The sequence below is a fragment of the Malus sylvestris genome, chromosome 13, assembly GCF_916048215.2.
Source record: "Malus sylvestris chromosome 13, drMalSylv7.2, whole genome shotgun sequence".
In the NCBI taxonomy this organism is placed as follows: domain Eukaryota; kingdom Viridiplantae; phylum Streptophyta; class Magnoliopsida; order Rosales; family Rosaceae; genus Malus; species Malus sylvestris.
The window spans coordinates 17,958,065-18,030,153 of NC_062272.1; the positions used below are offsets into that span (position 1 = coordinate 17,958,065).

The following is a 72,089-nucleotide window of genomic DNA, read 5'->3' on the forward strand; positions in this document are numbered from 1 at the left end:
ATTGAGATCCAACGACAGGAGGTATCACTCTAAATTTGAATGCTAATTGTTCAGCCATCCTGGTTTTATCAGTTAGTTAATATGACCATAGCTTTATAAAGGTTGCCAATGAGTATTCAATGCTTGGTTTTAGCAGTCTGATCTGTTTATCCCCTTTCATCTTTCCCCATCATAACATACCAAACTTGTTTAATTTTGCGAACAATAATGTTCCTAACTTATGTTTTTTCTCTGTTGAACAGGCTCTTCTAAAACATATTTCAGTGGTGCAGAGTAAGGTGGACACACTTCGATCCGAAATAGTATGCCCCTAACGCTTTAGTTATTGCTACATCTAACTATTTCACTTGGCACGCAAAATCTATAAATATCTTTTCTTTTTTTCCTTTTTCGTTCTAAGTGGCTTTCACATTGATAGGAACAAATGGATGTTGTGAAAGAGCGTGGAGATGAAGTATTGTACAACAAATTAGATTCTTCTTATCCTACTGATGATGACGATGATTCCGAGGTTATTATTTGCTTGATCTTCTCTGTTTACTCTCTTTGTTAGTTAAACCAGCAGTTCTGACATCTTAATCCTTTTGTTATTCTTTGAAGGAAGAAGATGTTTATCTTGAAACGTACAGCGCAGAAGATAATGGTGAAGATGAAGGCAATTACTCAACTCATGATCCTCACCTGGAAACGAATTTTCCTTATCATATCCAGAATCAGGCTTCTCAAACAGAATTGGAAGTTCCTCAACAATATGTGCATGCAAGGCCCGAGGGCTCACTAGACGATGATTACCAAGATGAAGAAGATAACTCCCTACAATGATGGAATCAGCTGAACATAGACCAATGGTACAACGGCATTCAGAAATAGTCACGATGGTTGCTCGTCACATGTACAGATAATTTGGGCAGGCCGGCATCCATGTAACTCTACGGTAGTTTTTTGGTACGCAAGTTTCTGTCACGATCTCCCATGTCTTTTAATTCTTGGACTAGAAATAACTCGTACAGCGGAATAAGTCGTCTTAAATTGTGGGAGGAGTTAGATACAGCTGGTTTTCAGGGCATATTGATGTTTTCGGGCCCCATACTTGTTCACAGTTTTGCTGGAGAAGCCTTCTATGTAAAATGAATACGATTATTAAGTCACAGTGGATATTTCATCACCTATTCTGGTCACAACTTTACAAAATTTCAGCATTTGATGGTGATACAGGGCTCGTTTGAAAGGACTTTTAAAATTTCTGGTAGTGTTTTTTGTAAAAATATTTTTGATACAATTTAGTAATGGTCTAATGGATCCTGGAAAAGCACTTTAAGTGCTTCCTACAATAAGTACATATCTAGTGCTTTTTTCGAATGACACTTAAACTGCTTTTAGAACTCAAAATAAATTTCACTAAAAGCAATTTCAGTCGTTTTAAAAGTACTTTCAAACGAGCTCATAATTATTATTTGGTTTCATATAGATTGGGATGTATCCATTTTCAAATCTATGTCGGTAACTACCTTATTTTTTCGATATGGGTCATTAAATAAGGTTTGCTATTATTTATAAAGAAGTGATATTGGGAAAGGAAATTCAAACACGAAAACTTGAGTGCAAAAATGAATATTTTTTAACTAACTGAGTTACAAGCGATTGTGTATATCAATGTGATTAGACATGTATTTAGCAAAAGAAACTTTTGAGTTATTGCATGCAGGAAATATCAAACATGGTCTTCATCATTCAGATTATACAAATTCCAGAACTAATCAACTCATCACATTAGTTATAGTCTTTATCAATTTCACTTGACTACTAGAAATTCCTGATTATTATGAGTCTAATCCATTGATGAACAAAAATTAATTGGGTAAATTACATAGTAGTCCCTCAGATTTGAGGTCTATTACAATCTCATACCAACATCTTTAAAATATTTCACTTTCATACTTTACATAACTCCGCCTATGTCTTACATGGCCGGTCCCAAGCCCGGATAAAGGAGGAGGGGGAGGGCGTCAGGTAGTCGACAGCCGGCACTCCATGATCACGTCGAATCCTTATGAAAATGAATCCAGAACAAAATCACGCTAAAGCTAGGGCGTCACCCGTAAGTGGCGCGCTGTGTGGCCCGAGCACAGTGATAAGTGAGCAAGGGTCGCTGTATCTCCATCAGCACCCGGATGCAGTGTTAAATGAGCAAGGGGGCCATAGAAACTTCTTTTCGAACGACTCCACTCAAAGTTGTTTGGGAGCATATGCTCCTATCAACTTTACCCGGGACACACAAAAGAAGTACTTTGATCCTATTAGACGGGGGAGGGTGAAGAAGCTAGGACAGAAGGGTAGAGTTCAAGAGAGCAAAATGCGTTTAGGAACGTGGAATATAGGAACCTTAACGGGAAAATCTATGGAAGTAGTGGAAGTTATGGTGAGGAGAAGGATAAATATTATGTGCCTACAAGAAACTAAGTGGGTTGGTAGTAAGGCAAATGATCTAGAAAACTCAGGGTTTAAACTTTGGTATTCGGGCACAAATAGAACGAGAAACGGTGTTGGCATCATCGTGGACAAGACCTTGGTACAAGATGTTGTAGATGTCAAGAGGGTAGGAGATAGAATCATGGCAATCAAGATTGTAATAGGACAAGAACTTATCAATGTGATTAGTGCGTACGCACCTCAAGTAGGGTTGGATACGAGTTCGAAGGAGAAATTTTGGGAAGATCTTGGAGACTTGGTGCAAGGAATTGCTCAAACGGAGAAGTTATTTATAGGAGGAGATTTAAATGGACACGTGGGCAGGGAGACAGGCAACTATGGAGGTTTTCATGGTGGCCATGGTTTTGGGGAGAGAAACGAGGATGGGGAAGCTATCTTGGATTTTGCAATGGCATATGATCTCTTCTTAGCCAACACCTTCTTTAAGAAGAGAGAATAACATGTGATCACCTACAAGAGTGGGTCGTCAAAAACACAAATAGATTTTCTTCTAATGAGGAAAGGGGATCGTATAACTTGTAAGGATTGCAAAGTTATACCAGGAGAGAGCGTGGCTAATCAACATCGCTTGTTGGTGATGGATGTACATATCAAAAGAGTAAGACAAAAGAACAAGACTTGGAAGTGCCCAAGGACTAGATGGTGGAATCTAAAAGAAGAAAAACAAGTCATTTTCAAAGAGAAGGTAATCACCCAATGTGTGTGGGATAGAGAGGGGGAAGCTAGCCAAATGTGGGATTCCATGGCTAGTTGTATCCGAAAAGTAGCAAAAGAGGTATTAGGAGAGTCCAAGGGCTTTGCCCCACACCAAAAGGAATCTTGGTGGTGGAATGAGGAGGTACAAACAAAGGTGAAGGCTAAGAAGGAATGTTGTAAAGCCTTATACAAGGAGAGGACCGATGAAAATGGTGAAAGGTATAGAAAAGCGAAGCAAGAGGCGAAGAAAGCTGTCAGAGAAGCTAAGTTAGCGGCTTACGACGATATGTATAAACGACTAGATACCAAAGAAGGAGAGTTGGATATCTATAAACTATCTAGAGCAAGGGAAAAGAAGACAAGGGACCTAAACCAAGTGAGGTGCATCAAGGATGAGGATGGAAAGGTTCTTGCTACAGAGAACGCGGTTAAAGACAGATGGAGAGGTTATTTTCATAATCTTTTCAATGAAGGACATGAAATGAGTGCTTCTTTAGGGGAGTTGAGTAACTCAGAAGAGTGTAGAAACTACTATTTTTATCGTCGAATCCGGAAGGAAGAAGTGGTTGTAGCTTTGAAGAAGATGAAGCATAAAAAAGCAATAGGCCCAGACGATATACCAATCGAAGTGTGGAAACTTTTGGGAGAGACAGGTATAACATGGCTCACTGACCTTTTCAATAGGATTTTGAAAACGAAGAAGATGCCAAATGAGTGGCGAACGAGCACTTTGGTGCCTATCTACAAGAATAAGGGCGACGTACAAAATTGCATGAACTATAGGGGTATTAAGCTAATGAGTCATACAATGAAGCTCTGGGAGAGAGTCATTGAGCATAGATTGAGGCAAGAGACACGGGTTTCGGAAAACCAATTCGGGTTCATGCCAGGGCGCTCAACCATGGAGGCAATCTATCTCTTACGAAGATTGATGGAAAGATATAGAGATGGGAAAAAGGATTTACACATGGTCTTTATAGATTTGGAAAAAGCGTATGATAGGGTCCCAAGAGACATTCTTTGGAGGATTTTAGAGAAGAAAGGAGTACGAGTAGCATATATCCAAGCTATAAAGGATATGTATGAAGGAGCAAAGACTGCCGTAAGAACTCATGAAGGACAAACCGAAAGTTTTCCCATAACTGTAGGATTACATCAAGGCTCATCCTTAAGTCCTTACCTTTTTGCGTTGGTAATGGATGAGTTAACAAGACATATTCAAGATGATATTCCTTGGTGTATGCTTTTCGCAGACGATATAGTGTTGATAGATGAAACTCAGGAAGGGGTAAATGCAAAGCTTAACCTTTGGAGAGAAGTGTTGGAATCTAAAGGTCTTCGCCTAAGCCGATCAAAGACAGAATATATGGAGTGCAAGTTCAGTGCAAATGGAGGCCAAAACGAGTTAGGGGTGAGGATCGGAGATCAAGAAATACCAAAGAGCGACCGTTTTCGTTACCTAGGATCTATCTTGCAAAAGAACGGAGAATTAGATGGAGATCTCAACCATAGAATGCAAGCTGGATGGATGAAGTGGAAGAGTGCATCCGGCGTGTTATGTGACCGCCGTATGCCACTGAAGCTCAAGGGAAAATTTTATAGGACGGCAATAAGGCCGGCGATGCTGTATGGCACAGAATGTTGGGCGGTGAAACATCAACACGTACACAAAATGGGTGTAGCGGAGATGAGGATGATTCGTTGGATGTGTGGGCACACAAGAAAGGATAAGATTAGGAATGAGGATATCCGGGGTAAAGTAGGAGTAGCTGAAATTGAAGGAAAGATGAGAGAAAATCGGTTACGGTGGTTTGGACATGTGCAAAGAAGGCCTACTGACGCTCCGATTAGAAGATGCGACGATGGGACAGAGGTTCAGGGCCGAAGGGGTAGAGGAAGACCTAGGAAAACTTTGGAAGAGACTCTAAGAAAAGACTTAGAGTACTTGGATCTAACGAAGGACATGACACAGGATCGAGCACAATGGCGTTCTAAGATTCATATAGCCGATCCCACTCAGTGACTTGGATTTTCCAAGTCTCCAACCGAGAAGTTTTCCTCACTCGGAAAATTAAGGGAACACTACCCCAACCTACATGCTCCACTCAGAAAGCTTCAACATACAAGCTTCAACAAAAGAAAATTCAAAGAACTTAGCGAAGAAGGCTTTGGTGTATTTAACACAATACGTTGAAATGAAGGAAAGCTTATTTATTGATATCCCCGATAAGCTACAAATATGTACATATACATGAGTCAAAATAAACACACAAGAGGGAGCCTTCACAAAGGTTGCTTAGGAGAAGTCTCAGCAGTCGGTAGAGCCCCAGAAAGAGAAGGCACCGGAGGGGGATCATTTGGAGCCTCAGTACTGGACAGAACCCTAGAAGGAGGAGGCATCAGAGGTTGATCATTTGGAGCTTCATTACGCGGTACAGCCCCAGAAGACGAAGGCAATAAATGCCTTTGGAACAAACCTACAAATCTCTGATGATCAAGTAAAACCCGACCATCAGTTTCCTTCATCTGGTCAAGCTTCCTCTTCATGTTTGTAGCATAGTCATGTGCGAGCCGGTGCAACTGTTTATTCTCATGCTTGAGCCCTCTAATCTCCTGTTTGAGACTCATCACTTCAGCCGCCAATGATTCAACTTGGCGGGTTCGAGCAAATAGGCGTTGGGCCATATTAGACACAGAACCTGCACACTGAACACTGAGAGCCAGCGAATCCTTAACAGCTAACTCATCAGACCGTTTGGAAAGTAGTCTGTTATCTTTGGGAGTGAGAAGGTTCCTGGCCACCACCGCAGCGGTCATATCATTCTTCATCACGGAATCCCCAACGGTAAGAGGACCAGTAGGGGAGACGAAGGATGGGCGCCATATGTTGTCTGGAGAAGGCGGGGCTGCCTCTTCAACAAGGTTCAAGTCAAAACGACGGTCGGAGGGGCCAGACATTTTCAAAGGTGTTGAAGAGAGAAGAGGTCGGACAAATCAAGATCTTAGAAGTGCAAGAATGAAGCTTCTACTGGTGGAGATTCAAGTGTGCTTTGGAACTTAATGCCAGCCCTTATAAAAATCTGCACTCGACGGAGCTTCAGAAATCGAAGAGGCGCCTGCTCAGAAATCGAAGAGGCGTTTGCTTTCTCAAAAGCTGGGCTGCTTAGAGATCACGAGGGTTGATCTCAGAAATCTAAGAGGCGTTTGCTTTCTCAAAAGTTGGGCTGCTCAAAGACCACGAAGACTGGTCTCAGAAATTGAAGAGGCGCTCGCTTTCTCAAAAGCTGGGCTCCCCAGAGACCACGAGGGCCGATCTCAGAAATCGAAGAGGCACCTACTTTTCCAGCCTTGTCAGCACCTGTCACACGCACACTCAGCTTTGCGGAAATTATGGGCATTCTGTCGAAGACTTCTGGGGAAGTAGAAAACACATGAATCTTACTGTTCAATCACCCACTTCCCACACGCAACAATAGCTCATGGGTACCACAGAAAACTTTGCCAAAGTTCTCTGCCAAAGTTGAGCACGTGAAGCTTGCAGCTCTCACTACATCGCTCTGACCAAGAAGGGTAAAAGAATAGCAAAGAAACAGCACTAACAAAGTTTAGACCCATAAATTTTGAAGGTCTAGCTACCATATTATTACCCACAAGGGTAAAGGAACAGTACCACTGCTGGATAATTGGACAGTCCCTGTGTGTCAACCTCTGTGCTTCGTGGCAAGGTAGACTAGCAAACATGCCCAACCTTTACTCACATTCGAGAAAACACTCCCAATAAGATTGCTTGCTCCAAAATCGAAGAGGCACCGTCCTCCGAATCTCGAGAGCCAGACTCCCAACATGACTACTTTCTTAAAAATCGAAGAGAGGGTAAAGGAACAGTACCATTGCTGGATAATTGGAAAGTCCCTGTGTGTCAACCTCTGTGCTTCGTGGCAAGGTAGACTAGCAAACATGCCCAACCTTTACTCACATTCGAGAAAACACTCCCAACAAGATTGCTTGCTCCAAAATCGAAGAGGCACCGCCCTCCGAATCTCGAGAGCCAGACTCCCAACATGATTACTTTCTCAAAAATCGAAGAGACACTGCTCCCCGAATCTTCGAGAGCCAGACCCCCAGCGTGACTGCTTTCTCAAAAATCGATGAGGCATCGTTCTTCGAATCAATCGAAGAGGCGCTCGCTTTCTCAAAAGCTGGGCTGCTCAGAGACCACGAGGGCCGATCTCAGAAATCGAAGAGGCACCTACTTTTCTAGCCTTGTCAGCACCTGTCACACGCACACTCAGCTTTGCAGAAATTATGGGCATTCTGTCGAAGACTTCTGGTGAAGTAGAAAGCACATGAATCTTACTGTTCAATCACCCACTTCCCACACGCAACAATAGCTCATGGGTACCACAGATAACTTTGCCAAAGTTCTCTGCCAAAGTTGAGCACGTGAAGCTTGCAGCTCCCACTACATCGCTCTGACCAAGAAAGGTAAAAGAATAGCAAAGAAACAACACTAACAAAGTTTAGACACATAAATTTTGAAGGTCTAGCTACCATATTATTACCCACAAGGGTAAAGGAACAGTACCACTGCTGGATAATTGGAAACTCCCTGTGTGTCAACCTCTGTGCTTCGTGGCAAGGTAGACTAGCAACACATGCCCAACCTTTACTCACATTCGAGAAAACACTCCCAACAAGATTGCTTGCTCCAAAATCGAAGAGGCACCGTCCTCCGAATCTCGAGAGCCAGACTCCCAACATGACTACTTTCTCAAAATCGAAGAGAGGGTAAAGGAACAGTACCATTGCTGGATAATTGGAAAGTCCCTGTGTATCAACCGAAGAGACACTGCTCTCCGAATCTCGAGAGCCAGACCCCCAGCATGATTGCTTTCTCAAAAATCGAAGAGGCATCGTTCTCCGAATCTCGAGAGCCAGATACCACAGACCACTTTTTCAAAGTGCTCTGACAGAGTTAAAACATGTGAAACTGACAGCTCCCACTACCGTGCTATGACCAAGCAGGGTAAAGGAATAACATTACTACTTGTTAGGGAGACTCCTATATATGTCAACCTCCATCCCCAACGGACAGGCAGACCTGCAAAAATGCTCAACCCTTCATCATATCTGAGAGGGCACTCCCAACGAAGCCTTTCGAAATATTCAGCTTTCTTTCCCCCCGATAATACCTCTGCAAACAAGCTATACTAGAGCAAGAATATCTCATATCATCAGGGTTAAAAGCAAGAGTATCCCATATCATGCTTTTTCCCTGTCTTTTCCTTTGGCCTTATTTTTACCTGCAAGACAAGGAGAAAGAGAGCAATCAGTCAGCACTTGGAATCAAGCTTCCAGCCAAGAACTGACTGCCTGGAACCCCTTACCTGATTACTTACCTGGCATTGCTCTCGAGTACTCATCTTCAACATCTTATGTTTCCAGGGAAGATTCCGCATCTGCTTGAGGAACAGATAGGGCAAGTGCGAAGGATACAAGGAAGCATGTGGAGACAAGCGTAACAGCACACGTGCCGATACATCCATTACTCTGTCAAAAGCAAAAGTATCCCATATCAGCAGGGTGGAACGTACTCTAGATTTGATGGACTTGTTTTGACCCTCAAATTCTTCAGTCGGCCTTATACTCTGGAGGAAACCAGAAAACCCTCCAGCTCAGTTCAAGAATAAGCCTGTGGAAAGTTACTTCTTCAAAAGCAAAAGTATCTCATATCATCTCTTCTCATTTTTCTTCTCTTTATCCTTCATGCTGCTGCAAGATGGGGAGAAGGTGAACAATCAATCGGAGCTCTGATTGCTTACCTTGTCTGTCACCTCTTTCAGCAGACCCCCTAGCTCGGCGACTTGGGGGACTCCTACTACATGGTTTGTATCGCGCTTGACCAAGCCTGAAACTACAAGTAAGCTTCAAGTGAAATTGATACATTACCTTGTGCATCTCCACTAGTTAAAGATACCACCCCTGGATGGAGGAAGAGTACTTCCAGAGAAGATGCCACATCTACCTATGAGACAGATAAGGCAAGTCAAGACGACTCCACACTCCGATACTTAGAAGTTTCGTGATTACGAGATCATTCTCCCACAATATTTCTTAATGTCATTTGTACTAAATCATTCACTTGTACTCACTAAAGGAGAGCTTGAACCTATGTACTTGTGTAAACCCTTCACAATTAATGAGAACTCTTCTATTCCGTGGACGTAGCCAATATGGGTGAACCACGTACATCTTGTGTTTGCTTTCCTATCTCTATCCATTTATATACTTATCCACACTAATGACCGGAGCAATCTAGCGAAGATCACAAAAAGCGACCGTTTTCGCTACCTAGGATCTATCTTGCAAGAGAACGGAGAATTAGATGGAGATCTCAACCATAGAATACGAGCTGGATGGATGAAGTGTTAGAATGCATCCGGCGTGTTGTGTGACCGTCGTAGGCCACTGAAGCTCAAGGGAAAATTTTATAGGACGGCAATAAGGCCAGCGATGTTGTATGGCACAGAATGTTGGGCAGTGAAGCATCAACACGTACACAAAATGGGTGTAGCGGAGATGAGGATGCTTCGTGGGATGTGTGGGCACACGAGAAAGGATAAGATTGGGAATGAGGATATCCGAGGTAAAGTAGGAGTAGCCGAAATTGTAGGAAAGATGAGAGAAAATCGGCTCCGGTGATTTGGACATGTGCAAAGAAGGCCGAATGACGCTCCGGTTCGAAGATGTGACTACGGGACAGAGGTTCAGGGCCGAAGGGGTAGAGGAAGACCTAGGAAAACTTTGGAAGAGACTCTAAGAAAAGACTTAGAGTACTTGGATCTAACGGAGGACATGACACAAAACCGAGCGCAATGGCGTTCTAGGATTCATATAGCCGACCCCACTTAGTGGGAAAAGGCTTTGTTGTTGTTGTTGTTGTTGTTGTATACTTTACGTACTATTTTATTTCAAAATAATACATCCGTTACATTTTCTATTCATTGATCCGTTAAGCGCTAACGTGGCTGCCAAATGTGTGCCATGTGGCAATTTTTTTTTTTTATAAAAAACCTAAATCTTCAAAAAAAAAAAATAAAAAAAACAAGAAAAAACTTAGAAAACCCAGATCCCATCACCCCACCCCTTCCCCCCTACCGCCCGCCAAAACCCCATCCCCTTCATCATCTTCCCCATCTGTCGTCCATCCTTGCAACCCAAATCCAAAACCACTCCCACCCATCCTCCACCTCCTCCTCCGCACCCATCCTCCACCTCCTCCGCACACCCATCTTCCCATCTCCCCCCTAACCCGAGCCCAACCTGCAACCCAGAAAAAAAAAAAAAAAAAAAAACCCATCTTCATCTTCCTCGACCCCCCTTCCCTGCAACCCACCCCTTTCTTCTCCCTCTAGTCTTCCCCAAACCCACTGTGCACCCATCCTCCACCTCCTCCTCTGCACCCACTACCTGCAACTTAGAAAAGAATAAAAAAAAAGAAAAAACCCATCTCCCTTTCCCTGCAACCCAGATCCCGTCTTCCCCAATGGGTGTGGATTTAAGGATTGGGGTGTGTAGAGAAGGGAAAAGGGTGGGTGCGGAGGAATACGTGAAGGATGGGTGCGGTGGGTTTGGGGAAGACAGGAGGGGAAGAAAGGGGTGTGGTGGGTTTTGGGTTGTAGGTTGGGTGGGGGAAGGAGGGAAGACGAAGTGGGGGTTGCAGGGAGGTGTGTGACACAAATGTGGCAGTTACGTCAGCGCTTAACGGATCAATGGAAGGAAAATGTAACGGAGGTATTAGTTTGAAATAAAATAATACGTGAGATATGAAAGTGAAATGTTTTAAAGATGTTGTATGAAGTTGTAATATATCTCAAATCTGAGGGGCTACTATGTAATTTACCCAATTAATTAAATTTCATTAGGAAACCGACCAGATATCCTGCACCTATTTAGAATGGGAAATCCTACGGAGCGAGTCTCTTCGGACTCTCCACCCACGTGTACCTTCTCTTTGATAATTCAATATTTCAAATGAGTCCCGCCATTAACACAATTAAAAAATAAAAAAAAATAATTAAACTTAACATTTCTCCGTTTTTCCTCTGCCTCTTAGCCAATTGCCAATATATTTTTTATTAGTTGTCACCACAAATGTGGTACCCACTTTTATCACGTCATCATTTAACGGTTAACTTGTACATTTTTATGGTTTCATTTGAAATGAAATAATAACTAAATGTATGAAGTTGAAATGTTTTAAATATTGTATGGAGTTGTATTTGCATCCATATTTGAAACGGTGAAATGCAATTTATTCTTTTATTTTATTTTATTTTTTTTACAATGGGTCCTGCTGCGGCATTAAGTACAGAAGTAAAATCATATTCCCATCCATTTAGAATTCCTAAACGCTTAATCCAAACGTATTAAAACAATCTTGTTATTAATGCTCCCAATTAGCATGAGAGCGTTTACAAATATTTACATAGGAAATCAATGCCTGCAGAGAGAGAGAGTGCCATTCACTTCAGTTTTCCTCTCTGCGGAGACGGCGACATCCCCATGGACTGTTTTCGGAGCCTCCATGACTCTTCCGCTAACCCCTACGAGCTTCTGTTCACCGCCGCGGCACTCATTCCCGTCTGGCACTCGTTAGGGTCCCTCATCATTTCCTGTGTGTTCCTCTACAACTACTCGGACTTCCATTTTTGGCAAGACTTTTTCACTGGATTCAGAGGTTCTCCAGTGGACTTGACATACAGCTCCAATTCCCACATCTACCGCGGTGTTGTTTCCAAGTGCCGGATACTCCATGCCCGGTACTTGGCCACGCCCTGGCTTGCCAGCCCTCATCTGCAGAATCTTTTCCTCAGTTTTTTTGGCAACACTCCAGATGTCACATACCGAAGAGAAATTTTTCGCCTGTCGGATGGCTGTACTATTGCATTGGATTGGGCAGCGGCGGCAAGTTCTCATGTTTTGGGTGGTAGTTTTGTGCCTGTAGATGACAGCACAAACCCCATTGTAGTTGTGCTTCCGGGACTAACAAGCGATTCGGATTCGGCTTATATAAGACATCTTGCTTTCAACACAGCAAAAATGGGATGGAATGTAGTGATCAGCAACCACAGAGGACTTGGTGGAGTTCCAATTACTTCAGACTTTATTTACAATTGTGGATGGACCAATGATATTCGCGAAGTCTGTAATCACCTCCACCATAAGCATCCCAAGGCTCCATTATTTCTCATTGGAACAAGCATAGGTAAGATTACAATGTTTCCATTATTTTTGTTATGATTGGCTCATATTTTGAGCTGGCAACAATGAAGTGACTTGTGTTTGCTTTCGGTGGAAATATCACATGGTGTGGGTTACATGAAAGTTGCAGACAAGTGCTGCAAAGTAAAAGCAAAAGTGGATTTGCCTTTTGACTTTGGGAGCATTGCAAGAAATGTGATGATGGCTTGGCCTTTATTTAATGCAAGGAAATGTTTGCATTAGGTGTGCTTGCCGAGGGAGAAGGCTTGCATCAAGGAAGCATCCAAGGAGATGGTGAGAGCATTTGGCTCTACCATGGGAAATGTTGAACATGGGTTGAGAGAAAATCAAGAGAGCTAGAGTGAAAAGTATTCTAGTGAAAGAACTCTTGGGGTAGAGTGAGGCTCTTGGAAAATTCTATGAGTGGGTGGTGTGCAAGGGATTTGGGATTGTGTTACGTTGATTTAACTCATGTGTACTTGTACTGTTATTCATAGTGAAGAGCAATATCTCTCCGGGGACGTAGGCATGTTTTTGCCGAACCTCGTAAATTTCTCAATGTTTTTATTTCTTGTATTTTATTCTGTTCAACTGAGTGTGATTTTGTGAGGTTGTAATCTGAATCTCGTTTCCACACTAACAAACGGACCAAGGCACAACGGTTTTCTTGTTAGGAAGATTTTCTCTTGCTAGACTGTTTAACTGTTAATTTGGACCACATATTAGTTTGACTATTTCGTTGAGATCTATAGTGTGGGAAGAGAACATTATTCTTTTTGGTACTACATCTCAATCAAAATTTCCAATTTAATTTCTCTTGATATGGATACTTTCATACGTCTAGGTGCCAACATTTTGGTGAAGTATCTTGGGGAAGACGGAAGCAATGTCCCGGTAGCTGGTGCTGCAGCCATTTGCAATCCCTAGCACTTTCTCATTGGTGACAGATTCATTCGACGTACCTTGCTGCAGAAGTTATATGACAAAGCTCTAACAGTAGGCCTTCAATGGTACGCACAGTTTCACCAGCATACCTACTCCCGGCTTGCAGATTGGGACGGCAAGATGCATTGCATCCGACACTAACATGCTACCAGCGACGTGGGGAAGTTTGAGACCGTTGACACATTTTATCGGTGCACTAGCAGCGCCGTCTACGTTTGCAATGTGGCGGTTCCCTTGCTTTGTATCAGCGCGTTGGACGATCCAATCTGCACCAGGGAATCCATTCCTTGGGATGAATGTAGGGACAATGTGAATGTTGTTTTGGCCACCACACAGCATCGCGGTCACTTGGCGTTTTTCGAAGGCTTCAATGCTTCTGGGATCTGGTGGGTGAGTGCTGTGGATGAGTTTTTCAAGGTTCTGAACTGTAGCGAGTATAAGCATGTAAAGAAGAAGATGAAGAGTACTTCTGGGGCAGAATTGTCATTGAACTTCACTACACCTAGGGTTGCAGAAGATGGAATTGGAGTGGTGGTTCAATTGGTGAAGGTAGCAGCATTTGTTAAGGGAGTTGCATTGGCCAAAGTTGTTGCCCAGAAAATAGGGATTGGGGCCTAAGTTTTTAAAACTACGAATAAATTAGATATTGTTGATATCCACTCCAATATTGAATGTGTATCAACAAATTATGAAGCCAATTTTTTTTAGATGTTACTTTCAAATTTTCAATCCTTTAACCAAGCTACTTGCATAGATGAATTCCATATGAGCAGGTAGGAAAGTATTCTCGTTTTTTTACAAGAAAATGAGACTACCCATGGAGGCCGCCCTCTGGTTTTCAAGTTTCATCTTCGAAATTATTTTCTCATTTGATTTTCGTGATGGCATTTAATGTTTCTTAGAGTACTATGTTCGTTAATTTTCTTGAGCACAATTAGGTACCTTAATCATTTCAAATTTAGCTATCATATTCCAAGGATGATCTATTCAGTTAAACTAGAAAATAGACAATTTACGTTGTTAAAATAGAAAGTAGAGTGCGCCCTACAAGTAGTTCTCATTTCTTACAAAAAATGAGCATTCCTTTCATTGACTTGTCCGTCTGAATGTTCCCTAGCGATATGATATTACCTAATTTCAACTAAATCTTGCAGTTTTAATATCAAACAGGACCTTCCCTTATTTCTATTATGTGGCCAATCAACTAACACTTATTATTGATATTTTTTTTAGAGTACTAGCAACATTTGCATTTAAGCATTTTCGCTTTATCAAATGTCACGTGTCATTTGTACACACAAATAAAGACATTTTAATGCTTTTGACTATGGATTAAAGATGAAAAAAAATATTATTATTTAAAAGACATCAAATATCATGTTTTCTTTTGTTTAAAAAAATAACACATGACATTTGATTAAAAAAAATATTCAAATACAAAAATTAGTGCAAAGGTTGCAGCAAATTTCTAAACATGTGAGGATGTCTTAAGATATATATATTTGTCAAGTTTCTTTCAAGAAAACAAGGCCGTGGCGTGGATATTTGGCACCCCAATTATTTATGGATTTGGATCCTCCCCTGAGCGCAAGGAGAGGATTCTCCTGATCAAGAAGTGTGGGTCGTTGGGTTTTCATCCAACGACTACAAACAGAATAATCATTTTAAAGTTATATTAATTATAATCATTAAATTTTCATCCAACGGTCCACACTGCTTGATTAGGAGGATCCTCTTCTTGGGCTCAGGAGAGGATCCAAATCCATTATTTATATTCAGCCCTACAAAACGACTCCAAAGCCTATAACTTTGACACCCATATTATATATGCAGATAGTTGACTGACAAGTCTCCGTGACCAAAACCAGATATTTGACCACGTTTTAAATGCTTTTTAATTACAGGTTTCACACTTTACAGCAAACCCAGTTCGACAAGAGCACTATATATATTAACTGCCAAAACTGAAATTTGAAATTCCCGGCACAACAAACACAGTTCAGAGAGAGAGAGAGAGAGAGAGAGAGAGAGAGAGAAGAAGGAAATGGACCGATATATCCTCAAAGCCTTGGAAGGTGAATTTTTATGGTATGATGAGAGTCCTCCAGTATTACTGAATCAAAGTGCTTTTGTGCCGTACACAAATAGACCCATTAGTAATCAGCTCCCTAATGGTGTGGCAAAATCCATGAACGTGAACAAGAGGATGCTGCAATTCTTGAGGAAAAGCTGGCAACCTGCAGCTGCAAGAAATGAAGCCGGAGAGGACGGCAGAGAACGGGGGTTACGCCATATGATCAACGAGCGCATGAGGAGGGAGAAGCAGAAGCAAAGCTACTTAGCCTTGCATTCTATGCTGTCCGCTGGAACCAGGGTGGGTATATTCAATTAACCAAGTTAAACTAAATTTAACATCCGTGATGAGCAATTCAAAATAGTCATTTTGCGACGCTCATTTCTAGTTTTTAATTTTCTTAGTATGAGTTTCATGAACGTGTTGTTATCACGCACCTTGTCGTGAAATTCCCTTCTTTTTTTTTTTTTTTACACGACTGATAATGACCGAGGACTAATTTCGTTATATAATTTTTTGGTGTTACAATTTACGTGCTGCAGAATGATAAGAACTTGATTGTGCAAATGACAGCAATGAATATTCAGCAGCTGAAGAGGTATGAGGAGGAGCTGAGAAAGAAGAACATGGAGCTTGAAACACTTCTGGTAGAAAATGAAAAGGAGAGAGTGAAATGGACAAAGATTAGATTAAAGGTGGCTAATCCTACATCAGGAATTGATTCTACGTTGGAGGTTCTTAAGTGCTTGCAACATTTGGGTTTGAAAGCCAGAAATATTCGCTCTAATTTCTCACTCGAGGAGTTTTCAGCAGAGCTGGAAATTGAGTCCAAGGTACGTACATGCATATAGTTTTGATGTTTCATAAATTCTTGCTATTTTTCATACCATAAATTAGGCACCTGTTATCAAAATTAAATAAATAGGAGAGGTAAAATACGATAAATGTTTCTTTTTACTTTTCACTTACACTATCTGATTTGTTTTGTTTTGTAAGAAGATAAGATTAGATTAAAAAACAAAACAAAAAGTTCGATAATGCCCAAATTATAATCCCAAATATCAAATACAAACAAACTATGAGTTGGTGGCCTAGTGGTAAATCACGGATTGCATTGCGAGGCTTTCTTCAAACTAAAACTGGAGGTCTTCTGCCTAGGCGGAGACTGAAATGCCTCTGTGAGTCTTTCCGGCTCCCAGAAGGGGTGGATAACTGTGATTTGTCACCAGCTGTCTCATTTTTTAAAAAAAATAAAAAATATATATCAAATACAAAACTATTACCTACTTTTTTTTTTCCTTTAACGACTATAATTTACAAAGAAAATGATTTGAACTCGAGTGTAAAACAACAATTCCATTGTCCTAACCAACTAATTTATTTTATTTGAAACGATCATTATGGTTCTTTCTTTGCCAAGAACGACAACTACGTGTGGAAGCTTTGTGCTTGCATGGAAATACATATTATGATAGAACCAATGTTCTAAAAATTCCCGCCTAGATGCTAGGCGACTGGCCATCACTCCGATTAATCCCTAGTCATTTGAAAATTAGGGGCACCTAGACCTAGTTAGGCGCCGCCTAGTTGGTCCAGATCCGCCTAGATCACGACTCTCACTTAGAAAATAGATGACTTTCATTTGCATTTTATTTATTTAATAAATTGTAAAAGTTTTATTGAATACTTTGATGAACACACATTATATACTTGTTCCTCATTCTTTGATTATATTCTAATACTTTGTATTTAATTGTATTGTTGGAAAGATTGGAGCCGCAGAGATAGAAGAGTCTGTGCAAGAAACACTCTATGAAGCCGAGAGGAAATTGCATTTTCCATTTCCAGCAGGAAGGTGAAGGGAGAGAGGAATACCGTGCCTCCATTGACACTCCTTTTAACTTTAGTGAATATTATTTTAAATTCATTGGTAATATTATTGGATTTGGAAAATGAACGGGTCAAATTGTCTCTTAATTATTTTATTATTATATCATTGAAAAATTCATTATAACATTATTGAATTTGGAAAAGTTCCAACTTTAGTGATCTTTAAATTTGACTAAATTCTATTCAAGTATGACTTATCATTAAAAAGAAAACTAATGAAAATAATTTTAAAACCTTGAATTTTACTAATACACTTGTCACTATATAATTGATTTTTTGAGTTCCACGTGAACGTCATGTCAGCCGTACTAACAGATGTTCTTACAGAGTTCTTGTTAAGGACCATTGTGAGTAAATAAAGGACTATATTTATGAGTTTAAAACATAAAACCCAACTTATGGGTTGAGAGAACATAAAGACCCTGGGTCATAAAAACCCCGAGTATTCTTGAAAAAAAGCATCCAGCAAATAAAAATTGTGACGTATGGAAAGAACAGTAAAAAACAGACTACAGTAATTGGCATCCCTTTACTATTAGGCGTCTAGAAGGAGCCAACCCTAAATCCCAAATGGCTAAAAATCACCACCAAAACCCTACAATTCCTAAAACCCAGAAGCTTGCAAGTTTCAGCCAAGTACGTCAAGATTTCCACCGGAGATATTGTTTGAATCCTTATACGTCTCCCTCCTAGAGTACGCAACAAACTAACTGAATATAAAACTTTATTAAACAAAGAAATACCGAATCACCAAAAAAACTACATGACCCGAAAAGATAGTTATTCAAACTAATTTATAAACTAGAGAGCAAAACCAAGAAACACTATTTCGGATGGGCTAGAAATCGTATTTCGGCTGGGTCTTGCGGTGTGCGGCAAGACCTTGAATTAGGAATGTGCAAACTGTAGAATGTGATGTTTCTCAAAATTGGTTGTCTTGTGACGAAAGGAAAGAACAAATGCTAAGTATGCCAAGGGGTGAACAGCTTCATATTGTCACAAACCCAATGCATGGTGTACTCATTTTCTAACCGAGTTACAAGCAGGTTTCACCTCATGTTCTTACTCTCCAGCATCTAAACTGATCCTTCGTATATTTCTATTCGTTAGCCTTTTCCAACAATAATGTAAGAGTCTACCCTTTAGGGGTTTTGGGTAAAGATATGGTCAATCGTCAGTCAAAACAAACTCTTTCGGGAAGAGAAAAACATACCCAAAACCCGCAAAGGGTAGACTTTCTTGTGGACACAGGAATATAGAAAAATGACATGGTTGCAACTCAAGAGAACAAGCATTAATTCAACTACGCTTAAATCTATTAATCTCATAGTCTGAGCATCCAGAAGCACCACAACTGTAAATATAAATTCCATCTAAAGAGTAATCAAGGTAGGGCCAAAATATAACAAAACCAAATAGCAGCAATGAGCAAAAATGTGATCGATATCAAAGTCTTACAGAAATAACACGACCAGACATCCAGACTGCTGGAAACTATCTCACTTAAGAGGAATGAACCTCGAAGAGTGGGTGGCACCAATACCAGGTCTACCGTGCTTTACAGGCTTGTATGAGATTGAGAACTCAGCAAGGTAGTGGCTGATCATCTCAGGCTTGATTTCAACCTGATTGAAGGTCTTACCATTGTACACTCCAATGATGCTTCCAATCATTTCTGGAACTATAATCATGTTACGAAGGTGAGTACGGACTGGCTCTGGCTTCTCACCAGGTGGTGCCTCCCTTTTCTGTTACAAGCACAGAGAAAAAATCATTAGGTCCATATTTTCCCCATCCATGATAGCATTTGACAATCTACAACAGAACTCAATGACGGAAAGAGATACATGCTTGATCCTGACACAAAAACAATATGTTGCAACATTCAAACAAGTTCACAAAAAATTATAGAGTTTGACTCTGTAAAAATACAGCTCAAACTAAACCCAGCAACAGGACAACAATGGGTTTTTAAACAGCAGGGACTCAGGAATCACAACTTATATTGGGGCCTGCCGCGGTCTCTTTCCCATATCTATTATGCCTTCTAAGACACGTAGAAACTTCTACATTCCAAAATTATTTTGATAATCCAACTTATTTATGTGAGTGAAATAAAACAGAACAGGGGAGACAATCCACAAAATTCCCATGTGTTATTATACAACTAAACAAAGTATGCACTTTAAAAATAAATAAATAAAAGGAATATCAGGTCCCCATTTTCCAGAACACAAATCACACTCGAGGTTAATCAAATTCCGACATAAATTAGATTCATACTGTCCATAGAACACAAACTTGACCAAGGGAGAACAAGCACAAGTCCAACATTGGCATCATCTACTATGCATCAAAAAGTTTAAGTGATAATTTGACAACTCAAATCACAACGCTCTGAAACCCAATAATAAAAAAACACAACTCGATCACAATAACACATCATTTTCATAGTAAAGCATCGCCAACCACATCACCAAACAAAATCCAAATCTAAACAGAAAATCTGTAACAATTTCAGCCAATGGGTTCCGAAAGATTACCGCTTTGCGGAGCTTCTTAATCAAAGCCATCGGCTTGCGCTTCAGACCTCTCTGAAACCTACCAACCACAACAAATCCACAAAATCCAATTCAAACCCAATTTCACAAATCCCCCAAAAAACCAAACCAAGAAATCGTATCGATCCATTTGTGTATTACCTTCTGCGAGCTCTGGCAGGGAAGAGCTTGACGAGCTCATCAGTAGACATGTCAAGAAGGGCATCCAAATCGACGCCCCTGAAGCTGAACTTCTTGAATGTTCTCTTCTTCGGAACTCCAGCTGCCGCAACATCGGTCTCAACGTCAGCCTGAAAAAAAAAATACCAGAGAAGGTAGAGAGAGAGAGAGAGAGAGTTAGGAGAGAGAAATTATAAGCGAAATGATGCGATTCAGAGAGAGAGAGAGAGAGTGGGGATTCGGAGATCTACCATGGTGGTGGAGCTTTCGGAATCGGAAACGCGAGGTGGGAGGGAAGCTTGGAGGGACTTCGGATCTGTGCTTGGCCGCTAGGGTTTTCGGGAAGCAGGAGGTTTTTCGTTCAAGCTGAATTTATATAAAAATCGATTTGGGGTCGTGGTGGCTCTGGTTGTGTATTTAGCCCTAGATTGAGGTTGGAATTGGGCCTACTGATTGGGCTTCAAATTAAAATGTTCGCTACTGTTGCACTTGGACTTTACTATGATTTTACTAGGGTTTATTTTTTTGTTTTTGTTTTTGTGTTAATGACAAATCAACTAAAATAGAATTAATCGGTTTTATTTAAATAAAACTAATGAAAATGGTTTGAAAGTTTTAAGTTTTAACTATAATGAAAAAATAAAGGGTGAAGTGAATAGTACTATGATTGACTTTTAAATGTAAAAATGTGATTTTTCGTTAAAATAAACAGTACCAAAAATTTTTCGTTAAAATTTATTTATAGGCAATTTCCTACGTGAAGAAGCCTCCTAAGAATTCTTCATGAACCAACAAGACAGCAATGGTCCACAAACGGTTCGACTTTTTCAATCCATCTCATGACAAAAGAAAAGACATATTTCGCAACAACATTAACATCACCACTAAAATATCTAGAGAGTTTTGAGACTACTTTTATAGTATAATTTGTGAGGTTTTCAAGGACGAAATTTTTTGAAGTGCTTTGTACTTTTGTATTGCTCTTTTTGTAAACAACGCTTTTGTAAACGGATAAGGATTGTCTGCCCTCCTAGTTGTGGTGTCTTTCCATACCCTCCTATTTTGTGCGATCACGGTTAAGCCACGTCAATATTTTATATTAATTTTTTAATGAGATAATAAGACAAAAAACAATAAAAATATAAAATATTGACGTGGCTTAACCGTGACCGCACAAAATAGGAGGGCATGGAAGGGTACCACAACTAGGAGGGCAGACAATCCTTGTCCTTTGTAAACACCTCTCATTTGTAATTTTTGTAGATCAATAAAACTCAAGTGTTCATATCCAAGCAACCCTCCAAGTTTAAGCCAGCTCTCTTATTTCTTCTTTGTGTGCTTCTTTAAGTAGTCTCCAAGTTTAATATGTGTATTTATAGGGAACTATTGGTACTTCAAAAATAAAAAAAATCTGATTGTGCACTCCTCATAAGAGTTTTTTTTTTCTTTCTAAATTTAAAAAGTTTGGAGTGCCAACACTAATTTCCTATTTATTTTGCATTAATATTATGGCTTGTAGTTAATTAATGCTTGAAAATTTTGCACTCCATTTGTAACATGTAATATACGGTATGATATGATTTGTATCATGTAATATATTTTTTCGGGTACTTTTGTATGCAAGATGAAAATCTTCTCTCTTCCTGTGTGCTTATATCTCATGTGTCAAGCAGTTTCTGTTATATGCATAGAATAGTTTAGAAACTGACACTATTCTTTTGGGATACTTTTGCAGCTACTTGAAGTCAAGAGAAATTGGACAAGAGAGCTTCTAGTCAGCAGAAAGATGACGAGTTTCTTGACCTGGTATGCTAATGTTGTCGAGCTTATGGGTTACTGTGCAGAGCATGGTCAAAGGCTTCTTATCTACGAGTATTGTAGTAATGGTTCACTGCATGATGCTCTGCACATAGATGATGATCTCAAGAAGAAACTCCCGTGGAATCCCCGTTTAGAAATTAGAATGGCACTTGGAGCTGCAAGAGCCTTAGAGTGAGTACACTTTCCAAACACACTCATTGCACTTCTTTAATTTTCCTTGTTCAAATGGTAATCGGAGATACAGTTTAACTCCTTTTTTGTTTTGTGTGAAAGCTTGGAGAGAGAGATGAGAGAGGAGGTGCAATTAGATAGAGGAAGAGAGAAGGCTAACAGATAGAAAAGTGTGGTTGAACATTTTTATCCCTACATTTAATTGGGATTTAACAGAAATTTTGTTTTTGTGTTAAAATTGCTAATAATCTTCACCACAAAGATTTAAATCCTTATGTTTTTTTACCACATGGACTATCTTCCGAATATCATATCACCATGGGCCATTAATCCAATTTGGCAATTAAATAAATAAAAGAAGTTTCTTCTGTACATTCATGGCGTCTTTGTTTATAACTTTGGTTGGTAATTTCTGATTTTTTTTGGGGCTATTAATTAGATGCAATTAATATTGGACGAGAGAATTATTATGATATTTGATGGCAATTAATGAACTATATATTCATTTTTGCATGTACAGAATTTTCAATAAACACGAAATTAACACAAGAATTAAGTAGATGATTCAACACTGTTAACCTAATTGGTAGCAGTGTATGAAATTTCAATTTTTTGAATGGTACCCTTTAGCTTCAGCTGAAGGTTTGGCCTTGAAGGGCACAAGACAATGTCTCTCCAGAAGGAACCAGGCTCGAGGATAAGGCTTGGGTTCTGCATATTAAGCTCGTATATGGATTCTGCCTCAGAGTTTAAACTGCTTAAGTTTGTCAAGCACTTTATCTCTTCCGGATCGACTAGCAAATTGTTGTCTCCATCCTTCAATCCTATCAGCTGCATTTTTACACACAAATCCAAGTACATAAATTTCATGCTATGCATATGTCTGAGCAAAAATTTATCAACTATTATATGAACTTTTGTGTTTATCATTCAAGTAGTAGATCACATCGGCTGAAAATGGCCGATTGGACGAAGAAAGGTTAAAAGTGTTTTTAACAGTGCTTGAAAAAAAAAAGTTAAAAGTAATTTTTAGTGCTTTATTAAGAAGAACTAAACAAGTCATTTTTTTCCGGGAAACAATTCGTTTTTGATAAAACTTCTACATCCTTATGATAAAAGCATTTTATGTGAGCATAAATGCTTCCTACAAAGTATTTCCACATGAACTCGTTCATGTGACGATTGATAACAATAATAACCAAAAGTTAATTGACACATGCATGTGCATCTTCGTAAAATGTGATCTAAAATTGTGGTATTTGTAACATTACTTAAAGTAGTTAGTATAGTTGGAGAGTCCAAAATTACCTTTGGAGGGCCAGCCATAGTATTGGTGCCGTAGAGCCTGGCATTATCAACAAGCTGGCAGTATCTATAAAATGCACTAGCAAATCTCTTGTGGGATTTCAACTGCGAATTCACCCTCACTGCCCTCCCAACCATGATTGCCCTTCTGATGCCTCTAACAACAGCTAAATAAGCATCACAAACAACTCCAACCAACTCTATTCTGTAGGGTTTTCTCCTGGGTTCCTCTCCATTATCTATCTTCTGCTGATCCTGATGATCCTCTCCATCGTCCACTCGTTCCCAATAGTTTTCGGTAATGGTGCCGTCTTCCTCCACCTTGTAACCGACCCCCATTCTGTAGCGGCATTTGTGGACATCCCGGGCCATGGCTATTGTCTGCTCAACAAAGGGCATCCATGATAGAGTGCCGTCCATGATCACATCCCTTCCTTCATTAAGTGCAGTCACTAGAAGCGATGATGCAGCATCAGTAGATGATTGGTGCACCTGCATTGATCAATCAGTCAGTTGATTCAACTAGATAACTTCTATGATGGAATTATCGCATTTGAAAATGCTACAAAAACACATTCTTAGATCAGTTTAGCTCATCACAGAATGTGGCAGACATGCACATAATACATCAATTATCATGATCAACTGTAATGACATCAGTTACGACGTTTGTGAAACTATGTAAGGGTATAATGCAAAATGTGTGCATACATATAACATAATGTAGAAATTCTTTGCGTAGGGACTACATGACGCCTTGAAGAAACCTCAGTTTTACAGTTTGCTCAAAATTTTCAATTTTTATCCCATTGAATGACGTGGTTGATTGTTAGGGTATAGAATGGTCTTTCAGAGCTTCGATCTTAAGGTTTTAAGTATTAATTTCGAGCACTTACAACCTAAGATCTGGCTAGGCAATTAATCCGAGATTAGAAATCTAAACTCACTGTCTCCCAGGTTATATTGTGATAAACAAAATTAATTAAATGAGAGAGACTTACTAGCTCAGCAGTTTGGAGCATGTCACTGTGGTGACCTCTAGAGCTAAGGGCTCTGTAAAGGACGTCTGTCTCTTTGAAAGCATCTGCCTCTACTACCACAGCATCTGCTGCTGCTCCAGACCAGAATGACCTGCCAAACATGGACATGCACACTTAGCACACTCCATTAATCACTAAATGATCCTCATTGCCTCGTTTAGTCTCTAAGATTGGTTTGACTTGGATAACTTAATAGGTTTAACAAATGTGGAATGAAGAAATAGATGTCAATTTACATAGTTTGTCCAAGTCGAAGGTACTAGATGCATTTAGTCGTGAAGAAAACTTGTTCCGCCCAATCTTAGACATGAAACAAGGCGCAAGCTTTAAGAAAATTACTCTTTGAGAATATTTTTGAGGACAGTGCTTTTGCCAGCCCCCATTCCACCACCCATAAGAAGAAGCACGGGACTCCTCTCACTATGGGCCACCGGCTTCATCACGTCCGTACATTGTGATTCTCCCTTTATTGAAGTGCTACCGATGGCTTTCATTTCATCTACCAGCGTAGAGAACACCCTTGTCATCTTTAGCTCCTTGCTGATCCTCTCAAATCTCTCTTTCCTATATGTTAAACAAAATAAGCAAATTCTCACCATATTAGATAAAATAATTAGCAATTCAAAATTCATCCAGTACATAAATAGTCTCATCAGTTTCAAATTCTCCTCACAAAATGATTTTTTTTTTTTTTTTTTTATAAAGTTTGTTTGTTTGGATGATTTTTGGTTATATTTTTGGATCGGTTTCTTGGGGGTAGAATGTAGAGAATTGAAAGGATATTGGAGTGTTGTTTTCAACTTCAAGGGTTGTGCAGAAAATGCAGCAGCCATACTTCATTAAGAAGAGAAAATGTGTAAGGGTATGGTACATTTCGATCATCCATACTTGTGTAAAAGAGTTGGTGATTAGACAATATTTAAACACTAAAATCACCTTACTACTCCAGATTAAATCCTAGCCCTTCATTGGGATTTAAGTGATCTAATATGGAGTGTACATTTGTCACTCACACATTTAAACAAAAAACTAGCCGTTGGAGGCCAACCCTTCATTTCTTCTTCTTCTTCCATCTTCGATGCAGGCAGCACCCTTTGCTCAGGAGCTCCTTGCTGCCTTCGACCCCTCGACTCCAGGAGCTGGTTAGCTTCCAACATTTTTCTCCTTGTTCCAATGTTAAAACATGGTGAAATTTGAACCATTAGATCTTGGTCAAGTATACAATGAACAAGATTTAACGGTTAAAAATCTTAGAGTATCTCATCTATGCCACACAGAGGCGGTCCAAAGGCAAGGCGAACAAGGCATGCGACTTGGACGTCACTTTAAATGAGGCTTCATATTTTCTTCATACTCTTGTTATACATGGATCTTGAGTCTCTAAATTTACACATCTCGCATTTACTTGCATTTCATTGAATCTTGACCATTCTATTAATACAACGACATCGTAAGACATGACCTGTCAAATTTTAAAGTTTAGAGAACTAGATTTTAATCCTTATATAAGATGAAGTTTAGAAAAATGTCTTATACAAGATTAAAAATTGTTTTTAGTCCCTAAATTCTATTTAATGCTAGCATATGCATTTAATGTCTTTTTTTTTTTTATAATAATTTTATGGTGTCCAGAATTACATTTTATATAAAATATTGTAAATTTTAATATCATTTAAAATTCAAATCGATTAGCTTTATTTGTTGGCATTTTATCACCAATTTATGGTAAGTGTCGTATATAATAAAGAAAATATTTTAGTAGACTTTTCTGTACACTAATGTTTTTGCATATTTTCTTATGTGCCACTAATCCATTATAAAATATTTAGGTATAGACATTTCGGTAAACTAGTTTAGGTATATATGGACATTTCGATACACTAGTTTGGTATAATATATAGGTATGGACATTTCAATACACTAGTTCAGTAAAATAAATTATGGTATGGACGTTTAGGTGCACTAATTAGAGGAAGTTAAACAGAATTAAAGAATTAAAATATGTACAATAATAAATTTAAAATTTAATGTGGAGACATTAATAAGATAACTATAAAATATTAAAACAAAATTATAATATAAATTTGAATTAAGTACACATTAAGGCACTAAAATGAATATGTAATATAACACCAAATTTTTATTAAATTTTAATCTTCTTCAAGAATTAAAGCTCAAAAACCCCCTTTAAAGTTTCGCATATCCAGTTGATTAACTCCAAATTTACTGTCGAGTGTAAAGAAAAATGAAGCAATAAAGAATAAATATATCAGCCAAGAACACCCACAACCCTAGCAGACACCTACGGCCCACCCTCCCCCAACCATAGTAAGCAACGTAATTAGGGACACAAATCAACGAGTCCTTGGTCATCTTTATTCAGTTTTTCAGCATATTCTCTGGGGCAGTTTTTCAGCATACTCTCTGGACTTCTCAGCCCCAATTGCTTGGTATCAACCAGGAAGTCAATCTGTGATGTTTTACTCAATCCTTTGAACACTTGGTCACATTGAGAATTTCATCCACAACTTGAAACAGCAACTCTCAATGTTTCCTGCTTTGCGGTTGCCATCAATGGGGTGTGATGGGTGGATAATAGATGTTTTTAATCGTTTGTTTTTTATTTTTTATTTTTTAAAATTATGAGTGATAAGTTGGAATTATTCAAGTGGATACGGAGTTGCCATCAATGGGGTGTGATGGGTGGATGATAGGTGTTATTAATCGTTTGTTTTTATTTTATTTATTTATTTAAATTATGAGTGATAAGTTAGAAGTATTCAAGTGGATACGGGGTTGCCATCAATGGTGTGTGATGGGTGGATGATAGCTAGGTGTTTTTAATCATTTGTTTTTATTTTTTATTTTTAAAATTTTGAGTGATAAGTTGGAATTATTCAAGTGGATACATGTCAAAATTAAAATTTGATGTATGACATTAGGTTAATAAAATGATCAAGATTTAATGAAATACGGGTAAATGCGGGATGTGTAAATGTAGAGACTCGAGATTCATCATATATTTTTTAATTTTCATCATTCATTGTTCAAATAAAGAAAAAAGACTCTTACTATCATAAATTTAAAGGAAAACTAATGAAAATGGTTTGAAAACTTTGAGTTTTAATGATAAAGACAAAATAAAGGGTAAAGTGAATAGTAATAAGGGTAAAACTGTAAACAGTTAAGGTTGTTATGGTTGTTTTGTAATTAGTGAGTGATTAGTTGATGAAGGTGTAATTAGTTAGTTATCTAAGTAACTAGTATATAAGGCATCAGTGTGTAATCTTATGAACATAATGAAGATACATTTCCTTTTGCTCAACAGGATCATCCTCCGCCATCACATTCCAGCTCTAGTTCTTCTCATTTACAACCATCCAATCCTATTCCCACCACATTGACTTTTCCTTCTCTATCTCAACCTTCTTCCTCTCTGTCTCCTCTCTTATCTCCAACTCCCTCTTCACCCTCTCCATCCTCATCTCTTCCTGTCCCCTCTTCTACTGCCTTACCTAACCCTCATCTTTCTGCACCCTTAATCCCTCTCAATACTCATTCCATGCAAACCAGATCCAAATCGGGTATTTTTAAACCCAAAGCACTTATGGCAACCAAGTATCCCATTTCTTCTGATCTCTCTCCCGATTATACACCTTCTACCTATCTTCAAGCATCCAAACATCCTCATTGGCGTCGAGCAATGCAAGAAGAATTTAATGCTCTCATTCAAACTGGCACTTGGTCTCTAGTTCCTGCTACTCCCACTCAGAACTTGGTTGGTGCGAAATGGGTGTTCGGAATCAAACAAAAACCGGATGGTACTATTGATAGGTACAAAGCTCGGCTTGTTGCCAAAGGCTTCCATCAGCAGCAAGGCATTGATTATACTGAGACATTTAGTCCAGTTGCTAAGCCTGTTACTATTCGGTTACTTCTCACTTTGGCTGCCAAGTTTGATTGGGTTCTCAATCAACTTGATGTCAGCAATGCCTTTTTGCATGGTACCTTGACAAAATCTGTGTTCATGATCCAACCACCAGGATTTGAAGACCCTACCAAGCTCAATCATGTCTGTCATCTCCATAAATCTTTGTATGGGCTCAAGCAAGCCCCCAGGGCCTGGTATGACAAACTCACCACTGCATTGAAGTCTCTGGGTTTCTCAGGTTCCTCAAATGATCATTCTCTATTTGTCAAGAAGGCTCCTGCGTTGATCTTCATTTTGGTCTACGTTGATGATATTATTGTTACTGGACCGAATGCTCAACTCTGCCAAGATGTTATTTCTCAGCTCAGTTCTTTATTCCCTATCAAAGATCTTGGTCCTCTTCATTACTTCCTTAGTATTGAAGTCAAGCGGTCATCATCTGGTATCCTTCTTTCTCAACACAAGTATATTCTCGATCTTCTCTCCAAAGCACACATGGAAGGCTCCAAACCTTGTGTCACTCCTCTTAGTACAACTAAATTGGATGATGACTCTTCTCTGCTTGATAACCCTGAGGAATATAGATCTTTGGTTGGTGGTTTGCAATACTTAACGTGGACACGGCCAGATCTGTCTTATGCAGTTAATTTGGTTTGTCAATTTATGCACTGTCCGAGACAAGCTCATTTTCAGGCCGTCAAACGCATTCTCCGATATCTAAAGGGTACTCTGTCTCTTGGCTTATGGTTTCCCAAATGTCCTAAACCTCTTACTCTCACTGCTTTCTCTGATGCCGACTGGGCCGGTTGCAGTCTCGATCGCCGGTCTACTGGGGGGTTTTGTGTCTATTTGGGTGACTCCCTTATAAGCTGGAGTGCCAAGAAACAGCCTACTGTGGCTCGGTCATCGATCGAAGCTGAATATCGATCCTTGGCTAACACTGCAGCTGAACTGACATGGATATGTAAGCTTTTACTTGATGTTGGTCTTGATCTTCCTTCTTCCCCTCAGATTTGGTGTGACAACATTTCTGCTATTTCATTGGCTAAAAATCCAATCTTCCATGCTCGAACCAAGCATGTGGAGATTGATTATCACTACATTCGGGAAAAAGTGCTTGCTCATCAAGTTCAGGTTTTGTTTGTGTGTACTTAAGATCAGGTTGCTGATATCTACACCAAGGCTCTGTCCAAGCACATATTCCATCTTCTCCGGGACAAACTCTCCCTTCGGCTACCTCAGTTCGGTTTGAGGGGGGATAATAAGGGTAAAACTGTAAACAGTTAAGGTTGTTATGGTTGTTTTGTAATTAGTGAGTGATTAGTTGATGAAGGTGTAATTAGTTAGTTATCTAAGTAACTAGTATATAAGGCATCAGTGTGTAATCTTATGAACATAATGAAATGAAAGGATAATTTTCCTAATAAATAGTACCAAGATTGACTTTTTAGTGTAAAAATGTGATTTTTCGTTAAAGTGAACCGTACCAGAAGTTTTTCGTTAAAATTTCCTAAATTTAATCTGATGCATCTCAAATTCCGATTTTTTTGGAAAAAAAAAATCATAATAAGGTATTAAATTTGGAATACGTCATCTCATTTTCGCCATAGGCGTCATTTTGCATTAACACGACTCCGGTGCTACGTAAGCAATTTTGACAAATTTGTTAACCAATTTTGACAGTAAAATTAGACAGAGTGAGACATAAGTGGAGTACGATTTGACTTTCAAGAAATTAAATGTAACTAAGTCCTTTTTCATACTAAATTCGTATACGTTGGGACATTTTGGCAAATAGTGAAAGTTTTTGTTAACACCACGTGCACGTATCAACTTGTAGGGTTGCCATATCTTTTGTCAATAGCAGATAAGGAATCTTGTGGGCCTTTCATTGTTTTATAAATCTCCACCTAGGTTCTGATTAGGCACTAAACGGTTGACCACCATTCTAATTAATTCTTAAATTTTAAAAAAATAAGAAAGGGCATCTAGGCAGGTCTAGGCGACCACCTAGGACAAAAAATAGATAACTTCCATTTTTTCATTTTATTTTTTCAATAAATTTTAAGATACTTGTTGGGTACTTGGATGAATACTCATTATATGTTTGTTTATCATGTTTTCAATATGTTACAGTACTTTACAATTGATATGTCATTCTATTTTGCAATTTATGTATTCCAATACAGTTATATATTTTTGAAGTATAAGTAGACATTTATTTATATATCAGTAAATAAATTTAGTTGAAGTTAAAAAAAAAAAAACTATCTAGGCCCTCGATGGCCTAGGCGCTAGGTTCCTACCTGTTACTTGACTAATGATTAGCGTTTTTTAGAATCTTGGAGCTGCTAGGGGTTGTCATATCATTCGTCATGAACAATACAATTATGATAAACAAGTACAGTTGTGCATTATACAATATAATTTCCTTTCACTGTTCTCGGAAAAAAAAAATCTATCCTATTTCAGGAGAGTTGGGAGAAAAATTATAAGTGGGAAGTAAATGCGTCTAAGTTAAACTAATACGCAAAATTATTCTTGATTATTAGGTAATTAACTAAATGGGAGAATTAACCTGGTAGCTGCCAATACCATGTCCTTGAGCTTCGTTTTCTTCTTAGTCTCTACATTCAAAACCTGCAAGATAAAATGACAGATGAATAAAATATTATATTGCCATTTAAATTCTAGCTGGACCTTTTGTATTGAATAATATGTTTTAAATTTTCTGGGTAATATATATATATACCTGACTAATCTTTATAGTAGCTTGGCTCCAGTGAAATGCAAAATAGCTAAGGATGCATCTATCAAATTCATCAATCAAATTTATGTAGAGAGAATCTGGATCTGCTTCTAAAGCGAAATATTCGTAGATGTTATCTTCACACCCTTTCGTTTTTCTCAAGTAGTCATAAGCTAACTTGCACAGCTGGGGGCACTCATTTGCATCTAAAATTCCCAGTTGCCTAGCTGCACATATAAACAAGCAAAAATTAAGCACTTTAAAATAAATAAAATTTAGTACTTTAGCAAGAAAAAGTTAGTAACAAGACTCAACGTTAAAATTAATTTCCTATTCAGTAATATAAAAAACTTGTAAAAGTTGAAAACATAGAAAAATACAAACTAAAATGTAAAATGTTATATTAACTTGGTTTCAAGAGGGGTCAACTTCAGTGACCCCCTTTTTTCATGAACTAACAGAAAATGCTAACTAAAATGTTCAATTAATCTCTCTTCCCATGCAGAACATGCCTAACTTTTTTTTTTTTTTTTTTTTTTGTATTCAATAATACTCTTTAGTGGCATACAGATTGACCAAGTTGCCCTTATTTTCCAATTTTACTTCTTGTTGGTTTGAGCCTCCAAAGTTAGCCATGATGCTTTGAAGATCGTGTTCCTTCGTAACTTCTAATAAAATCTACTGTTTTCCCCAAAAAAAATTAAAAGTTTTTGAATAGTAATTAGGTTTACGACTTTTCAAAACATGTTAATTTTGTAAATAAAGTTAGGATAATGTTAAGGAGATCAAAATTTTAAACTAAATTTGCAAATAAATGGTGTGTCACTAATAGAAAATAAGCACATTATCCAATTATTAACATCTACAATTTCATGTTATTTGATTTACAAAATTTGATTTAAAAATTTAGTTTTCCTAGTATTATTTAAGTTTAATGAGCTACCAACTAATACATGTTATAAATACCAACTAGTTAGCTATTCCAACTTACTTCTCGACCGAGATCCCAAGTTCATATTCTTCTTACCAAGTTAGAAAAATAATACAAGCATATGTTTTTCTTTTTCTGGAAAAGAAATATAAACATATGTTCATGATAGTTTTGAACATATTTCATTGACTAAAGTTAAAGAAAAGGGTTAGTTTTGGAATAAAATGCAAGAATGTGTAAGAAGTTTAACCCAAGGTTTTTCCTGTATCATTCTAGAAATTTACCGACATAATGGGAGAATTTTTCGATATGTCCGACGCGGCCGGATTCCGTCCTCTCTAGCCGTGGAAAGATATTGTTTGGAGCTCTCAACGCCTTAGACGACTTTTTCCGACGATAACGGCTCGTTGCAGCAGCAGCCAGAAGCCCAACAAAGGACGCAGCCAAGATGTGTACTGTGAGGTTGATTTTTCCATTCCCACCTTCTAAAACATATATATATATATATATATATATATCAATTACAGAGTTTGATATGAGAGAGAGAGAGAGAGAGAGGTTGGCTTTGGCTTACCATGGTGCTGCATCCTGCTGGAACTCAGAGGCAGAGCAGGAGTGATATGTTTAAGCTTTGAAGGGATTGAGACGCCTCTAGTTCTATTTCTAACGAGGAGGTCATGTCTTTACAAAAAATAGGAGATTCTCACTACATGATACAATTGTTGTAGAATTAGTGGTTGAATGCCCACTCAAAAGGAATAAAGACTTGGGAATAGTATTTGATACTTTCAAAAGTGGTATTTGGATGGTTGTTATTACGGGAGTTGTTCTATAAATAGAACACTCTGTGTGCTATCAAAATACACTGCGAAAGAAAGAATAAAAGAAATAATATCAGTATCCCTCCATCTCTTTATATGCCATCCTTTTGTGTTATAGCTACTAAAGTTACAATGTGATATTTTGCACCCGCTTCGCTCATGTCCCTAGCAAAGGTTATCTCTTTAACTTTTATCTATTTATAACATGTTATCAGCACGACTCTCTAACCTTAACTAGTTCTCATCTCCCTTCACCGAAAAGAAAAAAAAAATGCTTCCTCCAAGGATTTTCCTGTTCTTTTTCTTCCTCTGCTTCACCTACATGATGTACCGTCGCGATGAACTGCTAACACCATGCCTACTTCTCTTTCTCAATTTAACAATTACTTATATCTTTGATTTCTTATTTGGTGTAGTTCTTGATTACTAACCCAGTGTTTATTTATGTTAATTTTACTGTGATCAAAGATGGTCCGGTACAATCGCCCATCTTGAGCTACTAATTTAATTTTATTGCAATTTTAGGTGGTGCGGTATAATCGTCCATCATATGCTTGCTTCAATGAGAATGGTGCGGTACAATCGCCCTTCTCATTAATCATGTAAATCTCGAGCCTGAAATTTCGAGTGCTTATCATTTTGGCCTGAAGATCAAAATGAAAAATTTGTAAGAACCAGAAGTTCTAACACTATATTCCTCCAGGAATACATATTATTGCAAGTTCTTACACATCTCATTTTTCTTTCAGAAAAGAAAATGGCGAACTTGGCAAAACTTGATTTTGTTGCCCTAGACATTACTGGGAAGAACTACCTCACCTGGGTAGTGGATACCAAGATCCATCTGAAGGCAAGGAATCTTGGAGAAACCATTAGGGAGGAAAACAATGCATCATCTCAAGATCGGGCGAAGGCTATGATCTATATTCGTTGCCACCTTGATGAAGGACTAAAGAGCAAGTACCTAACGGTTGAAGATCCGTTAGCTCTCTGAAAGGCATTGAGAAACATATATAAGCACTAGAAAATGGTGATTCTTCCAAGGGCTCGTTATGAGTGGAGTAAGGATCCAGGATTTCAAGTTAATAATTGAGTACAATTCTGCGATGTTCAGAATTAGCTCCCATATGAAGCTCTACAATGTTCATAACCAGGTTCCAAGGCATAATTCAAGCCCGAGCTTCAAAAATGTAAATTGCCACAAAGCCAAAACTCATATGAACAACGCTCCTAGAAACTTTGAATAAGCCTGCCATAGGTGTGGTGGCAATGGGTATTGGGCGCATAACTATTGTACCCCAAAACAAATGGTGGATTTATATCAAGCTTCCCTCAAGGATAAGGGTGTTGAGACCAATTTCCTCGACCAGGCTAGACCAATGGATATACTTGATCCAGTTGCGACTTATCAAGGTAGTTGAACACAACCCACCTAGATGTCTTGAACTTCATTCTGGAAAGAGGGAATGAAATGTATCGGTCCGATTGAATCATTTATGTTTGATGTATTATGAACTTGTAGTTTAAAACTCGCATTTCAATTCAATAAAAGTGGCATTTAAATTTCCTGTTATTATGAATAAATGATTTTTAACCGTGATCCCCTTTACTCAGAAAGCATGGATAAAAACTATGGTTATTTTCAAAACAAGAGAAATGGCGGAGATATTTGTCTTGCAGATAATGCAACTACGCATACAATACTTCGAGATCGAAAATATTTCTCAAGCTTGATGCTTACAAAAGTAAGGGTAACAACAATATCAGGCTAATCAGATGTAATTGAAGGCTCAAGAAAAGCTCAGATCATGTTACCAAATGGAACAATATTGTCCATACAGAATGTGTTGCACGTTACTCGATCTACTTGAAATTTGTTGAGTTTTAAAGACATACGTTTAAATGGATACCAAATTGAAACGAAAAGTGCAGAAAATGTGGAGTATCTATGCATTACCTCCAATGATACCTAGAAGCGTATATTGGAGAAGTTACGTGGTTTGTTGAGTGGATTGTATTATACATATATAAAGACAATTGAATCACATACAGTCATTAACCAGAACTTCATTGATTCAAAGGTTTACATGCTTTGGCATGACCATCTGGGTCAACCAGGATCCACCATGATGCGTAGGATCATTACCAACTCTAATAGACATCCATTATTGAGCAGACACATTGTTATCTCAAATGATAACCCTTGCAAGGCTTGTTATCAAGGGAAGTTGGTGATTAGACCATCACAACTAAAGGTTGATGCTGAATCCCCATCATTTTTGTAAAGAATTTAAGGGGATATTTGTGGGCCTATTCAACCATCTTATGGACCATTTTGATATTTTATGGTTTTGGTTAAAGCATCTACCCTATGGTCACATGTTTATCCTTTGTCTACTCGAAATGTAGCTTTTGCGAGACTTCTTGCTCAAATAATCAAGTTGCGAGCACAGTTCCCAGACTATCCCATTAAGTCAATCTGACTTGATAACGCTACTGAATTTACGTATCAAACCTTTGATGATTATTGCATGATATTGGGCATTAATGTTGAACACCCTGTTCCTCATGTCCATACTCAAAATGGTTTAGCAGAAGCATTTATCAAGCGGTTTCAATTAATAGCTCGCACTCTGCTCATGAAAACAAAATTGTCAGTTTCTGCATGGGGACATGCCATCTTACATACTGCATCATTGGTTTGATTGAGACCTATAGCCAACCACGAATACTCCTCAGTACAACTCGTGTTTGGGCATCAACCAAACATTTCACATTTACAAGTTTTTGGTTGTGCTATTTATATGCCTATTGAACCACCACAACGCACTAAAATGGAACCTCGGTGTATACTGGGAATTTATGTGGGTTTTGATTCACCAACTACCATTGGATATTTGGAACCTTTGACAGGTGATATGTTTAAAGCTCATTTTGCTGATTGTCACTTTGATGAGACAATATTCTCATCGTTAGGGGGAGAAAAAATCGTTCCAGAAGAATGACAAGAGCTAACATGGGTTGTACCCACCTTGTTTTATTTTGATCCACGTAGCACTCAATGTGAAAATGAAGTGAAAATGATCGTTCATCTTCAGTTAATTAAATGCCAGATGCATTTAATAATGCTATGAAAATGACAAAATCTCATATACCAGTTGCAAATTCACCTACAAGAATTGATGTCCCTGTTGGACAAAATAAAGTGGTAGCGAATGATTCATCTGGTGCACGCCTCAAGCGTGGTAGACCCTCAGGTTCAAAAGATTCAGCCACTAAAAAGAGAAAGACGAAGGCACAACTGAATTCGAATGAAATCATTCAAGAAGAGAAAATGAATGACAAATCCACAACTGATGATTCTATACTTTTAGGAAAAGAAAATGTCATTGATGAGACACATGTCTCTGAAGAGACAACGGTACATGAAAGCAAAGAAATCTCCATAAATTATGCATGTACTAATGAATTGTGGGATCAAAATGAAATAATTATCGACGATATGTTCGCATTCGCAGTAGCCACTGAAATCATATTAAGTGATGATATTGAGCCCCGCTTTGTTAATGAATGCAAACAGAGACAAGATTGGCCTAAGTGGGAAAGATGCAATCCAGGTAGAATTAAATTCCTTAGAAAGGCGAAGTGTTTTTGGACCAGTAGTCCAAACTTCGCCTGATGTAAAATCCCGTGGGTTACAAATGGGTATTCATAAGAAAGCGTAATGAGAAATGAGATTGCAAGATATAAAGCACGACTCGTTGCATAAGGCTTTTCACAAAGACCTGTAATTGATTATGAGGAGACATACTATCCCGTAATGAACGCAATTACGTTCCGTTACTTAATAAGTTTAGTGGTTTAAAAAAAACTTGACATGCGACTTATGGATGTCATCATTGCGTATCTATATGGAGAATTAGATACTGACATATACATAAAGGTCCCAGAAGGACTTAAGTTGCCTGAAACAATTAACAAACCACGAGGTATGCTCTCAATCAAATTAAGGTGATCATTGTATGGGTTGAAACAATCTGGAAGAATGTGGTATACTCGTCTCAGTGAGTATTTGATCAAAAAAGGGTATACCAACAATGTCAATTGCCCTTGTGTGTTCATTAAGAAATCAAATTCTGGATTTGCTATAGTGGCAGTATATGTCAATGATATGAACCTAGTTGGAACCCTAAAGAGCTCAATAAAGCTATTGAATATTTGAAAAGCAAATTTGAAATGAAAGACCTTGAAAAACAAAATATTGGCTCGACTTGCAGATTGAGCATTGTGCTAGTGGAATTTTGGTCCACCAATTAGCTTACATTGAAAAAATCATGAAGTGATTTGGCATGGACAAGGCTTATCCATTCAACACGCCAATGGTTATTCGTTCTTTGGACATTAAGAAAGATCTATTCCGTCCAAAAGAAGATGATGAAATGGTCATTGGACCAAAAGTACCATATCTGAGTGCAATAGGTGCTTTATTGTATTTAGCACAATGTATTAGACTAGATATAGCTTTTTCAGTTAACTTGTTAGCAAGGTATAACTCTGCTTCAACAATTCGTCATTGGAAAAGAGTCAAAGATGTTTTGCAATACCTTCGTGGGACAATAAACATGGGTCTCTTATACTCAAAGAAATCCACAAATGACCAGATCCTTGTTGGATATGTAAATGCTGATTTTCTCTCTGATCTGCATAAATCTCGCTCACAAACTGGATATATGTTCAATAATAGAGATATATCAATCTTATGGCGCTCAACAAAGTAAACACTAGTTGCTATATCTTCAAATCACTCAGAAATACTTGCTTTACATGAAGCAAGTCATGAATGTTCTTGGTTAAGATCAATGATCCATCATATTTGGAATTCATGTGGTCTACCTTCAAAGACAGACAACCAATTGCCATCCATGAAGATAATGCAGCCTGTGTTGCCCAAATAAAAGAAAGATTCATCAAGGGCGATAAGACTAAACACATATCTCCAAAGTTTTTCAATGCACATAAGCTTCAGAAGGCTAAAGTTATTGAAGTCAGACAAATATGTTCCAATGAAAATCTGATAGACCTGTTCACCAAATCTCTACCAAAGTGCATGTTTCAGAAGATAGTGCAGAGTATCGGATTATGTTGACTTACCAATCAGCTAAATTTGAAGAATGCGGAATCAGGGGGAGATACATATCAAGGGGAGCATCCATGATACATGCATGTTGTACTATTTTTCCTTTGATTAGGATTTTTCCCACTGGGTTTTTCCTATCAAGGTTTTAACGAGGCAACATAAGCATACATAACACTATATCAAGGTAAAGTTGTACTCTTTTTCCTTCGCTATGGTTTTTTTCCCATTGGGTTTTTTCCGAGCAAGGTTTTAACGTGGCGACTGATGTTGATATGTGGGCATCCAAGGGGGAGTGTTATAGAATTAGTGGGTGAATGCCTACTCAAAGGAATAAAGACTTGGGAATAGTATTTGATACTTTCAAAAGTGTCATCATTGTATTTGGATGGTTGTTATTATGGGAGTTGCTTTATAAATAGAACACTTCGTGTGCTATAAAAATACACTGCGAAAGAAAGAATAAAAGAAATAATATCAGTATCCATCCCTCTCTTTATCTGCTATCTTTTTGTGTTATAGTTACTAAAGTTACAGTGTGATATTTTGCATCCGTTTCGCTCATGTCCCTAGCAAATGTTATCTCTTTAACTTTTGCCTATTTATAACAACAATATGTTATTTTATTCATGTCACAGCCTGTCCCGAGAAATAATTATCGTTGATGTGAAAAGACTAATTTACCTTTGGACGTTAAAATGTGTGGTGCGTGTTTTGTTTTGAGATGAATTAATTAAGCTTCTCCTAAGTTTTTGGAACCACTTAGGAACTAAAAAACTTTGGTTGTGATTGGGTTGTTGACTAGTTTTGGACCACACACATCACTCATCCATTCTCTCACTCACTCTCGTACTTTCTCTCTCGGTTTTCACACTCTCTTTCTCCCTTTCTCTCTTCAAACTTGTACGGACACACAGAAACAAACCCAAAATCTACACAGATCGAAGGTTCTGAGGCCTCCAATGTTTTCCTAGGATCCTTACGAGTTGAGTGGTACCCATTTCTAGCAAGGGAACCTTTGAGAAACCTTAATTTGAAAGGGAGCCGTGGGTGTACAGTACATCAAACCAGTTCGTGGAGGTTTCAAGATGTTCTAAGGCTCAAAAGGACCACAGTGAGCTTGAGGAGGTCCTCACGATGCTCGGAGTGCATCGTTGGTAGGATTTGGGTCACGAGAAGCTCGAAAACGAAGTTTTGCAGAGGTCGTCGGAGTTTGAGGACTTCTCCAACGTGATTTCACGTGATTCGAGGCATGAAAAAGGTATAACGCAATTCTTTACCTCCTAAACTTCATTTTGGTGGAAATTGCATGAAAAATGGTGCAGAAATGAGCTAGATTAAGAAGTTTGAAAATTTGTCCAGTTTCCGGCGCCGGCGACGGTTGCCAGAGCTGGAGGTAGAAGATGAAGGAATATTCCGTCAAGTATGACGGAATATTCTCATGCCGTCAGTAAGTTTTAATGGAATCTGTTAGGCTTTAACAGAATATTCCCTAATGGTGGTTAGGGAATCTGTCAGGTTTGGCCACGCGTGGGGGCGCGTTTTGCCGTGCCCTTATCGGCGCGTGACGGCTCGAAAAATTTATCTAAAAATTTGGGGATGATCCTGAGGTTGTGTAGGTCACTATGGTATATTCATATACCCATTTTGAGCAATGTATGAGAAGTTATTAGCTAGTTTTGCCTATGTGCTTTAAAATAACGTTTTTATAGTTAATTCGCATATAGGTGAAGCTTATCCCGAGGATTATCCACGGGCGACTCGGGGGCTACGACCCTTTGACATATCAGTGAGTGGACTTTTGGTTTTCAGTATATATTTATATACTTGATATTTTCCCAGAAAAATATGTTTAAATGATAATATGTCATAAATGCCATGCATATACAATTATGTTTCGTGTATGACTTGGTGTGTGATACCTTATATATATAAATGTGGTGCTGTGGAGGCATATGTAAGTTTAGGTAAGTTATGTTTGATTATGTGAATCATCGATGATGTGATATGTGATTGAATAATGTTGAGCTCATAAAACTGCACCTAGGGTGGTTGTGATTTAGCCAGAGATATGAAGTACATGCCTGTTTATTTACGTCACCTCCCGCACTATATGCTCAAATTGGATCCAACTTAAGTGCACTGTCTTGTCGTACAGACCTTATCTATGGTTCCGACTCGTAGGTGACTAGCGATTTATCGCCCGGCTATTATGAGAGAGTAAAATTGAGCATAATTATATTACACCCAATCTTGTCGTACAGACCTTTTTAGTGGTTCCGTCTTATGTGCACTATATTGCCGTATAGGTCATTGTAGTAACTTCGGCTAGATTGACTTTTGAGCTATGAATTCAGCCGTACAGACTACCACAGGGGTTCCGGCTAACATATCATATTTCTATAAAATCATTCTTACTTGGATTGTTTACTTTGTTATATTTTGGCATGGCATACATATGAATATGATTATGTGAAGCATGAATTGAATTGTTATGATTTCAGATATATATATGTATGTATGTATATGCTTATATCTTGATTCTGGGAAAAATTATACATGTTTTACAGCGAGAGGTTAGTATGTTGATAAATGAAATGGTTTTGAAAAACATTTGTTTTTGCCCACTCACGTTGATATATGAATATGATTAAGTAGGCTTGCTGTTGATGGCTTGACGACGTCGGCAGTTCTGACTTATCTAAATAATAGTAGGACATTCCTGGTACTGTATAACTAGTACTTGTCCTACTGGACTGCACCTAGACTTTATGCTCTGATTAAGAGTGTTTACTGTTGTAATTAACTCTTATCACTTTCTGTTTAGTAGTGTACTCTAGTAAATTGGTTTTCGATTATTCATATATTTCTTTTCATTATTGCTTCCGCACTGTGCACATGGCTACGTCACTCTCACGTGACGGTCAGCATGCCTTGATCTCGGTCGGGGTGTGTCAATTCATGACAAAATAATTTTGATTTTTGTAGATGTTTGACTTTGAGTACTCTTATTTATTTAGGATAACTCTACTTTACTAATTACTACCCATCAACTTTTGCTAAAATTGCATTTTACTACAGTTTTTTCATCTCACTTTTATACTTGAAGTCAGATTTTCACTTTACTACTATCAAGTATCGTGATTTTCACTTTACAATCTTTAGTTTTTTTCTTCTCACTTTCATACTTAAAATTATATTTTGCTCTCAGATGCATACTTACGTTAGCCTAAGCATCATAAGCTCTGTTAAAACGTAATATAATACTTTACTGGACGATAATTGTGACAGTGCGTATAAGTATAGGGATGGTTCTAGAATTCCATGGAGACAATAAAAACAACAGTTATGATGAGTAGTTGATGGGTGCGTCATGCATTTTGTGGATCAATCAAATCAGTGGGTCAGCTGAATTATGTCTTATAGCCAAAAGGACAATTTAAGTAATATCAAAGTTATTAAAAAAAAGGTAAAATGATATAATACTTTATTTAAAGTAGCGAATTGTCAATGTCAATTATCGCTTTGTAATAAGAAAAATATTTAGATAACCAAATAAAAAAAATATCTTGCATAATATGTTAAAGCATGTTGGACCACTGCCAGTCTGCCAGCTTCACTTTGATCATGACATGTGATGGAGGGACATCAGCAGATCCGAAACGAATGTGCATGGATTGGGGTATTAATGAAACATTTTTGGTACTGTTTACTTTTAACGTTAAATATATTTTTAGCCTAAAAAGTAATTCCTGGTATTATTCACTTACACTTTTATTTTGTCATTTTTATTAAAAACTAAATTTTTTGAGAACTTTTCGTTAGTTTTTCTTTCAATATAAGATTCAAAGATTATCCAGTATCCACCATACAACTTTTTTTAGAACTTTTCTCAGGTTTGGATTCCATTCGGATCCTAATTGTGGAGATTTTAAAAATCTTCACATTCTAATCATTCATCATGCATTGCGTAGTCATAAATTATTTTAAATTATTTTATTTAAAAATAAACATAAATAGTACCTAACGAAAACTGACCGCACAATGTACGATGAACAGTTAAGATATGAAGATCTCTAGGATTCACAAAGAGAATCCGAAAGGGGATACTCATCCATATTTTTATATCATCATGATGGGGAGAGATTGAATCTGGAACACGATGAGCTAAAGGGGACTCATTAGGATAAACGACCACTTGCAACTTTTCTTAGATGACGTATGTGATGTAGGTTAAGTTATATTCCGCTCCTCGCACTGAAGTTTATATCTATTTTCTCGTTACTTAAGAGTAGTTTAAAATGGCACTTTATCAAAAGAGTTGGTATCGAAAATACTTTAATTAGTATTTTTTTTTTAAATTAGCAGACATTTGATCATATTAAGTTGATGAAAACTTCCTTTTAGTTAGATTTCCCCCTGTCCACTGAAAGTACCTCCCATCCGGTCGAATGGAGCTACCAATCTATGTTATAAGATTAAACGTTGATATCAGCCTACCGTTAACCTTGACTAATAAAATAATAATCAGCATTTAAAGTGTAGGTCAATTATATATGAAGAAACTATATATTAATCCAATAATATACACTTCTTTTGTATATTAATGAATTAGTTCTTAGCCCCCGCACAAGTCTGTCTCCTCTTTATTTATATATATACACACCAAGGGCGGGCTGATAACGAAGATCCATTCCGATTGTTGATGGTGGCGCACCCTTCCCCATGTAATTAAATATGCCCTTGAGTCAATGAAACGATAGCAGTTTATTATAATAATAAGAACTAACATAAAATATCAGCAAGGACTTCGAATCAAAAAAGATAATTCAATATAACATTTAAGAGGTCTTTAATTCAAAGAAGGCTTTTAAATCAAAATAGTCATTGATATTTGTATAGCACATAATTTTAGTCATTGAGATTGAAAATCAATAGAAATAGTCTCTGAGATTGTGCACCATTCATCATTTTGGTCATTATATTAAAAACTCTTTGAGCAATTTTCAAAGCTTTGTAACTCAATCATTTCTTAACCAAATTCAATCCATAATATATCAAAATGAAGATAGGAAAGTGTAGAATAAGATTATACTTATTTGGAAGCTCAAGTGGGTCCATAATATAACTCAAGACCAGTCACATTTTAGGCTATTTTCCGGCCATCTCCTACAACCATTGGGCTTCCAAATATATATAATCTTGTTCTACACTTTCTTATCTTCATTTTGATATATTATGGGTCGAATTTGGTTAAGAAATGATAGAGTTATGAAATTTTGAAAATTGCCCAAAGAGTTTTTAACGGAATGACCAAAATGATGGATGGTGGACAATCTCAGGGACAATTTCTATTGATTTTAATCTTAGAGACCAAAGTTATGTGATATGCAAATCTCAAGGACCATTTTGGCTGAAAAACCTCTAAAGAAACATTAGTTCTTTTATCATGCAATTTTAAGTGAGGGAAGAAGTTTGAAGTGCAACGCAAGTGGTGGGTAGTCATCGTGGTTATGATTTTTCTCTTAACACATTGCATTTCAGATTTAAACTCTCTCATCTCTTGTTATTATAAATTGGTGTAACTATAACTTGTAATAAAAAAATTCGTGTAGGACAAAACATTATTAAATAACTTACAAGTTCCATTTGGTATTTCCATTACTTACCAACTTTAAGTTATAAAATCACACATTAAAAATAAAAAGAAAAGTTGTAATTTATGCAATTATTTTTGTATACATATAGGAGTTGTTATTGCCACTTTGAAAATATCATCTTATAATTTTTAAGAGTGCATTTGTTGCACTAGACTATCTCGAACTGGATTAGCTTCGAGGACTAAGTTGGATTGGCTTAACTTGAACTAAGTACGATAAAAATAGTGAAGTGTTTGGTGCATGCCACGTCCCTGACATGTCGAAAATTTAATTTGTTAGTGAACATTTATTTTACCAAATTTTGATGCATGTCCACACATATATTTCCATATCCTCCTAACATTCACTGCTTGACTGAAGACGTTAAGCTTAGAACTATTTCTTTGACGAGATATTTTTATGTACTTGAAACACAAGCTAGTACATTGTGTGTCATAATACAAGTGAACAAATGACATATTTTTTTAGTATCCCTCCACTTGTATTATTACACATTCTGAAAAATTTCTCCCCTACAACATTAAAAAAAGACGGTGACAAATTTCTCGAACAATTTAAGGTAGTAATTAGGTTAGGTCCCTCCAGAAAATATAAAGTTGAATACTGTACATCATTGAACCTTTTTTTCTTTACTATTCAACATTTCCATTGATCGATTCCGGCCAATGGGACAACCTCATGTGGAGTATTTGTTCGTGCTGAAAAGGCCATACGCTTACTCCCACATTTATATATAGTTTGACATCTTACTACTTCCTTTTGGAGTCGAGTTCTTGGAAAAACATATTAGTTGTCACCAGTCAAAACGCCAACCTCTTCTCCCTAAAATGTTATTTCATGCATAGAGTCTGTAAAAATTTGATCATGTTGTAAACTTTCCTAGTTTATATGTGATTGTGTAAATCCTAAATTAGATTTGATTCTAGTTATCCTTTGCTATTACAACTTGTATTCCTTGGGGATGAAGGAATTTCTTCTCTCCTTTACTACTATAAATAAAGACACTATGTAGGAGGGATAACACACATATTCCCCAACAATTCTACAAACACATCTCTCTCAATCTCTCTTCTCCTTGCCGCCGGCCGCCTTACCCTTGTTAGATAAAATAGGCTACAACATGTTATCAGCATGCTCATACTTCTGCGCTTAGGAACTTGACGAGAAGATTTTTTGCATCAAACCAGTTCATCCATATCATCACGCAATTAGGTTCTTCCAAAACAACAGTTTTTATGTCGATATTTTTGTAGCCTTGATAGCATGAACATTCACCATAATGCATGACCCAACTCTACGTTTTTTGAATTTTAGATTCTACATAAATTGTGTATGCATTATATTCCTAATTGTTGAATTATGTGAATTTGATATTTTCCATGAATTGCATCAAATATATGTACATGCATTAAAATATTTGAATTTAATATGCCTAGAATTAAATTGAATTGAAAAAAAAAAATGTGAAAAAAAGAAAGAAATCGGAAACATGGCCTGGGTTCTTCGAACCCATGACCTTGCGCCTTCAACCAAGCCTGCAGCTTGGATGGTCGCGCCGAGCCAAGCATCGAGTCCCCAAGTTGGAGCCGTGAGCTCTAGGTTAAAGCCTAGAAACCCTGATGCCTTCCACGGCGTCTCCACCATCGCAGGTTGGCCTGTAGCCCATCCTCACACCACGGGTCATCGTGTTTTGACGACCTGCAGTTTGTCCCCAACACTGATTGACCGAGATTTGATTGAATCTCATCAGATTTTTTCTAAAAACCCGATTCGAATTTCTAGGGTTTTGTGATAACACTGAGATTTTTTTTCAATCTATATTCATCTTTGAGGTCTTCGCGGACCTATGGACTCCCCCCGAGCACCATTGTCCCAAAGAACAGCCTCTTGAAGTGTTGGCGCCGACTTTCTTCCTAGGTGAACGCACCTAACTACAGCTGGGGTGTGTTTAAACCCAACCCGAGCCTTATTAGGCTTTGTTACTTAGCCTGCTTCTTCTTTTTGGGCTTACCCGCATTGACCCAAAACCTTTTGGCTTGGCCCACGCGAGATACCAGCCCGAGGACTATGATGTTCCCATGTACTAGACCGTGCCCCCATCTGGGCTCTATTTCTTGGGCCAAGCCATTTCCTCCGACTAGTGAAAAAAAAAGAGAAAAAAAGAGTTTTTTCGAGCTTGCCTTATGCGGCCCGCTTTTCCCCATAGAGCAGTAACCTACACCTGAGACACCCTAGCCCAATTTTTAGGCTTGGGCCTCACAGATCGAAATTGCTCACCCCACCTGTGGGCTTTGGACCATATTTTAAGGCCTCGAGCTTTGATTGTTTAAAACTTTTAGACAATTTGGGTTTTATATTTTTTCACCCACACATTAAATTTGGCTCGAAGTCCAACTAATTAATTCAATTATAATTGTAGACATGAAGTTCTATTTGCATATTTTCTTGTTGCATATTTTTGTGTATATACTTGTGTTTGTCTGTAGGAACATATGAACCTGAAGTTCATAATTATTTTGAAACTTGAAGTTTCTATAAACATGCCTTGTTTGAAAACCTGAAGTTTTCATTAAAACAAAACATCACCCATGAAAACCCGAAGTTTTTTTCATTCAAAATTAAACCAATACATGTCTATTAGAACCTGTATGTTCTACTTCTATGTGAATGGATTTATTTTTTTTCTCCATTACACTAACCACATCTTGTCCATCTATTTTGTGATAGGAACATGTCGAATTTGAACAAACTCGTAGGAACATGTCGAATTTGAACAAACTCGGCTTTGGAGGTCTCTGGAAGGAACTACCTCAAGTGGGTCCAAGATGTGAAGCTCCACCTCACTACAAAGAACTTGCATTCTGCCATTGAAGAAGAGATGGACAATCTGGTTGGTGAAGCTGTGAAAGTCACTGCTATGATCTTCATCCGAAGACATATTCATGATGCCTTGCAAATCGAGTATCTTGCTGAGGAGGATCCACGTGCACTTGCTTTGGCTGATTGTTTTGATCACCAAAAGGACATATTCTTGCCTGAAGCAAGGAACAATTGGCAACATTTGCGCTTCCAAGATTTTAAGTCTGTGAATGGATATAATTATGAAGTTTGTCCAATCCAATCACTTCTCAAGTTTTGTAACGAAACTTTGACCGAAGAGGATTTTCTAGAGAAGACCTATTCGACCTTCTCTACTACTAATATTGTCCTGCAGCATAAAGAACTCAGAAATTCACTAAGTTCTTGGATTTGATCTCTGTTTTACTTCTCAGTGAAAAGCAGAACCAGCTATTGATGAAGAATCATCAAGCTCGACTTACTGGGGTGACTGCGGTGCCTGAAGCATACCATAGCACAAACCAACACCCAAAATGCCAAAAAAGGCATGGTAGGGATGGCCAAAAGCCATCCCATTAGGGTCAACAGAGTCAAGGCCCATTCAAAGGGGAAACAAAGCCCAGAAGTGCTAAAACCTCGCTCTCAAGGCCCCGAACTTCAAGAATGAGGGCAAAGCACCCGAAACCATGGATGCAGATATGTGTTATCGTTGTGGTTCAAAGGACCATTAGTCTTATGTTTGCTAAGCTCCCCAAAAGGTTGTAGCTGAATATCATTCTCGTCGTAAGAAGTTTGAATCAAACTTCGTACAAGTGGACGAACTGGAGACTACAAAGATGAAAGTTTTTAACTTTCAAGTGGATAACACCCCTATGGAAGATTAGAATCTTAGACATAAACTATTTTTTTAGTTAAAATTGCACAATGGGGCTGAATTCCACCTAGTGGCCGAACCCCCTTGTTTTTTGGTTGATTTTTGAACAATTTTCCTTTATGTTTGGATTATTTATTGGTAATTTGTTTTTCGATATTAAGTTTTAATTAATTACCATCCTTGAATAAATGAAATTATTTTGAATTGATATTTGTTTTTAGAACTTTTATGCATGTGACCGATTCAAATTAATTTTTCATTCTAGGTATGACTAGTGAGGAAGTTAGTTGTCTGGCAAATAGTGCAACGACGCACACCGTTTTACGTGAACGCATCTATTTCACTAACTACATACCTAAGAATGCACATCTGACAACCCTCTCAGGCCCACCCAATCTGATAGAAGGATATGGTAAGGCATGTATAATGCTGTCTAATGGTACAATCTTGACCATTGATGAGGCACTCTATTCTTCACGTTCCGGAAGAACGTTGTTGAGTTTTAAGGACATTAGAGATAACAATTACCACACCGAAATCCACGTAGAAAACAGAGTTGAATTTTTGTGCATAATTTCCTATGAATATGGCCAGAAACGTATTCTAGAAAAGATGGATTGTATCCCGAGTGGTCTGTATATTACGACCATACGCCCCATAGAATGCCACTATGTGGCCGGCCCTATTACTGGGACCGCACACGAAATTACACTTTTGCATGATTGTTTGGGACATCTTAGACGAATAGCGATGCATGGTATCCTCATATCATTACACGAGCATCCATTAACCCAAAGTTTAGGTTCGATCCAAGGAATCACATGTCAAACATGTTCTATGGGAAAGCTTATTACTAAGCCTTCTTATGACAAGATTCGTTCGAATCCTCCCATTTTTCTACAACGGATTCAGGGGGACATTTATGGACCGATTCACCCTCCATGCGGACCATTTAGATACTTTATGGTTTTGGTTGACGCTTCCACACGTTGGTCACACGTGTGCTTGTTGTCCACAAGGAACGCTGCATTTTCCAATCTGTTGGCTCAGGTTATCAAGCTTAGGGCTCACTACCCTGATTATCCGATCAAATCTATTCGATTGGATAATGCTGGAGAATTCACATCTAAAACTTTTGATGACTATTGCATGTCAGTTAGGTTGAAGTTGAACATCCCGTACCCTATGTTCACACCCAGAACGGCCTGGCAGCGACTTTCATTAAGCGCTTATAAATGATTGCTCGATCATTGGTCATACGTAGTAAGCTCCATATCATTGCTTGGGGCCATGCAATATTGCATGCAGCAAAGTTGGTCTGCCTGAGGTCTGTTGGGACATGACCATATAACGCCCTTCAGTTGGTTACCGGATACGAACCCGACTTATCGCATCTGCGCGTTTTTAGTTGTGCGGTCTATGTGTCGATCTCGCCACTCTTACGTATAAAAATGGGGCCTTAGCGAAGGATGGGAATCTATGTCGGATATGATTCTCCTTTGATTATTTGTTACTTAGAACCATTGATAGGTGATCTATTTACTGTTCGTTTCGTAAATTGTCACTTCTATGAGACAGTCTTCTTGTCATTAGGAGGAGATAAGAACGTCAACGTTCCTGAAGAATGACGCGAATTATCATGGACGACTCCCACTTTGTTTCATTTAGATCCTCGTACTGCTCAATTTGAAACTAACGTGCAACGCATATTAGATCTCCAGAGCATAGCTCAAAGCATGCTAGATGCTTTCACCAATCTAGCATGAGTGACAAGATCACATATTCCAGCTGCGAATACACCTGCAAAGATGGATGTACCAAATGTATGATGGACTTCCTTCCTGGAAGCCTAGGACACTAATCTTGGTGATCCACATACATTAGCTGAAGGAAATTTTGTGAAAACATGTTCATTTGAGCAACATCTATAGCATGCAATTAACAATTAAAAGGCAGAATCATGCTTGCATGCACTCAAAACAAAACATAACCCATTAAATTCAAAGCCTAGTAGTTAGGTGAACCAAGACTCAACTCATAACAAAGTGAGTTGAGAAATTATACCTTTGTTGATTCCTCTTTGCATAAGCAAAGGATAATCACCCAAGAGATAGGGCCTTCATTCCTTGCTTCTTAGATCTATGGATTTGGATGGAAGAATAGGTTTCTCCAAGTTCTCAAAGTTGAAAACCTCTAAGTCTCCACACCAAGGAAAGATTGATGAAGAAATGAGTGACCTAGAGGAAGTAAGATTGCTAGCTAAATTCCTCTAGGGTGGCCGGCCTCTTAGAGAGAAAAGAGAGTTTGTGTTCTCATCTTTTCTCCAAAAGAAACCCTAAATGAATTTTGGCTATAAAGTCATATTTATACCGACATTCATTGGAGTGGCAAACTTGTAATTAAGTCCAAAACCCACTCCTTTATCAATATGGCCGGCCATAGGGTTTCATTGGGCTTTTTAGGCCTTTGTGAATTATTTGTCATTAAGTTGTCATACAACTTAAGTCAATGGGCTTGACGTTCGAAGCCCATTGGGCCTTGAGGCCCAAAACTAACCCGTGGTCTTTTAACAAACTTTATTCGTTTGATTAATTAACATATTAATTAATCCTTGCCATAAATAATTAAACCATTTAATTATCCTTACTCATCTCCTTTGTTTCTTCAATCTCTACCTTACACGGTGTACGATCCATTAGGTTCCTTTTAGCGAGGCAGTGGGCGATTAGAACTCTTTCAAATTGATTGTGAATTGAAACTTACTTTCAATTCTCCCTTCAGTGATTATACACATTTAGGGCTTCCACAAACCATGAGTGACACCTAGCAGTATGTCATGGTTACCCAAGCTAATCAGAAGAGGTGGAGAACCTATTCAGTTTAGGATTACAATGCAATACAGTCTTTCTCTAATACAATACTCTTGACCACATTGTTTGGTTTGATAGTTTATTCATATCTACTATCCAATGTGATTCATTTACTTATATGATTACCTTGAATGTGATTTGGAACGACTTCCTAAATCTCATTCATACTCTGGCCAGAGATTTTGAATCATATCATTGAGTATTCTACCTCAAACGGTTTGAAGGTTAGAGATCCCTTGTTGCGCATTCACTTGCCTCCATGGCTAAGTGGCTTAACCCCAACTATGCCGTGGACACCCGCGAATGGAGTGACTTTGACATAATCAAATATCAAGGTCCTAACCACAAGACAACTATGATGCCTCAGGTCAAATGACTACTTTGCATTATCCTAACCATGAGTTCTCATGTGACATGAGTATGAGAACTCTTCGTTGATTGTGTTCAGTGAACTCATTCCTTATTGAGCACCTACGTACTTGTCTTGGTGTCAGTCACACCAATGACTCGAGACCAGTCACTCTCACTAAGAGAAGACATAGCACATACTGATCTTAACGGACTGTCAATGCCCAATCAGCAATCCTATGATCAGGAACGTTTAGGATATGTATACGAAAGAGAATGGTCTCATGAATCTAACTTCCTTAAATTACATTCTCCTAATTATATATTCCTTGGACTCATCGTTTAAGCATATAACATTTATATGAGACGACTTAAAACAATAATCTATGCCCTTGATATTAAACTATATTAGTTTAACATGTGAAATGTCCGTAAAGTATCATCATATGATTGGTTTTAGGGCACATTTCCAACAATCTCCCACTTACACTAGAGCCAATCAGCTTGGTCATCAGTGATGATACCTCTTCTGTAGTCATTTCAAAAATGGCTGAGTAGTAGGCCTAGACAATGGATATCTATATGTTATCCATAGAAGCAACCTTGAGAATCACGACGTCACCATTATACATGATTCTTAATCATGTGGTTCAGTCTCTCAATTGAGTTCGGATCTTGATGAGACCTTGATTCCCTGGCTTGAGCTATCGCCCCATTAGTGTCGTAGTGTCGGTACACTAGAGACACTTTTTGGTTGGAACCGAATAGAGAGTTCATAAATGAACTTTCCCATCCAAAGAACATTGTTGTAAGCTTCTATATGGCAATATATTTTGCATTCATAATGGAACACACTAAAGTCATTACTTTTAATGTTTCCATCCAAATATCTCTTTAGTCATAATAAAGAGATATCTGATTATCTCTTCATTCATAATGAAGAAACATCCAATGATGGATTAGATTCATAATCTAAGCCATTTACGCTTCCTTTACGTTACTCTAAATCTTCCTCATTCTTTGAGGAATCTATCCTTTAGTATTTCTTAAATACTTAAGGACTCACTTGACAGTTGCCATGGTTCTGATCTTGGGCTTGCATTGATATTGTCTTGTACCGATCTAGGTACAATTCATATCAATGTTTTTCATACAATATGAAATACGTAAATCACCTTTCTGCGTATGCATAAAGGATTCTATTTATGCATTATGTTTCTTTAGGAGTCAAAAGGGTACGTTTGAGAAGAGCTACCTCCTAGTCTTACTAGAGTTGTTCTTCTGATTGAAGTTTATCATCATATGAGAAACTTCCTAGCATCTTTTGTCTATCATTAGGGATTGATATAATCCAATTATATCTTGAAATCTATTATTGTAGATTTCCATCCCATGTATATAGACTATGTCTCCCATATCCATTCTATCGTTATAGAATGTTTAAAGTCATAACTTTAACGAAGAAGTATTCTTTTCATTTCCAAAATTAATATATCATATATATTCAATTTTAGGAATATGATTAACTCCCACTAATCTTTTGTAAACTTAGTAAACAAAACATTAATTTACATCTTTATGAGAAATCAATTGATTTGATCTTTCTCTCATAAGACGCTTATAACTCCCATTAGCTTGCTAAGATCCATGATGGTTGGATCTCTACAACTTACATGTCTTGTGATTCATAGTTTTAGACATATATTATCAAGACTATCTTAATAATGGTTTCGGAAACCCATATTATGTCCAAACATTGAATCACCATTTAGTTGTAGCTAGCAATCTTCAAATTAATTGAAACTAAGACTACGTCAAAGATGGTTTCTTCAAAGTCAACCATTCTCTTTGATTGTAGTCACCTTAAGCTACCAATTAGCTATAAAGGTTTCATTATTTTGGGTCAAATGGTACTTTACCATTTCCTTGAGTATATGTTGTATATACACTCAATGTAGTCATAAGGATTTTCATTCTTATTTCTTTCGAATTAAAAGGTGTAACTCTATGACATAGTCATAAAGTTCAAACCATTCAACTGAGACGGTTTATAAATCCTTCTCGACTACCTTGGAGCTTGTGGTGTAGGAACTAGGTTGTTATATTTGTTGATTATCATCTTGTCTCTCAAAGAACCCATTCTTTGAGTTCTATCTCTTGTTCATTTGCGCTATCTTAGGCAAATCCTAGTGTAGGATTACAATGAACTACCCAACAAACAACATTTGTTAGTTGGTTTATAAAAGTGATATCCAAATGTTAATTTAAGGATACCCACAAGATAATTTTAAACAAATATTGCTTATTAGCACACAACCCCAAATCTTAACATGATTAAGATTTGTCTTTCTTTCCAACTACATCCTATGGAGTCATGAAAATTTTGGAAGATCTTCTAATTGACAATTATATTGTCTTAGAAGTATATATCCTATATATGGGTAATTGATAATATCCAACGAACTAAATCTTATTCAAGTTCGTTCTTCTCTTAATGGAGAAATCCATTATCTTATGATGCTTCTTTCCTTGATATCTTTCAAGAAAACTGTTCTAAAGTGTTACCTTTCCTTGGATCAAATCTAAGGAGGGTAAATACTTTAGATATCTTACTCATCAACTTACATTTCTTGAATTCTTTGAAACCTTTTGCAAAGTATTCGGACTTGTGTTTATTCAAAATAAACTATAGTCCAACCGAGAGTGATCTTCGGTGAATGTCATACAACATGGGTAGTTTTATGTTGTGGACAAGTGCCACTAACATCTAAGTGAATTAACCTCAACAACTTTGTGATTCTTTCTTCCTTTCCAAAAGAATAAAGATTCGAACATTTCGCCTCTATACAATTTTAATAAGAAGGTATTGGATCCAGATCTAACGATCCAAAGCATCCATCTATGACCAACTCGTAATTTATGTTTTAGAGGTATCACAACTCAGTTGGGATTAGTCACTACCTTGCAACCTTTTGGGTTTTAAGCATCGTTATATTCTAAACAGTTAACACTACCATATCATCTCTACTATAGAGACAATCAATTAGATTACAATAATCTAATCATTCATTAATAAAGAACAATGTTTTGTCAAACAAAACATTCATCCATCCCTTATAGTGATGGAATTAAGTTCCTTAAAATTGGAATGTAAAGACAATCTTTGGTTTTTCCAATTTCTTTGGTAGTTCATATGAGAAAGTAAGTACCATCTGCTTTCGCAGAGATCTACATTTGATTCACGTTCCGAATGTGAAGTACTTTCTCTTCTCTCATTAATCTTCTACTTCTTATTAGCCACATTTTACAACGATTGTAAAACATAGTTACTAATACTGAATCATGCATTCAAGTAGAAGAACCAACTGTTTTGAACTTTTCAAGAACAATTTACAACACCTTCGAAATGTGTGTTCTTGACACTTGTAAGACATTTCTTGCAAATACCCCTTCCAATGTCCATCCTTTCATAAAGAAAGTTTTTTCCCTTGGAGTTTATTTCGCTTTCTTCATTTAACTTCTCCTTTTGACTACAATAGTCATGGTCCCTAAACTCCCACTATCTCTCTTGAAACTTATTTCAATTGTGTTACACACATCAAACGATTTGGAGAGTGTGTGGTTATTGTTCACTATATAGTTTACAATAAACTTAGCGAACCATTTGGATAGGGACACAAAGGTGAAGTCCTTGCCTAGTTTTCCGTTTCTAGAAGTTGTTTAACACTTCAACACTCAATGATTCAAAATCATCATAAGTCCATGTTGATGGACTATTTTTGTCAACCAACCATTATGTTCTAAACATAATTACAAACTTTCAAGAGTTGTTCAAGGCAACTCTCATTTCTTCATACAACAATTTGTAAGTGAAGAATCATGGCACATAAAGTGTCCATGCCCTTGTGCTTTCTTCTCAAGTTCTTTGTTCATTTAACAAAGAAACAAGCACTAGTGTTTGCATTAGCTAAGGGTTGTTCAAAGCAACTCTTATTTCTTCATACAACGATTTGTAAGTGAAGAACTATGACATCAAAAGTGTTGTCCTTTTTATGATAGACTTATCTAACATGTTCTTCCAATGATACATTATAAATAGGAAGATAGTGAGGATTAGACTACTTAGGTACATATACAATCCATTTAAGACAATCTTTGGGATTGTGGTACCAAGTCCGGAAACTAAAGCATTCGGCTTTTTTTAGTCAAGTTTTGGATAGCGTTTGCAAATATATTGGTAAACAAATACATAACGAATATAAATTGATTGATTTGAAGCCATTTGATTCGGGTCTTTAAATCAAATAGCACCACCCACTATTTTTGGCAAATTCCATATCCCTCATCGGAATTCGAGAGTTTTGGAGGAAACTGTTAGTAGGGTATGGGAGACTCATCATTACCAAGCCCACCTCAGAATTATATCATTTTGGCTAGCAACAATAATGATGAGAGGATAACTCTTAGCCATTTACAACTTTTGTAATTACCCATCTTTTTGGCCTCTAGAGAATGATTGCCGTAGAATTATATCATTTTGGCACCATTGCACTTAGTTAAGTTATTCCCACCATGCTAGTTGATGTAGGGGTTCAAGCACAACCTCAGAATTATATCATGTTGGTCATACTCGTTGTCTACACTCACTTCATCATATATGTTTATAGACTCCTCCTGGATGTAAGCACATACTTTGAACTTCCCCATTATAGGGTGAAGCCGGTGTATGAGTCACAAACGATTGGAGCCCACCATGGTGGAAGGCCACGAAAGAGTGTTCAAAGCACTCTCACACTTATCAACTTAATAATGGTTTGGTTGAGGGTTTTAGGTCTCATCACATATAAATATACATTTTAATCTTATTAAAACAATTTGGTCCTATTACAACTATTGGTCCATGTGATTGACTTAGTAGTATATAATACTCCCACTAAGCTTGTAAAACAGTTTTTAAAGCAAGAGTATATGGTACTACTAACATAAGGTTTGCATTCATTGATGGGCTATATAGTTGCCTTAGGGCCTTAGGATGACTATGAACCTTTGATTAGATCCAACACGAGCCTAGTGTTGAATCTCGGTCTAGGGATGGTGATTGATTTTAGTCACGCGTTTAATCATATTAAGGCGTGTTTCTCCTATTGGGCGTTGGACCCAACTACTCCAATTTCATGCATATCAAATAAAACAAGAAAATGAGTACTTCAAAGTAAAGAAGAGCTTATGCTCTTTTACAACATTTGAATAATACAAATTACTTTAAAGTAAAGAAGAGCTTATGCTTTTTTACAACATTTGATCAAATAAAATTACAACCAAAATCTAATCTACACATTCCCATGGTTCAAACAAATTTGAGACGGCCTTTCACATAGCTCAATTATCGTAGGCTTAGGTTCATAATCACCCTTTAATTAATTAACGCTTTAACTAATTGAACTTTGAATGCAACATTGTCATTTGGGTTTTGTATCCATAGAATGGATTTAAATGGAGCTAAATGAAATGAAAATCCAATTCTCATTTAAAGAGACAAAACCATTTTGTTCTCAACCTAATTTGGGCCAAAATGCAATAACCTCAACTTTTTGGGCTATGTTGCAAAACTTAAACTTTTGAGCTCATTTTGTAAAAACACAAAAGTCCATTACTTCATGTAATTACAATTAGAACCCAAAAATTTCATCAAATTCAAAAACTTCTTTAAAGGAACAAAACAATTTGTCCTTTAATGATTTTGGGCCTTTACGTAAATATGTAAACTTTTGGGTCAAACTACAAATACACAAAAGTATCAAAACTTTATGTAATTGCATAAAAGCCCCAAAAACACCCCACTTGTAGGGTGGCCGGTTTTGGTGAGAGTGAAGCCTCAAAATTTTGAAAATTTTTCAACAAAGTCATAAAGCCATGCAAGTGGAAATGGGTTGGTGTGATATAGGTGTGTAAGAAAAAAAATAATTATGTACATTAATTCAAACACTCTATCAACATTTCCATCACCTTTTCAAATAAATGTTTTGTTGATAGATAAGTCACACCAACCAACACAAAACAAAGACTTTATGAAATCAACCAAAACTTTGAATCAAAACACCAAACCTTTTTGTTCTTGGTAAGAACATCAAGAACAATGAAGAACATCCCTGAAAACCCATAAGAGCTCCATGAATGTTTTCAAGCAATAAAACTCAAATTTTCACTACTCAAAATGGGGTTAACATCCTAGGGTACTTAGGGGTTCCAAAAGTCACCTTAAAACACTTTTAATAAGACAAACATGAACCCAAAAAATCACCCTTTGGATTTGGCCGAAAATCCCCAAAAACATGGCACCAAATTTTAGCTCCAAAATTCATGCTCATATGAACTACATCTACAACATTTGAGATGGCAAATTTTCTAGCAAAATTTACATTCAAAGAAGCAAGAATAAAGCTTGTAACAATTACAACATTCAAATCATAAACTATGAAAATACAAAACCCAAAAGGATTCACCAACTACTAGACCTAGGCTCTGATACCACTTGAAGGAAATTTTGTGAAAACATGTTCATTTGAGCAACATCTATAGCATGCAATTAACAATTAAAAGGCGGAATCATGCTTGCATGCACTCAAAACAAAACATAACCCATTAAATTCAAAGCCTAGTAGTTAGGTGAACCAAGACTCAACTCAAAACAAAGTGAGTTGAGAAATTATACCTTTGTTGATTCCTCTTTGCATAAGTAAAGGATAATCACCCAAGAGATAGGGCCTTCATTCCTTGCTTCTTAGATCCATGGATTTGGATGGAAGAATAGGTTTCTCCAAGTTCTCAAAGTTGAAAACCTCTAAGTCTCCACACCAAGGAAAGATTGATGAAGAAATGAGTGACCTAGATGAAGTAAGATTGCTAGCTAAATTCCTCTAGGGTGGCCGGCCTCTTAGAGAGAAAAGAGAGTTTGTGTTCTCATCTTTTCTCCAAAAGAAACCCTAAATGAATTTTGGCTATAAAGTCATATTTATACCTACATTCATTGGAGTGGCAAACTTGTAATTAAGTCCAAAACCCACTCCTTTATCAATATGGCCGGCCATAGGGTTTCATTGGGCTTTTTAGGCCTTTGTGAATTATTTGTCATTAAGTTGTCATACAACTTAAGTCAATGGGCTTGACGTTCGAAGCCCATTGGGCCTTGAGGCCCAAAACTAACCCGTGGTCTTTTAACAAACTTTATTCGTTTGATTAATTAACATATTAATTAATCCTTGCCATAAATAATTAAACCATTTAATTATCCTTACTCATCTCCTTTGTTTCTTCAATCTCTACCTTACACGGTGTACGATCCATTAGGTTCCTTTAAGTGAGGCAGTGGGCGATTAGAACTCTTTCAAATCGATTGTGAATTGAAACTTACTTTCAATTCTCCCTTCAGTGATTATACACATTTAGGGCTTTCACAAACCATGAGTGACACCTAGCAGTATGTCATGGTTACCCAAGCTAATCAGAAGAGGTGGAGAACCTATTCAGTTTAGGATTACAATGCACTACGGTCTTTCTCTAATACAATACTCTTGACCACATTGTTTGGTTTGATAGTTTATTCATGTCTACTATCTAATGTGATTCATTTACTTATATGATTACCTTGAATGTGATTTGGAACGACTTCCTAAATCTTATTCATACTCTGGCCAGAGATTCTTAATCATATCATTGAGTATTCTCCCTCAAACGGTTTGAAGGTTAGAGATCCCTTGTTGCGCATTCACTTGCCTCCATGGCTAAGTGGCTTAACCCCAACTATGCCGTGGACACCTGCGAATGGAGTGACTTTGACATAATCAAAGATCAAGGACCTAACCACAAGACAACTATGATGCCTCAGGTCAAAGGACTACTTTGCATTATCCTAACCATGAGTTCTCATGTGACATGAGTATGAGAACTCTTCGTTGATCGTGTTCAGTGAACTCATTCCTTATTGAGCACCTACGTACTTGTCTTGGTGTTAGTCACACCAATGACTCGAGACCAGTCACTCTCACTAAGAGAAGACATATCACATACTGATCTTAACGGACTGTCAATGCCCAATCGGCAATCCTATGATCAGGAACGTTTAGGATATGTATACGAAAGAGAATGGTCTCATGAATCTAACTTCTTTAAATTACATTCTCCTAATTACATATTCTTTGGACTCATCGTTTAAGCATATAACATTTATATGAGACGGCTTAAAACAATAATCTATGCCCTTGATATTAAACTAGATTAGTTTAACATGTGAAATGTCCGTAAAGTATCATCATATGATTGGTTTTAGGGCACATTTCCAACATTAGCGGCTAGCCAATCATCTGCCCTTACATAAAAGTGTGGTAGACCTCTTGGTTTAGAGGATTCACACCCCCGGAAGAGGAAATCCAAGACATAAGGTCCCAAAGAGCCTACCGTGAATCTGACTATTGCTTACTCATTATATCCAACTTATGAGGAAATTCTAGATTGTGGAAGCGTGCTGGAAGAGACAAATCCTCGTCCCAAGAATCATGAGATTTCGGTTTATTATGTTAGCTTAAATGATGTGTGGCGTAGAAATGAGATGATTGTCGACGATGCATTAGCATTTGCAGTAGCTACTGAGATCATGTTGAGCGGTGACATTGAACCGCGTTCCATTGATGAATGTCGACATAGAACTGATTGGTCAAACTGGAAACAAGCAATCCAAGTCGAGCTCGATTCTCTTGCAAAACGTAAGCTGTTTGGACTTGTAGCTCTTACTCCTCCACATGTGAAGCCCATTGGCTACAAGTGAGTTTTTGTTCGGAAGCGTAATGAGAAGAACAAAATTGTGCATTACAATGCTCGTCTTGTTGCACAAGGCTTCTCACAATGTCCTGGGATTGACCATGAAGAAACTTATTCACCCGTTATGGATGTGATTACTTTTTGCTACCTTATCAGTTTGGTAGTTTTTGAAAAATTGAGTATATGCAGCTGATGGACGTAGTAACTGCGTATCTCTATAGGGATCTTGATACAGAAATTTATATAAAAGTTCATGAAGGACTTACATTTATTGGTTCAAATATTTCCAAACCCCGAAACATGCTCTCAATTCGGCTGAGGCATTCATTCTATGATTTGAAGCAATCTGGAATAATATGGTATAACCGTCCGAGTGAGTATTTGACTAGTCAAGGGTATATGAACAACAAACTATGCCCTTGTGTGTTCATTAAAAAGTCACATTTTGGATTTGCGATTGTTGCAGTATATGTCGATGACATAAATCTCATCGGAACTCCTGAAGAGCTTGCGAGAACTACCGCGCACATGAAGTCAGAATTTGAGATGAAAGATCTAGGTAAGACTCGATACTGTCTCGGTCTCGAGATAGAGCACCGTTTGGATGGAATCCTAGTACATCAATTGAACTACATACAGAAGGTGTTGCGCTTCTTTAATGAGGATAAAGTGAAGCCTTCAAGTACTCATATGGTCGTTCGATCGCTAGATGCAAAACGAGATCCCTTCCGTCCGAATGAGGATGATGAAGAGATTTTGGAGCCTGAAGTTCTTTATCTAAGTGCGATAGGCGCTTTATTGTATTTATCTTAATGCACTAGACCTGGCGTCTCTTTCGTTGTTAATCTTTTGGCAAGATATATTAATGCACCAAGACGCAAACATTGGACTGGCATGAAAGACATCTTCTGTCACCTTAAGGGTATTACTGATTTGGGCTTATTTTATCCCTATGGATCCTCGAGTGATGCCACACCCCCTGCTTTTCGAGTCGATTCTCGCCTTGTTGGTTATACCGACGCAGGATACTTGTCTGATCTGCACAAGGCGCGTTCTCAAATGGGTATGTCTTTACTGTTGGAGGCATCACAATCTCTTGAAGGTCAACTAAACAGACCTTAGTTGCCATTTCGTATAACCATGTTGAAATTCTCGCCTTACATGAAATAACTCGAGAATGTTTTTGGTTGAGAGCAGTTGTGGGCCACTGTAGATGTCCTTACGATGATCTTTGAAGACAACGCAACATGCATCGAATAACTCAAGAAAGGTTATATTAAAGGAGACAACACCAAGCACATTGCATCGAAGTTCTTCTTTTCACATTAAGAACAAGTGCATCAGAAGATTGAAGTCACGTAAATCCGTCACAAGACAATCTAGTCGACCTCTTCACCAAATCACTGCTAAAGACGTTTCAGAAGCTTGTTCATGGAATTGGTATGCGTACACTTTATGAGTTGTAACATTGCTGTTTCTCTTTGGAATTGTGTCAAACTCAGAGGGAGTATCCTGAAGAATACTTGCTTGATCTTAATGTACTATTTTCCCCTACGATTAGGAGCATTTTTTCCACTGGGTTTTTGCTACCTAACTAGGTTTTAATAAGGCACTCACCTTGGGCTGGTCATATCTCTGATGATGTCCCATAGACGTTTCTTTTGACTTTGCATTTCCCACACATTTTTCCTTAGACTATGGATTTTGTCCTTACTCGGGTTTTTGCCATAGCCTTAGGGTTTTTTTAGTGAGACTCGTTTACTTATGGAAGTTCCTACCTTGAGAATAAGCGTTGTTCCTTAGAATCAGTGCTAACGAGTTGACTTCCTCAACTTCTGCATGATGCTGAATCTACCTTGAGTATTTACACACTCAAAGGGGAGTGTTGTAAACTTTCCTAGTTTATATGTGATTGTGTAAATTCTAAATTAGATTTGATTCTAGTTATCTTTTCCTATTACAACTTGTATTCCTTGGGGATGAAGGAATTTCTGGTCTCCTTTACTATTATAAATAAAGGCACTATGTATGAGGGATAACACACACATTCTCCTACAATTCTACAAACACTTCTCTCTCAATATCTCTTCTCCTTGCCACTGGCCCCCTTACCCTTGTCAGATAAAATAGGCTACAACAAATCACTCTATTATAACATATGACCTCATTTTAATCCACAACATTCTAATTTTTACAAATGGTTGCGATACATCATCCAAGAAAATTTTACTATGGTGGTCTCGTATATTCTATGCATCAATATTGTTGGGTTTAAATCTTGGTCATTGGATCTTTGACCAAGAACCTAACAATAAAAAACTTAGTGTATTAAATACCTCTAAGCCTGCAACGGGTTCCTACCCCCTTTACCTATCTCATTTATCCCATGTTCATCACGTGACTCTACATATCACAAGATGATTGAGATAGGTACGAACCTGGAATATGTAAAGTTACCTCACACTGAGACGCATATACATACATACATACATACTGTAAAACCCCAGCAATATATATTTAGTTTTCTGGAGCTTGAAAAGGTTTGTTTGGGTTAAAGTGGGTGTGTGTAAAAAAAAAAAAAAATTTGGAGAACACATGTGTGTAAAAGGAATGGAGAGCATGTGTTTGTAAGATGATTCCTTCATCTTTTGGTTCGGTGCACTATTCCCAAAAAGGGCAGAAAGGAATAGAAATAGCTATGGGTTTTCTCTGGGTGTCGAAGGAAGAAGAAAAATGCATTGGCTAATCTTTAGACATCCGAATGGGAATCCGTTTTCGCCTATGTGATCAAGAAATCTACCTCTACGAACGAAGGTAAGAATTCAATGCTTATTTGCAGATTCGAAATTATATTTTAGTTGGGGATTTCAAGGTAATAACTTTAAAAATTTATGTTGAAGTGCGATATGGTTGAATTGAGGGTCCTGGAAGTCTCAAGGCTGGTTGAACAACATAATTAGAGAAGATTGAGGTAAAATTTTACTAGTTCTGGAGTTTTGGAATTTAAGTGTGCTTTGGCTGTTTATTGGCATTGGATATATGGCTTCTAAATGGATTTCATGGAGAAGGTGAATTAAACTGGGGTTTATGTGAATAAAGATTGGATTGGTTATTTTGGGGTTATACATGCACTGTGCAGATGAAATTGAGATGTGTTGGTTTATGTTGGTGCATGTGAACTGTATATTGATATGTTCTTTTTCAGAATAGGCACTTTCTTGGCTTAAGCAAGACCAAGAGATAAGAGTGAACAACTTGTGGAACGAGTTAGTACCTAAAGCTTGGAATATCAAGTAGGGGGGACTCACACCCTGGTTAGTGATTTTCGGTATGTCTTATGTATGTAAATGTGGATGCGGGCAAGCTATGCATTGAATTTTGTTGTTGTGTTAGAACTGCATGTTAGGGAAATGAGTTTGATTTTTTTCTAGCATGTGAATTATGTCGTTCTAAATTGTAATGACAACATGAGAGTGAAGGGGGCTGTGTGACTACCCTGGGCTTCGATCCTCTAAACCTCCAGAGGGTCCTATACAAACGGACTCGTACCATTAACTGTAAGGGCAGGGTACTTGTGTCTATATGGTATAGGTTGTAAGTGGACAATCTCGCTACCCTACCTTGTGTTGTTACTTGAGAATTTCTTTTAGGTACGGTAGTTGGCCACGTATTCGGTTGTCTGAACAAATAGAATGCAGGGATCCCACTATGGTTAATTATAAGCATAAAATAAATTTTAACTCATGCCAAAGCATTTTGTTGTGCAAATTATTTCCTTAATATGTTGTACAAAGGTATATATTTTCAAACCTAGCTAGGGTGCCTCCCGAGGGGGGGGGGCAAATGATTGTATGTGATGCTCACCCCTACATTTTCAGGTGCTGTGCGAGAAATAATGGAAGAGTTGGACTAAGGTGTGCGGTTGTAGTTTGTCAACCTGAAAGCTTCCAACCAGAAAAGCAACTTTTGAAATGTAAATATTGATTTTCTGGTTTCAGTGAAAACTGTCTGTGTTTATCCTCTTTGCTTCTGTATATATATATATATATATATATATATATATATATATATATATAATGTCTAATAAAAACACAGCTTCTCCACAAGGCAGTAGCCAGCAAAGGAGGCTTCCTGCCTCATTACCACCACCAAAACAGGAACCTATTCCCGGTTCCTCGGCCTTAGCCATTACCAATAGATTTACTCCATTAGGATCAACTCTAGGAAGTATCCGACCAAATTACCAAACAGCGTTAGTAAACCAGTATGATCCTTTCTCCTCTACCTACAGGCAATCGCCATCCCCCTCTGTAAGTTATACCAAAACATCTCCTTATATTATTAAACCTTCCAAAGAATACTTATTCAGCATCCCATTCAACTTCAAACATCTGAAAACACCTGAGGTAATCGCCAAAAAGATGTTTCCAACCAATTCCTATTTTCAGCTAAGTGAATTTCACAAAACCCTCAAGTACTATACCACTATTCTCAATGAGACTTCTTCCATCACCATAAAACCTATCTTTGATAAATCCTCTGGCAACCAAAACAGAATCCTGTATCATTCCCTTACCATCAATAAATTCTTGTTAGAATCAGAATGGCAAGTACCACTTTTCCAGCCCAAGCCTTTTAAAAGCAGTAGCTTTCCCAGTCACTCAAACCATTATACCTATTTTGATTACATTCAAGCTTGGACTAACATCTTCTTGCACCAATCCGAAGATTTTAGTCATTCATGGTTCATAACCTTTGACCGAAGTTTCAGGTTGAATTTTCCTGCATGGTTTCCCAGATGGTGGTCAGAACATGGCCTTATCTCTGACCTCATGCCTGATGAATTCAAGCAAGTCTTATCAGGCACTTTCCAGAAGAAGTTCGATAGAACACGTTTTGATGAAGGAATCCCTTTGTTCGCCATGTTCATGGCAAAATACAAGGTCCCCTGGATCCTCCGTTGGAACTTCGAGATTGAATCCAATCAAGTCTTTCGACAGAGAATGATCAAATGGTGGGACAAGTTCAACTACCAGAAGATCATTGAAGTTGTGCTCAAGGACTTCCCCATGAATGCCAGTCCAGTACCCGCAGTAGCAGCTTCTCCAGCAACGGCTTTACCAGAACCCACCAAAGAAGAAATCGATTCATTATCGGACATTAGTCCTTCTTCCTCTCTCAAGGGCAAGACCAAGTCATCCAAATCTTCAAGCAGTTCGAAGAAGAAGAAATCATCAAAGCTCAAGGCTCTAGCCAAAATCCTCATGAAGGAACTGCAAGAAGAGAATGAAGATAGTTCGGATTCAGGCAACTCTTCAGATGCTTCATCACAGTGCGCAGTAGCCACACAAGGAAATATCTTCCCGCCTGATTCTCAAGACCCATACGAATTTTAAGTTTGTCCAGGAATTTCTTAATTCGTATGTATGTAGTCCCAGTAGGATACATTGCATTCAGACTCAGTAGAGTATCTGGTAATTTTGTAAGCAGTATCTGCATGTGACGACGAAGCCAGCCGCAAGTGAAATCAGCAGTAGCAGACAAAGCACTATTCATGAATAGTAAAATCACTTTTACTATTCATCCATCATTTCCTCCACAGTATTCACCCTCGTGAAAGTAACAATTTCCGACAGCATCTTCAGCTTTCGGTTCCTTTACAGCAGTAGCAATGCCAAGCGGGAATCCCGCTTCAATCCTTCAATCATTCCAGATCACCTCCCTCATCTATATCAGGACTCCCCAGCTTCATGTGAAAGGGGGCTTCTTCTCCGAAAGAGAACTCTGCGTATTCACATCGATCAGAGTCTACAGCTTCTCAGCAAAAATATTGTAATATAAATATATTTTAATTTTGAAGCAATCAAGGATGCCTGCGAGCTCCATGATCAGTCTTTAATTTTCCAAAACGTCAATAGACGAAACTTCTGTAAGTCTTATTTGATTTTCAATAAATATATTTTCTCTCGAATATCAGCATCATTAATTTATATCATCATGAATACTAAATCTATTTTAAATTTAGTTTTGTTTATATATGCTCTTGTTATTAATCCTAAAAATCTTATATTGATATTAATCAAATTCTTTGAATTTCCAAATACATACATCGAATATTTCCGGCTTCACATGTTACCTTTCTTCCGCACCCATTTGGTATCAGAGCCAAGTGTGGTTGGTTATACCATTAGTATCTGAATACTCTGTTTATACTTTTAGATTTATTCAGTCTCTTTATAGTTAATCTTTTCAGTTTAACCTTTTAGTGTCTCCTGATCTCCATAAGGTCTGAGCAGTAAGGCGTCACCCAAACAGTAAGTCAAAGTGGATAGGGCCTGAGCGGCGCGCATGACCCAGAGAGCTTGGTGTTTAGAAGCACTAGTAAGATTTTCTGTTAAGGTTTCTGTATTTTGATTGTTTGAATTTCCAAATACATACATCGGATATTTCCGGCTTCACATGTTACCTTTCTTCCGCACCCATTTGGTATCAGAGCCAAGTGTGGTTGGTTATACCATTAGTATCTGAATACTCTGTTTATACTTTTAGATTTATTCAGTCTCTTTATAGTTAATCTTTTCAGTTTAACCTTTTAGTGTCTCCTGATCTCCATAAGGTCTGAGCAGTAAGGCGTCACCCAAACAGTAAGTCAAAGTGGATAGGTCCATTACAGAGGCTGGATTCAACCATACCAAGTATACTATCACTGAAGTCAGTGAATCTAGCATCTCGGAGACATAAGAGGATAGAGGTATTAAGACCTCTACGTGTTAATGGTTTGGCTGCAATTTGCACTAAACCTATATGAATATAATTATGACCATCTTTCCTATGAGAATTAATTTGTTCTGGGGTAAACAATTGGCAAGTCTCATGATCTTTACTAAGAGCATAAGCTTGTTCAACCGTTTTGACATGGTGTTCTGTTTTAAAAGAGGCGAATGCCCATTTCTTTTTATAAATATTTTTTGAAGATATTTTTGGAATATTCCATTCAGCAAAATCTAGACTACTATCTGTTTGAAATTCAAATTTTTGTTCTTCATTGACAATATCAGGTATTGTTCCTAAATTTGATCTAGAGCTAGTGCTGGCCATAGAATAATATATATATATATATGTCTAAACCTATCACTCATTTGGCTTGTAAACTGAACTTTTGGAACTTCTGTTGTAAAAAGGTTGCTTAAGAAATGGTTTGAATGTTTTGGTTTCCACTTAAACTCTGATATTTATTTGATATAAATTTTATAGGCCTTGCGTATTTTAAAGATACATGAGAATATTCATGTTCTAAGTTTGAAGCATACAACTCTCATGTGTTTTTAAGATTCGCGACGCTGTCACGTTACTTTTTGGGTCGTGACACATGCATACATACATACATACATACATACACATACATATACATATACATATACATACACATACATATACATACACATACACACACACACACACACACACACACATATATATATAGTTGAAAGTTGACAACTTTTGTTTGGAAAACTCTATTCAGGGTTATATATAGTTGAAAGTTGACAACTTTCGTTTGGAAAACTCTATTCAGGGCCACTTTGTCCAGTATTTTGTGTAGCTTTATATCCACACAGATCAATGCCGCAGTATAGCGATAATGATTGACATAGCCAAAAGAATCCTTGGACTCTCTGTGTAATTTCAGTTGAATACAATTCATAGTTTCAACTGCAGAGTGCCCTTCATGTACACATAAAAATATCCAAGGTAAAAATTTCAGAATAACTATTGTGGATGCAAATTTCTTCTTTCTTGTTCTTGAACGAAAATGCAACTGCAAAAACAATTAACATCTTAGGTCAAGGCCGAGAGCTTCACGTGCTCACGATGAATTTGGGGGGGGGGGGGGCTTTGGCCGAAGAATCTTCGATGCCAAAGTTAGAATTTTGAGGGGAAAATGTTTAGAGAATTTAGAGAATTTTGCAAGAGGATTCAACTTAGATTTTTGGAGAAAATGAGGTCGTATTTATAGGAGTGTGGCCGGCCCAATTAGGAGAATGGGGACCGACCACATTTGGTGTTTTTTTGGTGTTAATTACAATCAATTAGCTAATTAATAAATTAATTGAGTGATAAATCAATTAATTAGCTAATTAATATAATTTGGAAGAAATAATTTGGGAGTTACCTTGTGAGGAAGATTTGATGAGGATGGATGAAATATGTTTTGAATAAATACCTATTTTGATCAATTTTGACCTTGATTGAGCCATGATTGTCCGCTCCTTGCGCGTAGAAACTTCGGTGTGCCTCGATGGTAATTTTATCCTTTTAACCCTAGAATCCACGTGTCACCTTCATATTTTTCTCGATTATTTTTTACCCCACAACTATGTACAAAAGACTTCCGGCAGATCTTATCACTCTTGATTTTGCAAGAGAAAATTCAAACCAAGTCGAAATTATAAATGCCGAAAACTATAAGCCTAATATTCGTTTTCCCTTTACCTTTTCTTTCAAATCTTCTTCAGACGGAATCTTTCCACGGCCCCTTGAGGCAGCTGACCACCATGCCCTCAGCTCGTCCTGCGATATATGAGGAGGTGAAATCAGCTAGAAAAAAGAACATCGATGACAAGAAAGTTTCTAACATCTTTATGTGCACTTGCCCGGATTACGGTGAATCGATGATAGTGATCTTGTTATGACAAAACCCTAGTTAATAGTTGTAGAGTAGACCATACGTGAGAAGTCCAAAAGAAAGTGACACAATCTCATAAACCATAAAGTCCGAACACAACCAAGGGCTTTAAGGACAACCCAAAATAGAACGTTTGAAGATAGGGTCTACCTCATGAATATCAATGAAATAGAAGACCAAAAAAAAAAAAGCCCTAATAGTGGGAATGCATCACACACTCATAGTTGAATCAAGTCGTAACTCGTTAGCAAGTCAGATTATAACTACCTCATGGAAATCGTTGTTGGATGCATACTTGCTCTTAACCACATATGTGATCCCCCCAACAACAATGGAGTCTTTTCACATTCTGTGGACAACTCTCTTTCTGGAGCCTGTGGACAACAGAAATAAAAATGAACAAAAAAGAAACAACCAATAAAACAGAAAGGACATGTGTCCTTTACTCTAGGGGTGGGTTTGGTTTGAATTGGTTCGGTTTTTGGCCAAAACCGAAAACCAAATCAAAAGTATCATTTTGTTCGGTTTGGTTTAGTTTGTTTTCGTTTTATTCAGTTCGGTCTTAAGTTTGATTAAGGTTTTATTTTTTATTTTTTATTTTTTTTTATTTTTTAATTAGAAAATTAGTCATTTGAAAATAAAAGAAAGGAAAACATATAGAGATTTGATAAATGTGCTCTGAATTCCACTTATCAATATTCTGGTTTACAATTATTTTGCAGATTCCTTGTCTTTGATACTTTATATTTGATAACAGTGTATATGTTTTAGGGGATTGGGCAATGCTTGCTTTAGATAATATATATGTGTGTGTGTGTGTGTGTGTGTGTGTGTGTGTGTGTATGTGTTTAATTATTGATATGTCTTTACACAAAATTTTCAATATTCTAATTTATGTGAAGTTTGCAGTGTGGTCTATACAAAATTCTAATTCAGGGAGTTGGATGCAAAAATTTCACAAGATCTTTTTCAAGGAGTTCACTAGTTTTTTATTTTTTTTATTTTTTTTATGACGTTTGCCGAGCTGCTCTAAGGGTAGCAGAACAAGGCGAGCATCTAGCAAAGCAAAAGGGTAAAGATAGGGAAATGTGCAAGCAAGAACTCCTATGAGACGATCAGAAAGAGGGAACACATCAAGAAGTGTGTCCTAGAATTAAATGAAACATACAATGGTGTCATTTTATAGTGTTTCGGTTTGGTTTTAGAATCCTTGAAACTGAAACCGAACCAACACTAGTAGAAAAAACAGCTAGCGCAACGAAACAAATTTCATCTCTTAAGTGGCACTTGCGCGACCAAAAATATATTGGTCATGCAAAAATGGTAGGATAAGAAAAAAAAAAACTTTATGCGATGAAAATATTCGTCGCGTAAAAATCGGGACGAGCACGTGTGGTCGTCGCGCAAGAAAAATCGAGATTTTTTTTATGCAGCCGAATGTTTGTGCAACGAAAATTTCCACATATTCGTCGTGCAAAGTTTGACTGAAACAGTCAGATACCCTTCAACCGCTCCCATTTAGTGTGCATTTATAAAGCATTTTGCGTGACGAAGTGGTTCGTCACGCAAAGTGCTACGGGTTCTATATAAACACACCCTAGTTTTCAAAGGTTTTGTTTCAAAGGCAATGGCCGATTCGGTTCCTGATTCAACGAAAAGTTGTGTGGGAGAAGGCTTTTGCGAAGGGAAAGATAAAAAGGAAATTTATTGTTGAATTAGTTGTTTTAATATTTGATATGGTTGAAATTATTTTTTACTTTTAAAATTTTGTGGTAGAAAAATATATGAGGAAATGTGTGTTGCGAATAGAGAGGTACCATCGTAAGCGAGTGCTCGACTTTGAAGAAAAAAGTAGGGCTGATGCGTACGCCGAACTTAGGTTTGATATTGGGGGTTTGGTCCAATGTTCTACCAAGTTTGAGTCTTGGAAAATGGTGCCTGAGGAGTTGAAGAAGTCCATGGCAGGGGAGTTATCGGTAAGTTTGTATTGAAGAATGTATAATTATTTTTGTTAAAAAGTAGTATTTTTAAATTACTAATTTATTGTTATTGGCATTAATATAGGTTCAATGGGATGTCGATGAAACCGATGAGAAGCAGCAGAAGTATCTAGATGACCTTTTCAAGATGCATTTCTGGCAGTGGAAGTTCAATGTGCTGTAGGATGCGGAGTGTGGGGGAGTTCCTGATGCCCCGGAGGAGGGTTGAAGTTTATTTGTGTATTTTTTTTATGAAATAAGATTTATTTGGACGTTATATTTGACTTTAATTAATAAATTTATGTTATATGGATGACTTAATATTTACATTAGTTATAATATGTATCCCAAAATAATTTTATTAATTATTTTGGTAATGTTTAATTAGGTTTGAGTTTTTTTATTTAGATTAAAATAAAAATTTACATTAGTTAAAAAGAAAAAGGAAAAAATGAAAAAAAATTTAAAAATATGCATGTTGCGCGACCAACAGAGTATTTGTGATGCAACGTGTTACATTAATAGATTATAAAGCAAACGAAAAAAATAAAAGAATATGTAGACTCGCTCAACGAATAATACAGTAGTCACGCAATTATACTTTGCGCGATGAACTCGTCGTGCAAAATCATTTGTGCAAAAGTAATCTTTATAATTTGGATTCAGCTGCAGAGGCAGAAACTGCAGAATCCGCCTTTGCACCTCCTCCCCCTTCGTTTTTCTTCAATCTGGAATCCGTCACTTCCATTTTCTCTCAATTTCATCATCTAATACTCCTTCCATCTTCTTCTCTGGGTTGATCGAGCTATCTCGGTATGTCTGGTAAGCGTTTTTATTTTCTTAGTGTAAAAGTATTAATGTAAATTCATACTAACGCCATCAAATTTGTTGTGTATAGGGTTATTGTGTGTGATTAGCGATTGGTGGAGAATGATATAGAAGGTATTTTCTTTGTTTTATTTAAAAAATATATAAAATTAATTCAATTATGTTGAAATTATTTTGTTATGTTTATATTATGCTGTGAAATTATATTTATATTATGTTGTTAAATTTGTACGTGATGTACAAATATGTGTTGTGGTGTACGGAGTTAATTGTAATTAACTTCATACTTGTTTTCTTTTTTAGTAAATTCGATTCGAGGATTAGTTGGATTTCGCGCATGGATGCGAAAGCATGACTGCGGTCCAATTGATTCTTGAATTGTCCCATTATTTGGACAGTTTGGGAATGCACAATTATGGTGTGTAGTTTATGGTTGAAGGATTAAGTTTCGGTTGTGGGGATTTCAGTGTCATCTCTGTACGTTCTTTGGGTGGCATATAGGTATTTTATATCTACGTCATCCATCTGAAGAACTGTACCGAGATGCTGTCGAAATTCCTCCACATCGAAATCTAATCTGATGTAGCCGTAAATTACATGACATAACTTTTCATTCCCGAATAGGATAGGGCCCTTACCAGAGGCATAACGTGACAATATCATTTGTATAAAGTTGTTATGATTGTTGTACTGTTATTGTGGTTCCAGGAATTATGGACAGAACGTGGATACAGAACCCGAATAAATGTGCAGATGAATACTTGGATAGAATTGAGGATTTTATTGACTTTGCACATACACATACCCGGATGCAACTAGAATCTGGTGTCCATGTAGGAGGTGTAACAACACGTTAAAGAACACAATTGAAAATGTTCGATTTTATTTAGTAAGGAATGGAATGGTAGAGACCTCATGGGGAACAATTAGAGAATGCTTCGTCTTCAAATGCCACAAGAGTGGGCAATGTTGAACCTAATGTGGATCCTAATGAACAAGTCATAGATATTATAAATGATGCTTTTCCATTTGCATCGACAAACACCAATCAGGAAGGGGAAGATGACGTGCCTACACCAATGGATAGTGCAGAGTTCGAACAATATGAAAAACTATTAAAAAATGCCAACCAAGAGTTATACCTGGGGTGCGAGAGCTTTTCGGTTTTCACGGCCATTGTGGAACTAATGCACGAAATAATAAAGTATCATAT

The 72,089-nt window shown here is 37.5% G+C and overlaps 4 protein-coding genes, 1 long non-coding RNA gene and 1 pseudogene across 8 annotated transcripts in view; 4 read left to right on the forward strand and 2 right to left on the reverse strand.

Moving 5' to 3' along the window:
* The window catches only part of LOC126596051 (CRM-domain containing factor CFM3A, chloroplastic/mitochondrial-like), a 5,331-nt gene extending 4,166 nt beyond the window's left edge, over positions 1-1,165 (forward strand). The window contains exons 6-9 of the mRNA XM_050262514.1: positions 1-21; positions 243-302; positions 419-511; positions 601-1,165. The exon at positions 1-21 is cut by the window's left edge and continues 272 nt beyond it. Of these exons, the coding sequence (XP_050118471.1) occupies positions 1-21; positions 243-302; positions 419-511; positions 601-822 (396 nt within the window). The 3' untranslated portion in view covers positions 823-1,165. The remainder of the gene's footprint in view (positions 22-242; positions 303-418; positions 512-600) is intronic.
* Positions 1,166-11,517: 10,352 nt separating this feature from the next.
* Positions 11,518-14,102, forward strand: LOC126597289 (embryogenesis-associated protein EMB8-like; annotated as a pseudogene).
* A 1,268-nt stretch (positions 14,103-15,370) lies between these two features.
* On the forward strand, positions 15,371-17,502 carry LOC126596349 (transcription factor bHLH92-like). The gene is made up of 3 exons (XM_050262905.1): positions 15,371-15,769; positions 16,012-16,302; positions 17,239-17,502. Exons 1-3 carry the CDS (start codon positions 15,440-15,442, stop codon positions 17,326-17,328), a joined length of 711 nt encoding a protein of 236 aa, XP_050118862.1. The 5' UTR covers positions 15,371-15,439; the 3' UTR covers positions 17,329-17,502.
* Positions 17,503-18,653: 1,151 nt separating this feature from the next.
* Positions 18,654-20,498, reverse strand: LOC126596350 (40S ribosomal protein S15-4-like). The gene is made up of 4 exons (XM_050262906.1): positions 20,331-20,498; positions 20,062-20,210; positions 19,903-19,960; positions 18,654-19,107 (listed from the first exon to the last, which is right to left on the reverse strand). Exons 1-4 carry the CDS (start codon positions 20,331-20,333, stop codon positions 18,859-18,861), a joined length of 459 nt encoding a protein of 152 aa, XP_050118863.1. The 5' UTR covers positions 20,334-20,498; the 3' UTR covers positions 18,654-18,858.
* A 2,024-nt stretch (positions 20,499-22,522) lies between these two features.
* Positions 22,523-32,834, reverse strand: LOC126596348 (calmodulin calcium-dependent NAD kinase-like). Of its 3 annotated transcripts, none has more exons than XM_050262903.1 (8): positions 32,602-32,834; positions 32,312-32,509; positions 31,100-31,323; positions 30,926-30,987; positions 24,756-24,980; positions 24,378-24,507; positions 23,380-23,868; positions 22,523-22,902 (listed from the first exon to the last, which is right to left on the reverse strand). In XM_050262903.1, exons 1-8 carry the CDS (start codon positions 32,612-32,614, stop codon positions 22,651-22,653), a joined length of 1,593 nt encoding a protein of 530 aa, XP_050118860.1. In that variant the 5' UTR covers positions 32,615-32,834; the 3' UTR covers positions 22,523-22,650. The 3 variants fall into 3 exon arrangements, with proteins under 3 accessions (XP_050118860.1, XP_050118859.1, XP_050118861.1); XM_050262902.1 differs by having other exon boundaries at positions 32,312-32,512; XM_050262904.1 differs by lacking the exon at positions 32,312-32,509.
* A 29,143-nt stretch (positions 32,835-61,977) lies between these two features.
* On the forward strand, positions 61,978-63,450 carry LOC126596028 (uncharacterized). Of its 2 annotated transcripts, XR_007613807.1 has the most exons (4): positions 61,978-62,200; positions 62,287-62,357; positions 62,592-62,679; positions 63,265-63,450. It is a non-coding gene; the product is annotated as an uncharacterized LOC126596028 (long non-coding RNA). The 2 variants fall into 2 exon arrangements; XR_007613808.1 differs by lacking the exon at positions 63,265-63,450 and having other exon boundaries at positions 61,986-62,200; positions 62,592-63,252.
* The last annotated feature ends 8,639 nt before the right edge of the window (positions 63,451-72,089 follow it).

Excerpts from the sequence above, each read along its gene's own strand:
- LOC126596349 (XM_050262905.1), top strand. The coding sequence starts at position 15,440 with ATGGACCGATATATCCTCAAAGCCTTGGAAGGTGAATTTTTATGGTAT. Across the intron at positions 15,770-16,011 it reads TGCTGTCCGCTGGAACCAGG|AATGATAAGAACTTGATTGT; the intron begins GTGGGTATATTC and ends TACGTGCTGCAG. Across the intron at positions 16,303-17,238 it reads AGCTGGAAATTGAGTCCAAG|ATTGGAGCCGCAGAGATAGA; the intron begins GTACGTACATGC and ends ATTGTTGGAAAG.
- LOC126596350 (XM_050262906.1), bottom strand. Across the intron at positions 19,961-20,061 it reads CCTGCCAGAGCTCGCAGAAG|GTTTCAGAGAGGTCTGAAGC; the intron begins GTAATACACAAA and ends TGTGGTTGGTAG. Across the intron at positions 19,108-19,902 it reads TTAAGAAGCTCCGCAAAGCG|AAAAGGGAGGCACCACCTGG; the intron begins GTAATCTTTCGG and ends TGCTTGTAACAG.
- LOC126596348 (XM_050262902.1), bottom strand. Across the intron at positions 30,988-31,099 it reads CTACTATAAAGATTAGTCAG|GTTTTGAATGTAGAGACTAA; the intron begins GTATATATATAT and ends TTTATCTTGCAG. Across the intron at positions 24,508-24,755 it reads CTCAAAAATATTCTCAAAGA|GTCATTCTGGTCTGGAGCAG; the intron begins GTAATTTTCTTA and ends CATGTTTGGCAG.